Source organism: Cricetulus griseus, chromosome 6 (assembly GCF_003668045.3).
Source record: "Cricetulus griseus strain 17A/GY chromosome 6, alternate assembly CriGri-PICRH-1.0, whole genome shotgun sequence".
NCBI classification, from domain to species: domain Eukaryota; kingdom Metazoa; phylum Chordata; class Mammalia; order Rodentia; family Cricetidae; genus Cricetulus; species Cricetulus griseus.
Genome location: NC_048599.1, coordinates 87,878,176 through 87,950,264, shown reverse-complemented (window position 1 = coordinate 87,950,264; position 72,089 = coordinate 87,878,176). Strand labels below are relative to the sequence as shown.

Genomic DNA, 72,089 nt, shown 5'->3' with positions numbered 1-72,089 from the left:
TGAGCTTGAAATCAGGGATAGTGATGCCTTTGGAAGTTCCTTTATTGTACTGGGTTGTTTGGGCTATCCTGGGGTTTTTGTTTTTCCATATATAGTTGAGAATTGTTTTTTCAAGATCTGTGAAGAATTGTGCTAGGATTTTGATGGGGATTGCATTGAATCTGTAGATTGCTTTTGTCAAGATTGCCATTTTTACTATGTTGATACTACCTATACAAGAACATGGGAGATCTTTCCATTTTCTGGTATATTCTTTATTTCCTTTCTTTATAGAATCAAAATTCTTATGATATAGGTGTTGCATTTTTTTGGTTAGCATTACTCCAAGGTATTTTATGTTGTTTGTGGCAATTGTAAAGGGTTATGTTTCTCTGATTTCTTTCTCAGCACATTTGTCATAGATACATAATAGGGCTACTGATTTTTTGAAGCAATTTTGTTCCTGCCACTTTGCTGAAGGTGTTAATCAGCTGTAGGAGTTCCTTGATAGAGTTTTTCTGTTCACTTATGTAGACTGTCATATCATCTGCAAATAGTAAAAGCTTAACTTCTTGCTTTCCAATTTGTATCCCCTTGATCTCCTTTGTTGTCTTATTGCTCTAGACAGAACTTCAAGGAAAATATTGAAGAGATATGGAGAGAGTGGGAAGCATTTTGTTTTTCCTGATTTTAAAGGAATTGCTTTGAGTTTCTCTCCATTTTGTTTCATGTTGGCTGTTGGTTTGCTGAATATTGCTTCTATCAAGTTTGGGTATGTTCCTGTTATTCCTGATCTCTCCAGGACCTTTATCATGAAGGGGTGTTGGATATTGTCAAAGGCTTTTTCAGCATCTAGTGAGATGATCATGTGGTTTTTCTTCTTCAGTTGGTTTATACAGTGGATTACATTGACAGATTTTTGAACATTGAACCAACCCTGCATCATGGGGATGAAGCCTACTTGATCATGGTGGATGATTTTTCTGATATGTTCTTGGATTCTATTTGCCAGTATTTTATTGAGTATTTTTGCATCTATGTTTATGAGGGATATTGGTCTGTAGTTTTCTTTGTTAGTTGTGTCTTTCTGTGGCTTGGGTACTAAGGTAATTATACCATCATAAAAAGAGTTTGGCAACTTATACAGCCACTTTGGAAATCAGTATAGTGACTCCTCAGGAAAATGGGAATCAGTCTACCAAAAGATCCAGCAATCCCACTTTTAGGTATATACCCAAAAGAAACACATTCATACAACAAGGACATCTGTTCATAGCAGCACTATGTGTAATAGCCAGAATCTGGAAGCAACCTAGATGCCCCTCAGCTGAAGAATGGATAGAGAAGATGGGTTACATTTAAACAATGGAGTACTACTCAGCAGAAAAGACAATGGAATTTTGAAATTTGCAGGAAAATGGATGGAATTAGGAGAAATCATTCTGAGCCAGGTAGGGTATGTACTCATTCATGTGTGTATTTTAGACATATAGCAAAGGATTGCCAGCCTACAATTCACACCTCCAGAGAAGCTAGTATACAAGGAGAACCCTAAGAGAGACATACAGGTTTCCCTGGGTAAGGGGAAAGGGACAATATCTCCTGAGCAAATTGGGCACAAGGGAGGATGGGGAAGGGAGGTAGGAGAATGAGCAAGGGAGAAAAGGAGGGCTGAGGTAGACATGAGAGTGAAGAAAGGTTGAGTAGGTGGAAGAACAGAAGAGAGCAAGATAAGAGAGGGAGACATTCTAAGTTTAAAGAGAAATGTCTAGATTTTTTCAAAGATGGCACCAACTAACAATCTAAGCAATAGAGGAGAGGCTACCTTAAATGCCCTCCTCTGATAATGAGATTGATGACTGTCTTATATGCAATCCATTACCCTTAATCCAGCAGCTTGTGGAAGTAAAAGCAGACACCCACAGCTAATCACTGAAATGAACTTGAATCCAGTTGCAGAGACGAACAAATAATGAGAAAAGGGGTCCAGATCAGGCTGGTGAAAACTACAGAAACAGCTGATCTGGACAACAGAGAGCTCTTGGTCCCCAGACTGATTGCTATACCAGCATGGGACTGATCCAGACCCCAGGGATGTGGGTGTCAGTGGGACCTCAGAAATCCATGGGGCCTCGTGTAGTAGTTCAGTACTTATTCCTATCATAGGTGTGGCCTTTGAGAGCTCAATCACAAAGAGGGATACTCCCTGAGCCAAGATACATACGGGAGGGCCTAGGCCCAATCCCAAAGGATATGATAGACTCTGATGACCCCCTATGGAAGGCCTCACCCTCCCTGGGTAGCAGGTTGTAGGGGAGGAGGGGAGAGAGTTCAAACTGGGAATGACATGTAAAACAATCTTGTTTCTAATTCAAATTTAAAAGATTGAAAAAATATTTTGCCAATGCACCTTCTGCTTCTATTGTGTGGAACTATTTGAGGAGTATTGGTATTAGCTCTTTGATTTTCTGGTAGAATTCTGCACTGAAGAAGCCATCTGACCCTTGGCCTTTTTGTTGTTGTTGTTGTTAGGAGACTTTTGATGAATGCATCTATTTTCTTAGACATTATGGGTCTGTTTCAGTTATCCATTTCCTTTAATTTTTCCAAATTGGTGGAGTATAGGCTTTCAAAGTATGACCTGAACATTCTCTGAATTTCCTTAGTGTCTGTTGTTATGTCCCCCTTTTCATTTCTAGTTTTGTTAATTTGAATTTCCCTCTCTGCCTTTTGGTTAGTTTGGGTAAAGGTTTGTCTATCTTGTTGGTTTTCTCAAAGAACCAACTCTGTTACATTGATTCTTTGAATTACTTTTGTTGTTTTGACTTTAATTGATTTCTGCCTTCAGTTTGATTATTTCCTGGAGTCTACTCCTCTGGGATGATTTTGATTCCATTTGTTCTAGTGCTTTCAGCTATGATGTCAACTCTCTGGTGTGACTAGTCTCTAGTTTCTTCATGTGAGCACTTAGAGCTATGAACTTTCCTCTTAGTACTGCTTTCAAGTGTCCCATAAGTTTGGGTATGTTGTGTCTTCATTTTCATTGAATTCTAGGAAGTTCTTAATTTCTTTTTTTATTTCTTGCTTGACCCAGGAATGGTGCAATTGTGTGTTGTCCAATTTCCATGAGTTGGTAGGTTTTCTGCAATTTGTGTTGCTTTTGAATTCTATCTTTAAGGCATGGTGGTCTGATAAGACAAAGGATTTTATTCCATTTTTTTTGTACCTGTTGAGGATTGCTATGTTGCTGAGTATGTGGTCTATTTTTGATAAGGATCCATGTGATGCTGAAAATAAGGTATATTATTTGTGTTTGGATGGAAAGTTCTATATATGTCTGCTAATCCCAATTGGGTCATAAATTCTGTTAGTTCCTTTTCTCTTTGTTAAGTTTCTGTCTGGTCCTCCTGTCCAGTGGTGAGTGTGGGGTGTTGAAGTCTCCCACTATTATTGTGTGAGGTCTTATTTGTGATTTGAGTTTTAATGTTTCTTTTAAGAATGTTGGTGCCTTTGTATTTGGAACATAGATGCTTAGAATTGAGATTTCTTCCTGATGGATTTTTCCTGTGATGAATATGAAACGACCTTCTTCATGTCTTTTTATTGATTTTAGTTTGAAATCTAATTTGGTAGATACTAGGATAGATACCCCAGCTTGTGTCTTGAGTCCATTTGATTAGAAAATCTTATCCAAACCCTTCATTCTGAGGTAATGTCTGTCTTTGAATTTGAGGTGTGTTTCTTGTATGCAGCAGAAGGATGGATTCTGTTTTCATATCCACTCTGTTAGCTTGTGTCTTTTTTTTTCTTTTCAGATTTTTTTTTAAATTTGAATTAAAAACAAGATTGTTTTACCTGTCAATCCCAGTTCCCTCTCCCTCCCCTCCTCCCTAACCACCCCCTCCCCAACTAAAAGCCTATCACATATCCTTTCTGTTCCCTAGGGAAGGTGAGGCCTTCCATGGCAGGAGGGCACCAAAGTCTATCATATCCTTTGGAATTGGGCCTAGGCCCACCCTCGTGTCTTGGCTCAGTGAGTATTCCTCTATGTTGAATGGGTTCCCAAAGTCCATAGCCTGTGTCTTTTTATAGGCGAGTTAAGACCATTAGTGTTGAGGAAATTAAGAAACATTGAGTGCACATTCTTGTTTGCTTTTGATTTGTTGCAGGTAGTGGTAGTGTATGTGGATTTACCCTTCTTTTTCCTTTGGGTTTTGGTAAAGTGGATTTATCTATTGGCTATGTTTTTTTGAGTATAGTTAATTTCTTTAGGTTGGAGTTTTCCTTCCAATACTTTCTGTGGGGCTGGATTAGTGGATATGAATAGTTTAGATCTTGTTTTATCTTGGAATATCTTGTTTTCTCCATTTATGGTGATTGAACGTTTTGCTGGGTATAGTAGTTCTCTTAGAGTTGGTAGAATATCTATCCACGTCCTTCTGGCTTTCAGAGTTTCCATGGAGAAGTGTGGTATACTTCTAATAGATTTGCCTATATATGTTACTTGGCCTTTTTCCTTTGCTGCTCTTAATATTCTTTCTTTATTCTGTATGTTAGATATTTTAATCATTATGTGGTGAGGGGATTTTCTTTTGTGGCTCACTCTATTTGGTGTTCTGTAGGCTTCTTGTACTTTCATTGGCATGATTTTCTTCAGGTTGGGAAAATTTTCTTCTATGATTTTGTTGTATATGTTTTCTCAACCTTTGAGTTGGGTTTCTTCACCTTATATTCTTATTAGCCTTAGGTTTGGTCTTTTCATGGTGTCCCATATTTCCTGGATATTTTGTGTTAGAGGTTTGTTGGACTTGAGATTTTCTTTGCTTGATGAACTTATTTCCTCTATTTTATCTTTAGTGTCTGAGATTCTGTCTTCCATCTCTTGTATTCTGTTGGTTATGCTTGCATCTGTGGTTTCTGATTGTTTAATCAGCATTTCCATTTTCAGCATTCCTTCAGTTTGTGTTTTGTTTATTGTCTCTGTTTCATTGTTTCATTTTTCAGGTCCTGTCCTGTTTCCTTCAGCTGTTTAATTGTATTTCCTTGATTTCCTGGATCATTTACTTTGTCTTTTCTTCCATTTCTCTTAAGGATTTTGTGATTTTCTCTCTTAGGGTCTCTATCATCTGCAAGAAGTTGTTTTTAAGGCTGCTTTCTTCTGCTTCATCTGTGTTGAGATGTTCAGATCTTGTTGGTGTAGAGTCCCTAGACTCTGGTGATGTCATTTTGGTTTTCCTGTTGTTGGATATCTTCTTATATTGCCATCTTTCCTTCTCTTCTTCCAGTGGGTGCAGGTAGTGTCTCCTCCTTTCCTGGTATGTATGGGTCCAAGGTTCTTTTCTGGTGGGTGCGTTTGGCTCCGATACTCTGATGGGCCTCAAGGTAGGTGCGGGCAGGTCTTAGGCACTCGATCTCCAGGTGTGTGAGAGCAGGACAAGTGCAGAGATGTTAGCAGACTCTGGGTTACTTGGTTTTCAGGGCCGAGTCCACCTAAGTTCAGACACCATTATGGGAGTTCCCAGAGTGAGTAGGTGGAAGTTGGACCAAAGGCAGGAGCCAAAGCAGCTCACCTCTGCACCTCATTGGGGCAGGAGTAGCCCAGCGATCACAGCAAAGTCAGGTCACTTGGTCCTCGGAGGCTGAGTCAATCTGCCTGCAGATCCCAGGATGGGAGTTCCCAGAGAGGGCAGGCAGAAGTTGGGTCCAAGGCAATGGCCAAAAAGCAGCTCACATTTGCACTATGCACTGCATGAGAGCAGGAGTAGCACAGCGATCTCAGCAGAGTCAATGTCACTTGGTCCTCTGGGGCTGAGTCAATCTGCCTGCAGACCCTGGGCTGTAGTTCCCCTGGATGGTAGACATTTGATGACTGCTTCTTTTTCATTAGGGGTTATAGGTCTGTTCAAATTGCTTATCTGTTCTTTTTTTTATTTTATTTTTATTAGTTCTAGTTAGGGAACAAGCTTATTTCAAGTCCCTTCTCCCTCTCCCTCCCCTCACCCCCAGGCCTCCTCCCCCACCCCCAGTCTACCTCCCACCCCATCCACCCACCACTCCCCAGGCAGGGTAGGGCCCTCAACTGGGGCTCTGCAAAGTCCACCAAATCTTCCTATGCTGGTCCTGGGTCCTTCCCTATGTGTCCAGGGCCAGAGTGTAACCCTTCACATGGGATGGGTTCTCAAAGTCCCTTCTTGCACCAGGGAAAAATACTAATCCACCACCAGAGGCTCCCTGGAGTGCAGAGGCCTCCTTATTGACATCCATGTTCAGGGGTCTGGATCAGTCTTGTACTGGCCTCCCGGACAGCATCTGGGGTCGATGTGCGCTTATCTGTTCTTGATTTAATTTTGGTAAGTGATATCTATCCAGAAAATTGTCCATTTCCTTTAGATTTTCAAATTTTTGGAGTACATGTTTTCAAAGTATGACCTGAAGATTCTCTGGATTTTCTCAGTGACCATTGTTATGTCCTGGTTTTCATTTCTAATTTTGTTAATTAGCATGCTCTTTCTCTGCCTTTTGGTTAATTTGGAAAAAGGTTTGTCTATCTTGTTGACTTTCTCGAAGAACCAACTCTTTGTTTCATTGATTCTTTGAATTGTTTTCTTTGTTTCTATTTTATTGATTTCAGCCCTCAGTTTGATTATTTCCTAGAGTCTATTCCTCTGGGGAGTGTTTGCTTCCTTTTGTTCTAGACATTTCAGTTGTGCTGTTAATTCTCTAGTATGACTATTATCTGGTTTCTTCATGTGGCCACTTAGTGCTATGAATTTCCCTCTTAGCATTGTTTTCAAAATGTCACATAGGTTTTGGGATGTTGAGTCTTCAATCTCAAAAAATTCTATGAAGTCTTTAATTTTTTTTATTTCTTCCTTCACCCAGGAAAGGTGCAACTGGACATTATTCTATTTCCATGAGTTTGTAGGTTTTCTGAAATTTGTGTTGTTGCATTCTAACTTTAAAGCATGGTGGTCTGAAAAGATACAGATGGTTATTACAATTTTTTCATATCTGGGTAGGTTTGCTATGTTGCCAAGTATGGTCAATTATAGAGAAGGTTCCATGTGGCTTCCATAGAGAAGAAGGTATATTCTTTTGTGATGGGATGGAATGTTCTATAGATGTCTGTTAAACCCAATTGGGTTATACCTTCTGTTAGTTCCTTTGTTTCTTTGTTAAGTTTCTGTCTGGTGTTCCTATCTAGTGGTGAGAGTAGAGTGTTGAAATCTCCTACTGTTAGTGTGTGAGGTTTTATGTGTGATTTGAGCTTTAGCAATGTTTCTTTTAGGAATGTGGGTGCCTTTGTATTTGGGGCAGAGAGGTTCAGGATTGAGACTTAATCTTGATGGACTTTTCCTGTGATAAGTATGAAATGTCCTTTTTCATCTCTGTTGATTGATTTGTTTGAAGTCTAATTTGTTAGATATTAGGATAGCTACCCCAGCTTGTTTCTTGGGTCCATTTGATTGGAATAACTTATCCCAACCTTTTACTCTGAGGGAACATCTGTCTTTGAAATTGAGGTGTGTTTTTTGTATGCAGCAGAAGGTTAGATCCTGTCTTCTTATCCATTCTGTTAGCCTGTATATTTTATAGGCAAGTTAAGACCATTGACATTGAGGGATATTAATGAACATTGATTGTTGATTATTATTTGTTTTGGATTTGTTGTGGTGGTGTTATTTTGTGTAGATTTCCCCATATTTTTTGGTGTTTGGTAAAGTGGGATTAAATTTTGCCTATGGCTTTTGTGAGTATAGTTATCTCCATTGTGTTGGAGTTTTCTTTCCAGCAATTTCTGTAGGGCTGTATTTGTGGATATGTATTGCTTAAATCTGGTTTTGTCATGGAATATCTTGTTTTCTCCATCTATAGTGATTGAAAGCTTTGCTGGATACAGTAGTCTGGGATGACATCAATGTTCCCTTAGTGTTTGTAGAACATCTCTCCAGGATCTTCTGACTTTCAAAGTTTCCACTGAGAATTTGGGTGTAATTCAGATCGGTCTGCATTTATATTTTACTTGACATTTTCTTTTGCAGCTCTTAATATTTTTTCTTAATTCTGTAAGTTTTGTGTTTTGATTATTATGTGGTGGGGGGACATCTTCTTTTGGTCCAATCTGTTAAGTGTTCTGTAAGATTCTTTACTTTCATAGGCATATCCTTCTTTAGTTTGGGGACATTTTCTCCGTGATTTTGTTGAATATGTTTTCTGCACCTTTGAGTTGGGTTTCTTCACCTTCTATTCTTATTAGCCTTAGGTTTGGTCTTTTCATGGTGTCCCATATTTCCTGGATATTTTGTGTTAGAGGTTTGTTGGACTTGAGATTTTCTTTGGTCAATGACTGTATATCCTCTAGAGAGTTTTCAACAACTGGGATTCTCTCTTCCATCTCTTGAATTCTACTGGTTATACTCACGTCTTTCATTCCTGATCATTTATCCAGCCTTTCCATTTCCATCATCACCTCATTCTGTGTTTTCATTATTGTTTATATTTCACCATTCTTTTCTTGAACTGTTTTGAGTGCTTCTTTCTCTTGTTTGGTTGTTTTTTTCTTGGCTTTCTTCAGATTCTTTAAGAGAGTTGTTCATTTCTTGAATTTTATTGGTTTGTCTTTTCCTCCATTTCATGTAATTTTTGCTTGTTTTTTCTTCTATTTCCTTAAGGGATTTTGTTGTTTCCTCTTTAACGGTCTCTATCATCTTCATAAGATAATTTTTAAGGTCCATAATCTGAGGTGAATCTGAGTGCTGCTCTGCCCCCACCTTCCCTGATCACCCCTGCTCCCTCTTCCTGAGCCTCCCCCTGGACAAGAGTTGACCTGCCCAGATCGGAAGGCCCACCCTGAGTCTGGACACACTGCACTCTTGGTCTCCTCTCTGCCATCTACCCTTTGCTTTAGGAGACTAGAAGAGAGGGAGAGACCCTAGTAGCACCCACTGGAAGAAGGGATGCTCAGACTTCAGAATAAGAACACACTCAACAACAGAAAGTCCAATATGACACCACCAGAATCTAAGGACTCCACACCAGCAAGAACTGAAAAGTCTTAGTACAACTTGATATGCCTTGTTTATTTTATATCCATAGGCAGCCTGCCACTTTTCTGAAAATTGAAAGATGAGGAATGGTTTCAGGAGTGGGACCAGAGGGGGTGGAGTGAGCAACTGGGAGAAGATGAAGGAGGGCAAACTGCAGCAGGATGCACAGTTAACTAATTAATATAATTTTTAGCTAGTATATAAAATAGTGGTCTTGAGGGCTAATATTATGGCTCCTGATCTCAAGCATGAAGAACTATGATTCCTGGTACCCAAGTGGTCAGAGAGTCTGCTCCTACAAGTTTGATACTGACCTTTAATCTCCTGCTATGCCCTGCTTATTCTACACCCCCATATATATATTAAATAATTAAATAGTGGTCTTCATTGTGACATTCGTATGTGCACATATGTGTGTATGCAATTAATTATATATCATTGTACCTTGATCATGTTAATTCCTGCCAATCTTTTCTCTGCCATACCTACCTTTTATGTCTATTTCATACATACACAGATATACAAACACATGTTTCTGTTTATGCATAGACAGATATATCATCAGTATCTGATGACAGTGTGTGACAATTTGTTCTTCTTCATAAGACCCTTTAGAGTCTTATCTCCTACTCTGATTCATGTAATTAATTGATTGGCATTGCAATTCATATATATATATATATATATATATATATATATATATATGATAGATAGACAGATAGACAGACAGACAGACAGACAGACAGACAGACAGACAGATAGATATGCTCCATTAGAGAAAAATATGAAAATGTGACCTTTTTCATTCTGTGTTTGGCTTATTTTTTTTGTTACAATGATAACCAGTTTCTATCATGTTATTACAAATGACATAATTCTATTTTTATTTAGGTTACAGTTCTAGGTTCCTATGCAAGAGAATTGAAGATTTATGGATACATGAACTGCACAAAAGTGTTCACAGAAGTATTGGTTATAATAACCATAAGCTGGCAATACAAATATACAAATAACCTAAAGGGGATGACTACAGAGTAGAATACCTCTTCACACTAAATAAGAATATGTTCCCAATAATGTAATTGCATGGTAAATTCCCAAAACATTATGCTCCATGAATGCAATGGACACATAAAATCATATCTTTTTTTATTCCAGAAAATAACTCTCTTTTCTAGTCACCCATGTGGAATGGATATTTTGCATAAGAACCAAAGAGAAAAATTGAGATGTCAGGGAGGGGCCTGAAATCTCAGACAAAACCTGGGGTACTTTATTTTTATTTACTTTTTATTCTCTTTTTATTTTCAGTCACTCACTTTTTAAAGGAGGTTGAATGCTCAGCTGTCTGCAGGGACATTTACCCATAAGTTTTCCAGTGAATTTGTTTGCTGAAGTTCAGCTCAGCTCCAAATCTATCTCCTATCTCGAATCTTCCTTGTTTTGTTTGTTTTTTAAATCAGATTCAGGGTCTCATCATCTGTAGCTGGCCTGGAACTGTTTATGTAGACCAGGCTGGACTTGAACTCATAGAGAACCCTGTGCCTCTGCCTCTGCCTCCAGAGTGTTAGGATTAAAGGTGTATAATACTATGTTTGATCAAGTACTATAAGAGTGACTATATCTCTATTTTTCTTTATATATAACTTTTTTTAGTTTGTTAGAAATAGAGAAATTCAAACCTAAACAATGAGATAAATTGGGTAATAAAATAAGCATATTATTTAGCATATGTATAAATGCATATTAATTAAAATAAAGTTATAATCAAAATATTATTTCTGTTTGCTAATTTTTTTCTGGCTTATGCCTATCACGGGGGAATTGAGGAATGTTTACATTTAAAATAGTTATTTAGTTTTAAATTCGGCAGACACTAGAGTTTAAAGATTATTTTAGATCTCTAATGTTTTTTGACCATGGAAGAAGACTCTGGGAATACATTCTCCCTAAGGTCATTACTGGTTTTCTTCTTCTCCTTAACCAGACTACATAAGAAGTGGAAAAGGATAATTTATTAGCAAAGGCACAATGACCAGGCTGATTTCAGTAAATGAGAAGACCTGGAACAAGGAAGATTGAGTTCTGCCCCCCTGTGTGGAAGAGACCAAGGATTCTCTGGTATTAATTATTGTAATTACTTAGATTACTACACGATCTAAGGAGAAGAATTTAAAAAATTGTGAGTTTAAGTCCATTTGGAAAACATCAGCAAGATTTGTCCCTTCTTCTCAAACCAAGAAAACAGTATTTGTGGAAGGGGTGGGTTGTCAAGTTTTTGAATTTATAAGAAAATTGAAATGCCCTGTTTTTCATATTTTTTTTTTAAGAAAAGGGAGTGTATGAGTGTATGTTTATAAAGGCAATGGTAAGAGAATGTCATATCTGTATGTATGCTGACTTAGAGACAGTGAGTCATAAAGTGGAATAAGAAAATACTAGTCATTGGAGAGAACACCAAGTCTGAAGTGCTGAAAAAAGTAGGAGGAAGCTTTCAGTTACATATTGTCCTAGAGAAAGAGTGTTTCCACTAGTCCTCTGTGCTTTAGACAGTATAGGGACATTACCAAGTTTATGTGTGTGTATCTGTTCTAGATAAACAAATCAGGAAACACTGTAACAATTGCTCTAAACTTCTCTGGTAGGAGCTCATTTGTGTTGAAAAATTTGTATTTTTAAAGTCAGTAGGATGCCAAAAGAAGAGCAGTTGACAAAATCTTAGGAATTAAGCTTGATTCCAAATTTGATTAGACTTCTGCTGTTCTCTTGTCCATTTCCCCTATTTATCTGTAATACACAACAGAAGACAGATACATAGTGACTTTTGTTCAACTCTAGAACAAAAACCTGAAGATACTCAGCACTCATGGCTTTTCAAAAGCTCACGATTGGCCTGTAGTTTCTGCAAAAGACAACTGAAATTGCAGAATTCTGTGCCTGAAAGAATTAAGCACAGTGGACCTTGAAAGATGCATTCCCCAAAGGACAGCTCACCACCACAGAGATCACTTATGCCCATGAATTGATTTGAGAAAACATCTTGAAATACCTATTAATCCAAATTTATCCACATGTGTTTTTCCATATCAATGATACCGATTAGGATGCTTGTAATTCCCCTGCTAAAGGTACTTCTACTGAAATAAACTTCTTTCCTATCCTTAGAATAATCCCAACCCAATTGAATGATAACTTCTTCCACAAATATTGAATTCAAAGTCATCCACATGAAGTGATATGGTGTAGCTAACATGAAGCAGGAAATATGAGAATGCTTGAAGAAAAGCTGACGTTAAAGTGCCAAGCACTTCCTCTCTTGTTTTTGATGTTGTTTTTCTATATGTTTCATGTAGGAGTTTAAATCTCACATCCAGGAAACTGAGGAGAAATTCTGGGGTGCACCCATTTGCAGCTGAAGAAATTACCTGGGGCTTTGCTTCTATCTTGATCCAACAGGCAGAACTCGATTCATTTGCAAAAGATTCTTCTATTATCAATAATTATTACCATATTGATGAATATTCCCTTATCTTAACCTCTTCTTGGGATTCTGTGATGATTCTATGCTTATGGAGTGATTTAATTTCATTGTAGAAGTAACATTTTATGACAAATAATAATGACTCAATACTTTATTATATCACAAATGAAGTAAGGGAGGTCTCATAAAGTTAAATGATTCATCTGACTTACTATGGATTCATATCACAATCAAAAATATCTAAATTAAGTTTCTTTTTTTACAGCCACATATTGATGTTGAACCCATGAAGCCAGATGACAGGCCATAATTTCATTTCAAGATGATCCAGTTTTCAGGGGAAGGGAGGATTACAGAAGTCATTGCAGCTATGCTACTTGTGATTTCTGAGCAGATGGGACAGTCAGGCAGGGCAGTATGAAGCAGGGCAAATCTGAGCAAACATTATCATTTCTGTATAAAGAAATGAAGCAAACATTTACTGGTACTTCAGAAAGTAGTCTGTTTGAAATTCAATAGAAATCATATACAAAATAAGATCCAAGTATATTTCAGAATCTATGTACAAACTTTACAATACAGAGGAGTGAGTTTTCAGGTGTCATGTAATGCTGCAAGAAGCAGCCTTGTTTCTTTGGACTTCGCATGTCATCTGAATGGAAAGGAGCACAGGGATATAACACTGCGGCAAACTGATCAGAGCAGATACATTCAAACTGAAGCCTGAGTATGGAAGATGTCAGTTCTCACCTTCCACCTCCAGCCACCATTATTTTTCATTTGCTACAAAATAGAAATGAATGTGTGTCTTTTTCACTTCTCCTTCAGGTAATTTAATGTCCTCTTGGGAGTATGGCCTCAAGAACATATTCCATAGAAGGAGTAAACAATGTCACTGAGTTCATTTTCTTGGGACTTTCTCAGAACCCAGAAGTTGAAGAAGTATGCTTTGTGTTGTTTTCCTTTTTTTATATGGTCATTGTGTTGGGCAACCTGCTCATCATGCTCACAGTTTGTGTTGGCAATCTTTTCAAGTCCCCCATGTATTTCTTCCTCAACTTTCTATCATTTGTGGACATTTGCTACTCCTCAGCCATAGCACCCAAGATGATTGTTGACATGTTAGTGAAGAAAAAAACCATCTCTTATGGGGGGTGCATGTTGCAAATCTTTGCGGTTCATTTCTTTGGTTGCACTGAGATTTTCACCCTTACTGTCATGGCCTATGATCGATATGTGGCCATCTGTAAGCCCCTCCACTACATGACTATCATGGACCGAGAGAGATGCAACAAGATATTACTGGGAACATGGGTGGGTGGGTTTCTACACTCTCTTATCCAAGTGGCTCTGATGGTACAGCTCCCATTTTGTGGACCCAATGAGATTGATCACTACTTCTGTGATGTACACCCTGTGCTGAAACTTGCCTGCACAGACACCTACATTGTTGGTGTTGTTGTGACAGCCAACAGTGGTACTATTACACTGGGCAGTTTTGTTATCTTACTAATCTCATATGCAGTTATTCTGGTGTCTCTGAGAAAACAGTCAGCAGAAGGGAGGCGCAAAGCTCTCTCCACCTGCGGTTCCCACATTGCTGTGGTCATCATCTTTTTCGTTCCCTGTACTTTCATGTATATGCGGCCTGACACTACCTTCTCAGGGGATAAGATGGTGGCTATATTTTACACCATTATCACTCCCGTGCTGAACCCTCTGATTTACACTCTGAGAAATGCAGAAGTGAAGAATGCAATGAGGAAGCTGTGGACTAGAAAGGTTTCCTGGGAGACTACTAGAAAGTAACAGAATTATTTTTTAAGTTGGCAAACATCAATTTCTTCAGCCTTAACTAATGCCATTCGTTAGTGAAACAATAACCTCATCTTCATAGGATTCAGGAGAGAAATGATGGGACACTGTGTTACAAGGAAGAGAGGTGTGATAATCATGATCATACTGTAATATTTTATGACCAAATTATTTGGGGAATGTGAATTAAAAAGAAATTCTGTTATTCAGTTATAGCAATGCTCATATAAAAAACATTGCTCACTCTTCTTGCTACTTCACTATTTTTTTTTAAATGTGAGAGCATGCCAATAAGATACATAAGGCTGTTTCTAAGGCTTAGAACTGTGGTATATATGCTGGGTGGGAGTGGTACATGCCTTGAATCCCAGCAGGGGGATCTCTGTGTTTTCCCGAATACCTTATTCTACAGAAAATGTTTCAGGACAGCCAGGGCTACGAAGAGAAACCCTGTCTCAGAAAATGGAAAAGAAACTGGTATTTACCTACTGAGCTCTCAGTATGTATATATTACATGAATAAATAGTGTCATGGCCCGGCATGTCTCAGCTCCAAGCCAAAGTAGCCATGAGGTTGGGGCTGAGTGGGGGAGCATGGACTTGGAGACTGCTAGTAACCCAACTGTTATAAAGACCAAACACAGGCATCTGTCATCTTCAGAGAGCTCTCAATTCCATGCTGCAAAATTAGAGTCTCTTCTTTTTTTGGCATCTTCCTGGCTCTTTTCTAACCCTGCTTCCAAGGCCATTAGGCCATTTCTGGCTCCTGCAGTAACTCCTCCTCTGCCAGCTAGATCCTAACTCTCAGTGTCCTCTCTTGTTACTTACACATCTCGCCATCTGCCCAGGTGCAGGCCTACTCAAATTCTTAGTTTTGTAGAGATATAAACTAGGGGACATTCTCCACTGAGGCTATGTTATTCAATAGCCTATTAGCTCAAAACTGCAATACAAATGTAGGGCGGAACTAAACTGGAGGTTTGTACCTAGGGATATTTCTTAATGATATTTTCTGGCCCCGGACAAAATGGTCATACACATGGGAAGGATTTCATCCCTGCTAATGTCTTCTTAACAGAGTTTAGAAAATAAGGAGACTATTAAGCTTCAAACATTGAAACTGTGGTACAACTGGCAAAGAATGTAAGAAAAAATATTTAGAAGACAAAAATTAGTTTTAATCATTTGGTTTTGATAAATAGTATTTTCATTCCTTATTAGTCATTTTCTTTTATTCCAACAATTACAATCTTGGATTGAGTGCTCTGGAAGAGCTCTCATTTCATTTATACCATTCCACTCATCCCATTCTCATTCTGGACATAGATTTCTGGTATAATCTGTCCATTCACTGGGATCCACACATTGTGATTTATTTCATTTATTAATTGATTTATTTTGGTTTTTCTACACAGAGTTTCTCTGTGTAGCTTTGGAGCCTATCCTGGCACTTGCTCTGGACACAAGGCTGGCCTCCAACTCACAGAGATCCGTCTGCCTCTGCCTCCTGAATGCTAGGATTAAAGGCGTGCACCACCGACACCTGGTGAGATTTAATTTATTAGAGTAAATATTGGGTATACATATGTCTTTAGCATAGTTTCATTGTATTTTACTAAAGTCTAATTATCCAACTTCTATTTCTACCTATACATATCTTTCAATTGTGGTGAAAATGGAGTGTACATGTTGCTCCTGGGAAAGCCTGTATTGCCTAAGAATAACATTGTTGCACACTTATGATTATATGTTTAAAAATAAACAATATATTTACTAGATAAGCCTGAAAAATTAGCACTGAAGAGGTGGCTGCATGTGGGCCCAGATGGTGGGGATGAGGATTGGGATTTCAGAGTCAATATTGGCTACATAACAAATTCATGGGCAGCCTAGCAGAGTGAGTCCATTAGACATTGAAGGGACTGGCTCCTCATTTCGGCAGCCATAACAGCTTGTCTGACCTTGTCTTAGTCACTAAGGTCAGATGCCTGCCCCTGTTGGCAGCCATAACAGCTGAACACAAGCTTGTTTGACCTTGTGCTAGTCACAAGAAATCAGATCCCTGCCTCATGGCACGAACCAATCAGAAGTTAGCGGGTGGCGCTATGCTTTATGGCACTGGGTGTGCTTTATGGACAAGTGCACAGCAATGAAGCTGGGAGCAGAGCAACCACCCTGGGAGGGCATATGGGCCATAACAACCAGTTGGTCAATCAACACAGGGCAAACCCTCCAAGCCTGGAGGCACACCAATCCTGAGCCTGTGTGTCATCCTAGACACTCCCCTTACACTGCCCTACAAGATCTCTAGGCAGCCCCTAGGAGCTGTCTTTGCTAGCCATCCGCCATGGTGGGTGGGTGAAAGACCCGAGATAACATGGGGTTAGCTCATTAAATAAAGCCTCATGCAGTTTGCATCAAGCTCTCAAATTTGTCTGGTGATTGGGGTGACCTCGGTCATGGCCTGGGACCCTGGATACCTGAGTTTTTCCAGGGGTCTAACAACATCTGTTCACCTTCACTTTTCTGAATTAGATAATCCTTGCAGAAGTTTCTTTCTTTCAATGTAAATAAAATCTGTAACTTGACTACATATTCTTCCCTCCTTTGCATTATATTTTATCCTTCTTGTTATGTTTCTAAATTCCCAACACTTTTTAAAACATGGCATACTTCCCTATTTTAGAAATAAAAAATCAATCTCGCTAAAATCTGTGTCACGTTGAGGATCCTTTTGTCAAATGGGTTCCTTACCTTTAAACATGGTGTCTTTTGAAAAGACTATAGAAATACGTGAATAACTTTCAAGCCATTTTTTTTTCTTTTAGAGTAGACTGGGGTACAAATGATGGGCACAGAAATATGTTTGTATATCTGAGGAGCTCCTACTCACTTCCTAGGCCCTAGCTATGAGGCAAAATGAACCCATAGATCCTGCCTAGTTCACTGAAGGTCTAAGGGGATATAAAAGAAATGCCTATTAGTATCCTCAAGGTGATATTATCCTATACTCCATATTAGGTTAGTTCCACCTCATTAGTTTTTCTTGTCCAGTTTATTGTAATATTGATAAAATGATTTTTATTTCATATTTATATATGGTTCAACATGCATACAGTATGAAAAGTGAATATTGATAGTAAATATATTAGGATATCCATCACCATAATCATTGTGTGTGTACATATGTATATGTATGTGGTTATTTTGCAAGAGTGTCTTATTTACTATATATGGATAGGCAGTTTGTGTCCAGAAGATATTGACACAGCTTAAAATATCAAGAAAAAAAATCTTATTCTTTTGTGCTCCATGTTCAGTGAAAATTAACAACTGTATATAAGGAACTGTCATTTTTTTCTTTTTTCTTTTTCTTTTTTTTTTTTTTTTGAGAGAGTGTTTCTCTGTGTAGCTTTCTAGTCCAGGATGACCTGAAACTCACAGAGATCTGCCATCCTTTGCTTCTCAAGTGCTGGGATTCAAGGCGTGTGCAGCCACCACCTGGCAGGAGTTGTCATTTCTTTATCTCTGAGTCTCACACCACTTTGGAGACTTTCTATGCTGCACATTTGTAAAAGAAAAGAAAACAAAGCAGTAACACCAGTACACACTTGTGCACTAATGTAAACTTTTTAAATGGGATTGTAAGGCTTCATTTATGAACTTGATTTCAAATACAAAATGAATTCAATATAGCATAATTAGGGAACTGATAATTGTTGGATTTTTCCTGTGAATAATTTGAAATGTCCTCATCATCTCCCTTGATTACTTGTCACATAAAGTCTATTTTGTTAGTATTAGGTTAGCTGCACAATCTTGCCTCTTAATTCCATTTGCTTGGAAAGTCTTTCCCCAATACTTTCCTTTGAGGAAATGTCTATCTTTGAATTTGAAGTGTATTTTTGTATGCAGCAGTAGGATGGATTCTGTTTTCCTGTATATTTTGTTAGCCTGTGTCCTTTTTTAGGTGAGTTGAGTCCTGCTATTTTTTGTTGGTGGTGGTGGTGTGCGTTTCTTTTCTTTAGGATTTGCTGGTGTAGTATTATTTATTGGTGATGTCAAGCACAGACATGTCTCATTGCCATAAAAAACTATGTTATTAAAACATTTTAATGCCAAATTCTATAAATCTCTTAAGTGTTTGAAGATGACCCATCTACCTAAATTACATCTCTGCTTGACCTTGAAGACATTAGCTAATATGACTAAAAGTTTGGTTTTAGTTGTTGACTATTTACTAACCTCCATTTTGTTTTTATCTTATAGAGTTGGAAATAACTTTCAAGGACTAGAAATTTGCATTATAGTGATAAATGAGGTGTATAGGTACAAATCTTGAACAAGATTAGAAATACATGTATAGTATGTTTTAAAATATAAAACTCAAATTTGTATCAATATACAATATTTGCATTCAATATACCATAGTCCAATCCAATGTAAACTATTTAAAACTGGCAGTTGCCTTTAAAATTTAGCTTCAATAATAAACTTATCATCTTATCATATCTATATTCTTCCTTGTTTCTTTTTAGAGTAGATTCAATAATCTACCCTTTTTATCCTATCATATCTGTATTCCTTTTTCTTTCAAAACAAAAATTTTGAATCTAATCTAAAAAGAAACAAGGAAGAATATATGTATAGTATGTTAAAACATACTATACATGTATTTCTAATCCCACCTCTTGGGAATGTGGGTGTCATGATCTTAAATTTACTTCCTGCTGTCTGGGTGTGATGGCATCTTTACGGGATCCTGAAAAGAAAAATTTGGGTTAACTGTCAAGCTGTATTATTTTTTTATGTGGGAAAATTATTCATTTCTTAATCTATTGGAAGCATTTCGAGTTTATTCTTACCATGGAAGAGATGCTGCATGTTATTTTTTCTTTTATTTTAATAAGTTTTGTTAAGTTAGAAACAAACTTATTTTATATATCAATCCCATTTCCCTCTCCCTCCCACCCTCCCATACCCTCCACCAACCCTCCTATCCCACCCCCATCCATTCCCCAGGGAGGGTAAGACCTTCCTTGGGGATTCGTCATAATCTGACAAGTAATTTGGAGCAGGGCCTAAGCCCTCTCCTGTGTAATTTGTCCAGTCTAAGAATAATGGAAAGGTATAGGGCTTGTCTGAAGTCCTGGTTACAGTAGTCTGAGAGGCTTGATCATTAAACTAGCCAATATTATTTTAGAAGTATAATGTTAGTAAAGCCTCAGTCTGGAATCTTCCACTCTTCCAATAGGTGGGTTCTCTCTACTTGTTATAATTCCAGGCTATGTTTAAAGACACACACACCTTTAATCCCAATACTCGGGAGGCAGAGGAAGGCAAAACTGTGAGTTCGAGGCCAGCCTGGTCTCCAGAGCAAGTGCCAGAATAAGCTCCAAAGCTACACAGAGAAACCCTGTCTCAAAACAATAAAAAAAAACAAAAAAGACACACACATACATACACCAAAATCCTATAGAGCAATTCATACAAAATTGAATTGTAAATTACCTAGCATATATATATATATATTATACATTATATATATATATACATATATTATATATGTGTATCTCTCTAAATTATTGATACAGATTTATAAATACATATATTTATCATTACAGATAGATAGATGATAGGCAGATAGATAGAATAATAGGTACATTTACACATATATTCTACCCATAGCATCAATCATAACAACAATTAGGTTAAAGATGTTCCCTAGTTAGCTGTTAAGAATAAGGAATATGTGAAGAGGAGGAATATGATCACACACGTGCATACAAACACACTTTTACACACACACAACTTCACACATAACACACTCACACTATACCTTAAATAAAACTTCTATAAATTTGTGAATACAATACATTCTTTTAATTGAAGAAGACATGATTGAAAGCATCATGAGGAAACAAGATCACAATCAGAAAGAAAAAATCAATAAGAAAATTATTTGAGAGAAGGTAAACATTACAGTGCTCTAAATATAAGATGTTTGATTTGAACATGGCAATAATAGTGTTCAATATCTATAACAACATGACTGAGATAAATGTTCATATTTCCCTGTTCCATATGCTTTTCCAAAAAAATAACTTGGTATTAAGTTTAGGATACATCCATTTTGCCCATTCTCTAGAAGAAACCAAAGATCCATTCCCAGGACAGTCATCTTCTAAACATATACCTAACAGTTCAGATTTTTTTATTAAAATAAATATAATTTTTGTTTTCCTACATATCACCTGAGACTTTTTTGCTCCACAGCTTCTTCATGGCATTTTTCACTTCTGCATTCCTCAGTGTGTAAATCAGAGGGTTGAGAAAGGGTGTACAGATTGTATAAAACACCGATATCATCTTGTCCATAGGGAAGGTGGTTGCAGGTCGTGTATATATAAATATGCAAGGTACAAAAAACAAGACTACTACAATGATGTGTGAGACACAAGTGAACAGGGCTTTTTTCCTCCCTTCAGCACTGTGGTTTCTCAAGGAATACAGGATGATGACATAGGAGATCATTAGCATGAGGAAACTCACTGTGCAAAGGGTCCCACTATTGGCCACCAGGAGAAGGTTGATCACATATGTGTCTGCACAGGCAAGTTTCAACAGTGGCTGCAAGTCACAGAAATAGTGATCAATCTCATTGGGACCACAGAAGGGTAAACTCAATGCCAGAAATATCTGAACTAAAGAATGCATAAAGGATCCTACACAGACTGTAGCCACCAGCATCCCACAGACCCGACGATTCATGATAGTCATGTAGTGAAGAGGCTTACAAATTGCCACATAGCGATCAACAGCCATGAGGATGAGGATGAAGATCTCCAGGGAGCCAAATAAATGAAATGTAAAGACTTGGATTATGCACTCACTGAATGAGATAGCAGCCTCCTTCATCAGGGAATCCACAATTGTTCTAGGAGCTACAGTTGTAGAAAAGCAGGTGTCAGACAAGGACAAGTAGAACAGGAAGAAATACATGGGACTCCCAAGAGCCTGGCTTGTCTTGATGGTAGCAATGATCAGCAAGTTACCCACTAATGTCCCTGTATAAAAGAACAGGAAAATAGCAATGACTATGTTCTTCCTCTTGGGATCCTGTGTCAAGCCAAGGAGAAGGAAACTGGTCACATTGATATTCAGCTGCATGATTCATGAATGAGAAGGAAAGAGTATGAAAAGTGTCATCTGCAAAAGAAAATGAACTAGTTTTAATACATGATGTGATAGATAATTTTAAACAAAATGCATTTCTCATAAATAAATTCTACGTCTGAATTATTAAAATATTATTCCAACTCTGTCTTCAATTTCAATATTTATTAGTGTCATAAAAGATGATGAGAGTGACAGTTTCTCCACAGTGCTCTTCTCACACAAATTACTGACTTTAACATGGTTCTGATTAGGCTGGGCATTTGTGGCACACACCTTTAATCCCAGCACTTGGGAGATAGAGGCAGGTGAGTCTCTGTAAGTTCAAAGCCAGCATGGTCTCCAGAGTGAGTGCCAGGATAGGCTCCAAAGCTACACAGAGAAAGCCTGTCTTGAAACAACAACAACAACAAAAAACAACAACAAAAACAACAAAAACATGGTTCTGATTAATTTTGCAGTTCAATATATATTTTCCTTCATTACTTACCTTATTGTTTCATGGGCAAATAGTCTGCGGGCCATAACTTACATAAATTTTAAACATTTCATTGAATGTATAGCTTTTTGTTTCATTGCCAATTGCTACAGTTTTTTTTCTATCGCACTTAGGAAAATATTTTAAAAAATTAAAATCATAGATTCACATTTCATTAATGTGCAATTAATTGTGTGTCTTCTTCAAACATTTAATGACTAATATAATCAATGTTTTCTTCCTTCCTTGTTCATTTTCCCATCCATGCTACTTTTATCTTAATGTTTCAATCAAGAAACTTCCTGTACAAAGAAAGGAATTATTACCTTTTGACCAGTAAAAGATACTTTGCTGCTCTCTAAACAGCATAGCTATATGAGTCTGTGGATGAGAAGGTGAGAATGTAAAACGATTCATTTGTAACAAACAAATTAATTTTTATGTTGTGGCAGAAATATTTAAAGCAAAATGTAATTCTACCAAGAAACATTATACTTATATTTTATTTTAAAGTACTTGTGAGCAGTTTTATACTTTTTTTTACAATTTTATGCATTATTGGTAAAATAATTTGTGCTTTTCATGTAGCTTACTTTGTGCAATTAGAGACTTGGAAATCTTTTTATCTTCAGTATTCATTGCTCCCAGATCTAAATTCAGTGTCTTTTGCTATGTAGAATGTTCTTGATGTTTCAATTGAAATATTCTCTATTATATTTTGAATGCACTGATATTCATCTAACAGTATGAATGTCATTCAGATTATACAGACATTCAGAAAATTAATGTATTGTCAAATTTTATCTGTCATGTACAGTAGATAACAACTATATTCATAATTCATAATGCCAAGAAAAATGCCCAAACTGAAGCAGAAACTAAGGTGAGATTCATTAAAATTCTTAGTGAGTTCCCTAATTGACTCATAATGGAAGATCTCATACTCTGTACAGCTTAACATAGCATTAGATAATGACTTCTATAAAAATGGCTATCTTTACATTACCAACTGAAATATGAATCCTTTATCTTTGAAGCATTCAAAGAGATTCTAAGAAAGCCATATTCTCCTTTGACTGTTCTACAAGTATTTTTGTTTTGGTTTTGGAGTTGTTCTTGTTGTTTTAATCTAGTTTTTGTTAATGATTTTTAGTTTTATTTATACTTTTGTTTATATGTCTATAATCCGTATCTGTCCCCATCCCTCTCCAAAAGTAGTAATAAATTCAATTTTCAGGTTCTCATTGGGCATTGAAATGTACCTCAATGTCCTCAAGACAAATAGCACCAGAACACAGCATAACTTCCAGAAACAACTGCACTTACCTCAACGTTTCAAACAAGATGAAGGAAATTTAAATTGGCACATATGTTAAAAATAATAGCAAACACACAGCATATAGATGTTAGAGGTGATGTAGAAGGTCTGAAATAACAGGAAACCAGAAAAGGCAGGGAATACTGGAGGGTGGAAATCAGTATCTGGTGACTCCTTAAATGGGTCTACATTGCATCCAAGAGCTTACAATGGGAAGAATCTGCTTCTCCAGATTCTTAAAGAATCATCTGATGTGAATTCAGTGACACTGGCTTTGTGTCTTTCAGAGGTTCTCAGACTTAATTTTACTTCTATGCATAGGTTATTATATTTTGGGAAGATAGACTGTCTGCCCCCAATTTCTTTAGTCTGTAAGAGCTTAAATTAAACAGTTACACGAATACCCTCCTCAAGTCTCTCAAACTATGTTACTTAATCCCATGATTCACGTTATATCATCACTGGGAGCACTGCATCGGCAGAGGAATAGAAACTCATACAATCCAATACATTTAAGGTATACTTTCTGTATCTGGTTCACTCAGTTGTCAGTGAATTGCTAGCTAATTCTTTATGAGACTTACTGAGAGAAAGCAGGCACACTCTGATGGGGTTAGGATTGATAATCCTGGCATTAATGAAGAAGTAGTTACTTTAGTGAGATTTCAGGAACACCCCTCTGCATGATTATTCTTTCTTCTTCATTACATATATATTAACTTTCTACACTGTTTTGGTTTGTCTGAATTTTATCTGAGAAGTAATAAGTCAACTTCTGAAAGTATTTCTTGAGTGTATGCACATTTTAAGTAAAAAATATGTAATACTTTAGAAACATGTAAAAATACTCATATTATACTGTATTGCACAGTAGTCTACCTAAGTATTGCACTTGCTATGACAAAAGCTGGCACTTGCTAAAATTTATTTAAGGTCAATATTCTGTTTCTAATTTTTCTACAAATTTTACTGAAGAATAATATATTCTATGTTTTTAGTGCACATAAATAGTTCTTGTTCAGTCTACTCTTATCTAGTGACTTTTCATGAAAACATTTGGGAATGTTTCTATAATTTAACTTCTCAACAAACAAACATAAACTTGAAGATATCAAATGCACCCTTTTCTTCCCACACGATAATGATGATCTTTCACATACCTGTTTCTTATGAGGAAATCATTGATGTTAGAGAATTGCTTTATTCCAAATAGAATATTTCTTATTTATCTTAACACTAAACCTTAAAAGTACACCTGGCTATTAAATTCAATTATTCCTTTCCAAAGGCTAGTAGAATACTCTAAACATACACTCACACAGGGTCTTGAAACATCAAAATATACAAATTTTTAATACTGTGTCTCTGAAATCACAATGTGAAAATATCTTTCTCACCTGTTAGAGGACTGACTACATGAGTCTCACTTGCCCAACAGCTTTAATAGCATCCTTCCCATAGGATGCTGGAAAAAAATGTTATTTCTACCCTCCAGAGGGAATATATTAACACATAATGGTACAAGACATTGATGTTGTTGGTAGCATTACTACCTAAAATTTCCCTTCTTCAGCCAGGTAAAAGCATTGCAGAGGCTATAATGCATCTAATTTGGACAGCGAGTTTAGACTATAGCAATAGTAAGAGAGTCATCCTTGAATTTACTAGCAAAACAGGAGCTAGGGTATGGAGGTATTTTCACTTGCATTAAAACTACAAAAGGAGAAAAAAGGAAATTTATCAATGGGGAATGAAGTTGATGAATTCAGGACCAAAACCAAAAAAATATTATTGGTACAGGAGAATTTGGATTATGAATTTCTTCTTCTATGTACTGCCCAAAATTAGCCTTACATCATTGGAGGTTTGGGGTGGAAAGATTGTACGTCACATAGAAAACTTTCAAGAATTTTCAAAATAATATCAGGGATTGAATTGTTGAATGGTGAAACCTGATGTCTATTTTGGCCTGCAAAAGATACCTTTCAAGATGCCTAAATTCTTAACAATTTCTCTGATAAATAGTATGAATACAGAGAAACTGAAACTCACTTTAAGCAAGAAGCTTTTCCATTTGTTTTATAATCCACTGTCTCTAGAAACAGATAGCTCCATTTTCAAGGTCTTAGTTTTATAGATAAAATAATTTAAATATTACTCAGAAACTTGTGGTAGATTGTATCAGAATATGGGAGAGAAAAATCAATCAAACAATAGAATAGGCAAGCTTAAGATATCCCCAGCTTATGAAGGAGGAATAAGTAGACAAAATTAGGTTTTCTGAGTCATAATTCAAGAAAGTAGTCAGACTCAGTAAAGGAATCTGTAACAGTCTCATGGGAAATGGGGTGTCTAAAGAGAGAAGGCCTAGTCAGGCGTGATCTTAGATTTTGGGCCATTGTGCAGAAATAGGAACAAAAAAGTGAGAAAAAATGTTTCTGGTTTGGTAGTCATAAAGCAGACAGACTTAGCAGTGAGAGTCTACAAGCAGCTTCCTTAGTCAGAGAAACCTCTGGGGCATATAAGTGTCTGTCTCATCCAAGAAATAGTCCTCCCTCCTTTCTATGTTTCACATGCATCCTGTTTACTTTTTCCTGGAGTCATGTATTTCTGATCTGGATGTAAAACAGCATTTTCTCCTACTCACAGGCTTCTTCAAACTCAACTGGTCCACTGAAGCTTCCTGTAGTATTGTCAAAATTATCATCATCTGAAATATCCATTTTCATAGGATATTACTCTTGATTGACTGTGATATTTTTAATCAATGGAATGACATTTTGATGTTTTTTCTTTCATTAAAATGAAGGTGTTAACAAGTACATATGTAATTATCTCAAAATCCATTGGTAAGGATTCAGTCTCCTATAACTTTGAAAGCTGGTAATTTTTAACTAGCTACCTAGCAATATCACTAGAAAGACATAATATAGAACATACTTTTCTTAAAGTAACAGCCAATTTGCTTAAAACCTTAATGCCAAAACTTCCCATTCATCGCATCTTTTCATCCCTATTGCTAGTCCATGATTTAAAACAAACAAACAAACAAACAAACTGCATTGTGTATATGAGAGGCCAAGCCTATAGAAGCTACTTAGCTTTCTGTGTGAGATGACCACCAGGTCACCAGCCATTAAGACAAAAGTTGCTGTAATAATTTTCAGTATGCTTGGCCTGTAGCAGTGACAAAGGAATAAACATGACAATATAGTGATATTCAGACTTTGGTGATGATTGTTTAACATTCTCTACTGGATTGGAGGTAGAAGCTACAAATGCTGTTGAATTCTGATAGACTACTTTCTGAAGACAATTATGTAGAAATTATGAAAAAAAGAGATGGAGTTTTGTGCTTATAATTTACTGTGAGAGATATAACTGTGGTTACTATAGAGTCAAGAATACTAAAGATGCAAGAAAAAAGAAAAACTGCCCAAGTATCATGGCCAGATTAATGAAAGCAAACAATTAATTAAAGCCAGCTTTTTATTTCTATCCAATGAATATCAGGGTGATGAGGATTTTATAGCTTAGGGGTAGTGGGTTTCCAAATGGGTTTTTGGTAGGCAAATAGGTTGGGTGACAGAAGCAGGAACCTAACAAGTTGGTCATAACAGCTTCTATGAAAGAGGAACATGCTTGCAAGGTATTGCTAACAAGGTAGTCATAACAACAGGGGTTAATAACAATGGGTATTCATAACAATGGGAGGTCATAACAACAGGTGCTCATAATAACCTTTTGAAACAAAGATATATTTGCTCTTTCCTGAAACAGGCAGGACAGAAGCATTTTTTAGTTCAGGTTACAGGTGGTACTATGCCCAATCATTGAGAAACAAATTTAATCACAGACAGGAATGAATGCATTTTGTCTTTCCTATGAGATGGCTTGCAAGCATAAGATGGAGCAGGCGGGTTGTTAGACTATGCTTAGCATGATGGGCTCACATCTATATGTTTACTGACCTGTAAGTACAGGTCTCCTGGATAAAACTCCCTGCTTCCTATTCTTAGGAACAACATTGTGTTTGGCATATGGGGTTGGGGGAGAAGAGGATCCTTATGCTTATGCATTAATAAGGCATTATCTTTAAAAGGAAGAATGTGATGGATCTGAAGGACTTAGAATGACATGTAATTCAAGACTGTCATGTGCTAAAGAATCCACAGAAGAGATAACATGGGTGAAAGCATCAAATAGTTTTATCAGGGTCACTATATTACTGTGGCAGAATTTATGGGTATGGGGGTTAGTGATAGAAGGTCAGATGCTATATTTAGAAAATGATAGAAGAATCAAAGCATTAAAAAGAGGTGAATGACAAGTAGATGTTTGCAATTTCAGAAACATAATAAAAACTGGAGAAAATTGAGGGAACATGGACCAGAAAGGAGCTTTCCACCCTGGTATCTATTTGAGGTGTCTTACATCTAACAAATGAAGATGTTGACAGAGCTTATAAAGTTCATGTTGAAGTTTCCTATATGTGGACAGTATTCTACGTATAAAGCTTCCTCTAGTAAGAATGGTAAAAAACCTTGCTTAAGGAGAGTGTATATATTGTCCTTGAGTCAGACCTACTCCTCTGCTGGCTATCAGCCTGTACTTTCTGAACACCTCAGAGCCATAGTCATGAGCTTAAGTTAGTCTAAGTATATACCCAGGCATTCCTTTATCTTGTTTATAGTAAATATTCATGACTACACAAATCAGGCATCTTCAAGGGCACACTTTTCTGTCAATAATCTCCCTTGAAAGAATGTTTTCCTTTGTTTCAAGCTAAAACTAGGTGGTGTAATCTGAGCATGCTCAAGGGCATTTCTGTAAATCAAGGAAGTATTTTACAGATGTGCAACATGACTTCAGTTAAGAAAGGCTCCCTATCCCATAAATCTCATACTATGTTTTTTTCTTTACAGTATGACCTTAAACTGTGCCTGCTCAGTAGTACACCCCTTAAATGAGCATGCTTAGAAGTGGTTTCATCCTGTTGCTCTAGGAGGACAAAAATTGCACAGTAGAGAGTATTGGTTGTGTGCTTGATATTTAGGACTGAGGAGTGAATGGGTTTTTATGCACCACCACCACATGAAATGCAATGTGGGAACCTAAGCTTGGTACTGTGAACCAGGACAAAATACATAAATAATAAATGTTGGAGCTGACATAGAGAAGGGCAAGGAGTTAACTTCTATTGTTTTGTTAAATTGTTGTGATATGTATGTCTAATGCCTTCAGAGCACCTGTGTTAATGTCAATATACTACTGTTGTCATCAACCCTGTTCATGGAGGAAAAGATCTTTATGTGACAGCTGTTAGTTACAACAGAGAATCCAAAGTGAACAAAATACTGATAATTTGTGAATCTTGCTATGGCATAGAAGCCCAGTGTTTATAAAAGGATCATACTCATATCAGCCATTCCAGGGAACATCTTGGAAGAGGTAAAGTAATTGTATGATCTAAAGGAAAGCTGCAGAGGGTTGGTGTACAGCACTTAGTTCAGGATACAAGCACTGGATATCATAAATAGATGTTGGTGTGGTAACACAGAGAACAATTGGCCCATATTCATGACAAGAAAAGAGACTAAACTTTACTATCATAGATTGTTGGTACCATCATTATCATAAAGAAATACATAACCATTGAAAGTTGAATTTATCACAAAGGAAATTTTAAAAGAACACAGAAAAGTAGTAAATGAATCCCAGTGAATGTAATTTTCAAATAGTATTAACATGTTTACCAACAAATTGTAGATGTAATAAAGAAAATAAATAATAGCATGTTGTTTCTTTTTTGTGTTATGTGTTGCAGAATAGTCTTTCAATGGTGCAGACACTACTAATAGTCTTTTCTGGTGCAGAAAGCATGCAAAAAAATAGACTCATCATGCTAACACATATGTATACAACACACATCTACACTCATCTTTATCACTGAAAATTCCAGTGTTGCTAGGATAGATGTCAAATCATTTCAAGTAAGTAAAAAAAGCATATGAGTAAATAATGATACAGCTACTTTTCTTTTGTAAGGGGCAAACTATTTCATTTATATTCTAGAATTTTGAGCAGTTGCATGGGTGAAGCAATGATTCAGATGCATGAACATTTATAGATAAAACATGAAGAGAGTTCTAGCACCACAGACTAATTGTGGAGATTCTCCCCTTCTTAGTTCCCACATGATTCTAAGACAGGACATCTCAGACAAGGGATCATGTACAGAATGTAGTGCAGCCTGGGAGACCAGCTCCCAGAACAATGCCTTCAGAGTTTCAAAACTTAGAAAAGTTTCCTATCTATCTGAGGTATAAAGACTCACACAATCTGAGAGGGTCAAGGACTTTATTATTTCCAGCTCTAATTCTCCCTCTCTTCATTGTTCACACAACTTATATAAATATTCAACAACAAATGTTAGGCAATGAAAAAGGTTGCAATGGCTATTGCTCACGGTCACAATAGGTAAACAATAAAGGACATGTGTGAAAAAAATGTCATCTTTCTCATGTGTGGGCATCTGTAAAGGAGATAGCTTACAAGGTTTACAGAGGAGAAAGGCTAAACTATTGAGAGACCTAAGGAAGAAATAAAGAAGTTGTGCATTGTTTTCTTAAGTATATTAAGACTTAGAGATTGACATTGTGTGATTACCAAGATGTAGTACTGTCAAACCCATACCTCTCCCCACACCATGCCCACCCAAGCTCCAAAAGAAGAATGCAACTTCTCAGCTCGGGCCCTTTTGTGAGCGGTTTGAATAAACATGGCAACACTCAGGAGACTGGTAGTAAAGCAATGGCAATTCACCACTTTTGGCATGAGCTGTCATTGAAAAGCACCCCAAGTCTAAAGATACATTTTCTTATCCTGCATGTAGCCCCAGAGCACAAGGAGGGAATTACAGGAGGGAAGCTTGTGTCTTTTTATTCAAGGCTGCGAGGACCCATCATCCTCTATTGTCTGGCAATTTGTGCAGCCTTTTATCTGGGCATGAAGCTGTTTCTCTCTGAATTCAATTAACTGGTTAATTACTTTTTCCTGTTACCCACATAAATTTCAGGATTTAAACATAAATAGTTAGTTATATGAGCCTTGTGTCTTGTAGCATAAACTGAGGTCAGAGTTTGTACAAAGTGTTAATTGCTTAAGGAAATTGAGTAGGGTGTGTCATAGTTCTGTGTTATCCGATAGACCTGGCACGAAAAGTTGGCATATCAATTTAGGTGGCCTTTGTGTCTAAAAAAACTTTATTTCAACAAACCAGACATTTGCAATTCTGCTCTTCTGCATTATCTGTGAAAGTTTAACTTATGATTTGTTCACAGAGACACCCAGTCTAGTTGATTGTACTTTTGTTGCTTCATCAGCTAGCTAATGATGGAAAACAGTCTTCGAAGTTTCTTACCTTTTGTGGAACAAAGGCTTAAGTGTAAAGGCATGTTTTATTCACCAAAATTACACAGTATGGAAGGAAGTCATCCTCCTCTCAATTCACAGGAACAATAGCGTCCAATTGATGAGGAACACATTGCCAACAGTGGTGGGAGGAATCCCATGGCTATTTTAGAGGAGATGTCATGGTGGTAGACAGAAGCAGTATGTTATTTATAGGAAATGGTTGCATAAACCTTTCTTAAGAGTTTATTCTCCATCAAACAATTATTCGTCTTGTGGGTCAACCTTATGAATATCAGCTATCATCTACTGCATATTCTTCTCAACCCCCAACAAGAATGAATTTGGGAATCTAATCCAAGCAAAATCAATACCTGAGTAGAAGAAAATAGAAAATAGCTAAACAAAGGGAATTAAAATACTGAGCCGAGAGAGAGAATTCATAATGGTAATATTATATAACACATCGGACAAACTATAAGTAAAGCAGCAATATCTCCCTAATGCAGAAAATAAATAAATGTTGTTTCATAAGGAACTCTAAGAAAGCTGAATTCCATTCTCTCCTTGATAGGTAAATGGAGTCATTTTCTGATTAGTTTCAATTTTCTAAAAATTATTTCTTATAATACAAGACTTTATGTGATATCAGCGAATAACAGAATTAGAAGCACAGTAAATATAATGTCATGAAAGACAAATAAAAATTGAAGTTATAACACAGTGTTATAGTTTGATGAACATAAACACATAAAATCCAGTGTATTTGAGTGTCATTTGGTGTCTTTATTTATTCTTTTATTTTGAGAGTCATTTCTAGGGTAAAAAAGGTAAAAAAAAAAGTCATACATTTGTTTTAATTGAATATATGTATATTATATTCATAACCTGGCTGAATTAAATTGTGAAGGTCTGGTTTCTAAGAACAATTGCTCTCAAATATAGGATTATTTAAAAAATAGTTCTGAGACCTAAATCAGCTTTGGAAGTGGTACCAAGAGATGGAAATATGTGATGTTAAGGTGCTCAAAGTACATATATATGAAATTACCTTTATGTAACTCTGTATCATGTACAATCAATATATGGTAGCAGGAAAAAATTAAAAAGAATAAAAACAAGCAAGAAAGTTGGGTTACAATTCTAACAAAAACAATGTTTCATATGATTATTTGCGGTTTAAAGTAGTTAAAGATGTGGTGTGTGTGTGTGTGTGTGTGTGTGTGTGTGTGTGTGTGTGTGTGTGTGTGTGTATTGGTTTGTGTGGTTACTGTGCTGGTGGCAGGGCAAAAAAAATCCTAGGGCTTTTGCACCCTTAGCATGAACTATACCAAATCCAGGCCATTCTTGCCGTCTTCACATCGACATGATCACCTCTGGACTAGCTTGTGCTATGTGGCGTGCACACAGCCATAACCTGCTTCCTTGACTCATAACTCCAACCCCCACAAACCTTGTGCTTTCTGTGATCCTTTAAACGGTCGCTGACCTGGGATCATAAGCGCAGAATCACAGCAATGCTCCGTTTATTTCAACTCTGAATGAGACATTTGAGACCATACCTTGCGCATAGCACTTTTCATCTCAGTGTTCCTCAGAGTATAGATGAGGGGATTGAGCATGGGGGCAATGACAGTGTAAAACACAGAAATTTCCTTATCCTTATTCTCACTTCCTGCAGGCAGAACATAGGTGTAAATACAGGGTACAAAAAATAAAACTACCACCATCACGTGAGAACTGCAGGTTGAGAGAGCTTTGCGTCGCCCTGCAGATGATCTTGTCCTCAGATTATACAGAATGAGTATGTAAGAAGCAACTAGTACAAGAAAAATCGCAACAACCACCATCCCAGAGTTGGCAATTACTAAGATACTAACAACATGAATATCTTTGCAGACCAGTTTCAAAAGAGGTTTGACATCACACAGGTAATGATTTATGTGGTTGGGGCCACAGAAAGGCAGACTGAGCACCATGAGCAGTAAAGCAATGGAGTGCCAGAACCCCACCACCCAGGCCATGACAATCAGCATATTGCATTTCTTCCTGTTCATGATAGCCATGTAGTGCAGGGGCTTGACAATGGCAACATAGCGGTCCAAGGCCATAGACACCAGGATGAAGATTTCCACACCCGCCAGCAAGTGGGCAGTGAAGAGCTGGGTCATGCATTCATTATAGGAAATGTTTTTTGTTGCTGCAGCCAAATCCTTGATGAGTCTGGGAACCACAGTGGAGGTGTAGCAGAGGTCCATGAGAGAAAGGTGACATAGGAAGTAATACATCGGTTGCTCGATTAAGTGGCTGTAATTGACAGTGAGTAGAATGACGGTGTTCCCCATTAAGACAGCCAGGTAGCAAAGCAGGAACAAGAGAAAGAACAGCAGCTCTACTTGTCTGTTTTCCCAAAGGCCCATAAAAACAAACTCTGTGACATTTTTATGATTTTCCATGAACTCTAGGTGAGTAAACAATGCACAGCTGAAACCTAGTTCATCTGAAATTAAACAAAATGAATGGTACAATTTTGATAGATCTTTTAGTTTTATAGAGATTTGTAAATTGAATAACAATCATCATATTGGATTTTTAATGACTATTAATTTAAAATGTATATTTATACTCCCAATGCTTAACTAAACAATTTTAATAACTACTCTATGCCTAGAAATTTTATAAATATTTTACATGTATTTAAACTCATACAGAACCACTTGTGTTCTTCTGTTCTGATATACATTTTACATGTGGAGAAATGGCAGGTGTTGGCAAATTACAGACATCCTTAAATATGAAACTGATCTAAATGCCACATGTATTTCCTGCTGCCATTCTATTCATTCCACCATAATATAGTCCAATGGCATGGAGAATTCCACTCATTTTTCTTCCTTGTGACTGTAAAAGACATGTTACATTTTGTCTAGCATCCAGGAAATATAAAATATTTGAGAAGTGGACATGTCTCTGGAGTGACTCTAACAAGTCAGCAATTAGTTCTAAAACATGCCTTTATATTTTTAGAGAAATACAAAAAATGTCCTTTCTATTTAAATGCCTGATGTAAAGTTATCTCAAATTCTTTATTCCTAGGTCTTCTGTGTCTTAAATGGAATATTGGCATTATGGTAGCCTTGTTATGTTGACATGCTAGAATGCAAAGGGAATATGTGATTGCATAATGTTCTAACAGCATTTTAATATTCTCCCTAGCAACTTTATTTCTTATAGAATACATATTTAAAATAATCTGGGTTTTCAATAGAAGCAGTAGATAAGAAGAAGCTTGCCCTAAGAGCATCAATGTCTGATTCTTTGAATTTATTCTTCCCCAGTTGAGCAAATCTATTAGTTCCATGTTCCCTAATTCAATTGGTGAGAAGATGTAATGCTCTGGCCTTCGTGTTTTCCTACAAGGAGATTGGTTAACCTCCCATTAAACAACTATCAAGTACACACAAAAAAAATGTGTCTTTATATAAGTTGTTTCCAGGTTCATGTTATATGCAATAATCTATAGATTGGATAGCCAAAGAAATGTGCACAAACTAGAGAATCAAAACTATGGAAAGCATAAATCTTAACAGTAAAAAATGTTTCCTAGATGTTGTAATTATGAAACTCTTTTAACATGAAAATCCAGGACTTTCTTACTTCCTGTGATCAAATTGTCTAACCAACTGAAGATCTGTATAGACAAAAATGCTCCAAGGTTATTTCATAGAATATTAGAAGTTCAGTGAAAACATGCCATTATGTAGAAACATTCACAGGTCCTATTCTATCCCAAACCCCATTTGTTCTCTTTTTAATTTGACTTTTAAGAAAGTAAATAAGGAAGGATGAGAAATAGGCAGGGAAGACATGCTATGATAAAGAACAGAGAAATGAACCAAAGAAGGATGGGAGGGAGGGAAGGAAATTGGGAGGGAAAGAGGTAGGAAGGGGTATGCTTATTGGGTTGGGGTCCAGCTTTAAGGATATATATGTATGTATGTATGCATGTATGTATGTATGTATGTATGTATGTATATTCAGAAATGTTATAGCATCAAGACAGGCTCTAACTATCAAGTCAGAAACATGAAGTGGATGGACATGTTGCATCTAAATCCAGGAAATGGGGGTAATTCTGGTGTTCAATTAACAGCCTTTTTATATGTAGGCTTTTGCCATCATCCTCTTCTGTACTTTAATCCATCCTGCTACCATCCCATTGCATCTAGCTGGTCTTCTTCCTCTACTAACAACAGTCTCTTGATGAGTGTCATGTGACATACATGCTTTTCTCTTATCTTTCTATTCCTATAATACTGAAATCAATATATTCCTCCTCTCTCTCACCTCCCTCATTTTTCTGTCTCTCTTGCCTGTTCTACTTTCTCTGTCGCACTCTACATCTCCCCCATTTCTCCTCTCTTCTGCCATTCTGCTGTTCTCTCCTCTCCCCGTCTATACAGTTCCCCTTCTCTGCCTCACCTCTTTTCTGTCTTCCCACTCTTTCTTTTTCTTTCCCTCTCTTTCTCACATGCACACAAACTTATATAATCAAGTTTAGAGTAATCTAATTTCACGTTATTTAGTAATAAACCGTTTATTTAAACCATATTTCCTAGAAGTCTACAATTTAATATTTTAAATTGGAAAGGCCTCTGAAAGATACTGTTTACAAAGCTGTTCACTACATCATGACTAGAAAAAAACTAGGAAGAAAGGACAGCATTGAAATGTAACTCTTGAGACTTCAATAAAAGGCTAAGGCCATGAGAATATGTTACTAGTGTTAACTGTCAGGAATATTGTTCTATGATTTTTCTGATACTTTGAAAGCTTACCTTATTAGAGAAAATGTAAAACCATATGTAATCCCAATGGTTTGTGCAATAAAAAGAAAGGGGTTTACTTGTTTTAGAGCTAGCATTAATAGTACTTTGAATATCACTTTTCTTATTGTTTTCTTCATCATACCTGGTGAGCCCTATGCCATTGTATTTCTTCCTGTATTCTAAATATACATACAATAGGACAGGCTGCAAATGGACAAACAGGAGATTGGTACCTCAACTGTGTTTGCATTTTTCTGAAGACTGTACTTCAAAAAAAGTAGTTAAAACCTTGGCTGTAAAATAACTGTGAGCAAATTTGTCATGAATTGAATTTATAAGTGATTTATAAACTGAATTGATTTATTAACATCAAATTTTATACAGAGTAAAATCAAAACCCAAAGATTTTTATTATAATCATATATATCATATATATTTGCAAATATATATTATTTGCAAAACTTACTTCTGCCAGGATCCAAATTTTTCTGGGCTATCACATGTTTACATGTTTTAAAGTGGTTCCTCTTTCTCTTCTTTGACTTTTAGATGAAACAAAAAAATAATGTGAGAAGCACCTATCTCTCTGATGAATCTTTAATTAAAGGGAGCTTTTCAAGATTCATTGCCTGAAATAGTTTAAGCCAAAAGACAGGTAAACCCAAGGGGGACAGCCTCAGGGGTCCTTTTGCAACATCTGGGCTGTAGTTACAACTGTGAAGGTAAAGCCAATATTATTGAGTGGTTACATATTAAGATTTCTTTATTCATTTATTAGATCTATGCCATAAATACTCTATTGTTTCTGTTGGTGTTGATAAAGTCCTGTGACTTTTTTTCCCAGAAATTTTCTTTAAAGTCTGAAGCTGCTGATATGTTATGTACATGTGACATGTCCATTAAGCACTAGATTGCTTCTAATCAACTGTTTCACCATGCTGAGAGTAACTTAAGACTATTAATGTTAGCTTTATCAATATTACCATAAATTCATTATTTATCATGAAGGTTTGAGAATATTTCCTCTGTGCTTAATTATGCCCACTGAAAATTTGGAAGACACACATAATACTTTGTGTTTATAGGAATTCACTAGCATCAGTGTAAGGCTTAAAGTGAAAAACTCTACAGCATCTGAACTGTTTTCTTGTCTACAATATGTGGAATTACTTTTTGCCTTGTCAGAGGCAGCTTGTATGTTCTATGTAAATAAATCTCCACATTTTTATGAATAATTCCTCCCTAATATTCAGTTTCTTTAATAAATATTTTTCAACTTTTAAAGTCTGGATATAAAACTAGAAAAAAAAAGTCTATTATACTGACACATGTTTGTAATTATCCATAATTCATTAGGCTCAAAGAAGGAGACAGCTGTGAATTTTAAGCCAATTTGGTCAACCACCTGAGTTCTACTCCAGCCTGACTACATAATAAGACCCTGTCTTAAAATAGAAAAGAATACACACACACACACACACACACACACACACACACACACACACACACACACACACACACACTATAACTATGGTACTGGTACACTTGATACTATTTTCTAGTAATCTGTGAAATATTTTGCACTAATATGCCATCCTCACATATTTGCATACATTACCCACACGTTTATGGATATTTACTCTTACTGGTTTTGAAATTAATTGCTTTTCATTTTCCTTCTTTTTACTCGCCTTGATTAGTGCAGTGTACATTCTTTTGTCTGACATATCTATATGTAGATATTATTCCTCATATCTTCAGTTTTTAAATCTTAAGTGCACTCTTTAATTTCCACTTAGAAGATGGTAAAAACCTTCTATTTCATAAATAAGAAACTGTTACTAAGAAGGATTGATATGCATATCCTCATAATTTGATTACTACATAGCTATATAGCCACATTTCCTGCCAGACTTGTATACTAATTTTTCCACTTAGTAAAGGCTATTAAAATCTCTAACATTATTTAAACATATTGTACTTTAATGTGTTTTAGAATTTTTTGATGTTTTACATTGTCATTAAATGCAAAGAGATAAACAACTTTTTCATATTGCATACTTCAAACTGGAGTTAAAAATATAAGCGAGTAATATGAGCATCTACAAGAGAACAAAAGTGAAACTTAGTACCCATTATGGAGATGGCTAAAGTTAGCCCATAACTGAAGAATGCAAGTGTGAAGCCTATTTCTGGTTGCCAAGTGACCACATTTAGATTTAAATGACATATACACCTAGGAGGGACGGTTGTCTTAGTTACATCATTTGAAGTGGGAGAGCCACATCTAAGTCACATCTTTGAGGTGGGGAAATCTGCCTTTAATCTTGGCTACACCTTCTGTGGCAGACTATATGAAGGACAGAGAAGAAGGAAGTTTGTTCTCTCTGCCTTTCTCTCTCTCTCTCTCTCTCTCTCTCTCTCTCTCTCTCTCTCTCTCTCTCTCTGTGTGTGTCTCTCTGTCTCTCTGCCTCTTTTCTCTCACTCTCACTAGCAAGTGCATTCTTCCACTGAAATTAAAGCCTACTCCTTTGGAACTCTGGAATATACTGATATCCTTTACCCCTCTTTAATGAGTATCATTTCTGAGTCTAGTAAACCAGGAAAAATGTAACTATAACTAACTAGTCTTCCACTCTCTCAGAGACCTGAGACCAAAATAATATTAACTGAGTAAGCAGGAAGTGCAAGCAGGCGGCTTCCAAGAAATGTGAGAAATGACAGAACAGTTTGCTGCCTAGATATTGGGGAATCCATCTTCGACCCACAGGCCTAGAATATTCCACAGAGTTTTCTATGAAACAGAATTTTTGAAGGACCTTGTCCTGGAAAGGTTTGGCAGTCCTTTCTTTTGTCTCTTGATTTTCGAATGGACAGCACAGTGTTAGCAATGGATGCAAGAACCCTCTCTTGCCTGTGCCACTCCTTTGCCACTCCACAAACTCCATGTGGAGTTTCTTCAAAGCCCACAATCTTCTCCAAAGTTGACTGGTGCTGCCAGAAGTAGACATGTCTTACTGTCATAAAAACAGAACCTATGCTAATAAAACATTTTAATGCCATATGTTGTAGATCTCTGTACTTTAATGTGTTTTAGAATTTTTTGATGTTTGAAGATGACCTGTCTATATAAAATATATCTTTTTGACATTGAAAACACCTAATATGGCTACATGTTCTATTCTGAATTTCCTTATTATCCTAAACAGTTGGTAATAATAATTTTCAAAGGCTACAATTTGCATTACATTGTAAAATGAGTTGAATAGGTTTGATACTTTGAACCATCATTTTCTTCTTTTTATTTGAATTAGAAATAAGATTGTTTTACATGACAATCCCAGTCCCCTCTTCATCCAGTCCTCCCCAACCACCTCCCCCAAATAAAACTCTACCTATCACATATCCATTCTGCTTCTCAGGGAGGGTGAGGACTTCCATAGGGTGTCATCAGAGTCTATTTTATCCTTTAGGTTAGGGCCTAGGCCCACCCCTGTGTGGCTTGGCCCAGGGAGTATTCCTCTATGTGGAATGGGCTCCCAAAGTCTACACTTATGCTAGGGATAAGTACTGAAGGAGGTCCCATAGATTTCTAAGGTATACTCACTGAAACCCATGTTCCTGGGGTCTGGATCGTCCCATGCTTATATCCTAGCTATCAGTCTGGGGAGCAAGATTTCCCCGATGTTCAGGTCAGCTGTTTCTGTGGGTTTCATCAGCCTGGTCTAGACACCTTTGCTCTTTGCCATCCTTCTCTGCAACTGGATTCCAGTTCAGTTCAGTGATTAGTTGTAGCTATCTGCTTCTACTTCCACCAGCTGCTGGATGAGGGCTATCGGGGGGCATATATATCAGTCATCAATCTCTGTATCAGGGGAGGACATTTAAGGTAGCCTCTCCTCTGCTGCTTAGATTGTTAGATCTCCAGACCTTCCCCTAGTGCCTGATTTCTCTGTAAAGTTAAAATGTTTCCCTCTATTATGGTATCTTCATTCTTGTTATCTTCTATTCTTCCCCTGACTCAACCTTTCTGCTCCCTTTTATCCTCAGCATCCCTCCTCTTCTCCTCTTCTCATTTTCCTAGCTCCCGTTCCCCCTCTTCTCGTGCTCCCAATTTGCTCAGGAGATCTTGACCCTTTCCCCTTCTCCGGGGGACGATGCATGTCTCTCTTAGGGTCCTCTTTGTTTACTAGCTTCTCTGGCAGTGTGGATTGTAGGCTGCTAATCCTTTATGTCTAAAATCCACATAGGAGTGAGTACATACCATGTTTGTCTTTTTGTGATTGGGTTACCTCACTCAGAATGGTTTCTTCTAGTTCCATCCATTTTACTGCAAATTTCAAGATTCCTATGTTTATTTCTGCTGAGTAGTACGCCATTGTGTAAATGTACCACATTTCCTCTATCCATTCTTCAGTTGAGGGGCATCTAGGCTGCTTCCAGTTTCTGGTTATTACGCATAGTGCTGCTATGAATATCGTTGAACAGATGTCCTTGTTGTACAGCCACTTTGGAAATCAGTATGGTGACTCCTCAAGAAAATGGGAGTCAGTCTTTCTTGAACCATCTTAGAAATGTATATACACTATGTTTTAACAAAATTAATCTAAAATTTGTATAATATACAAAATTTGTATACAATATGCAAAAGTCCAATCCATTGTAAAATATTTAAAACTAGTAGTTGCTTATTTAAAGTAGATTTGATAATCTAACCTTTTGTCCTATCATACCACTATCCCCTTTTTTTCTTTATAAAATAAGAACCCTGAATCTAATTTCCTTTGTTTGGTTTTTTTTTTTTTTGCTATTACCAATAACAACTTATAATGACACTAAACAATGACAAATATCAGTAACTCCTTGAATGACCAAAACCACCCACACCATCTCTTGTGAATGTGGGCATCATATTCTTAAATTTATTCCCTGATTTCCGGGGCAACAGCATCTTTAGAGGATCATGAAAAGAAAAAAATGGGTTCATTGTCAAGTTGTGGCTGAGTTAGCTCTATCATTTTTTGTCCAGTCTCTGCATGATGGGAAAATGTGTGCTTGTCTCATGTCTTGGCTAGCGTAGTATGTGAGGCTGGATCATTTCAGATCTCCACCTTGAAATTGTCATGAGCAGTTTATAGTCCAAAGTCAATATTTAAGTGGTGTTTGTCAGTTTAGTGGTGTTATCACAGTCCTGGTGAAATTGTACTTGTGGGGCGGGATCCTCCTTTTGGAGACTTCAAAGGTCACTGTTAATCATGGTCATGGTTCACTGCAGAAAACTGATAGAGATTGACACCCACAATCATATAAAGATGACAGTTGAAGGCTTTTTCTTGAATTAGGTAGTATTCTATATGACCATTAATATCATGACAAATGTTTTAAAAATGTAAATATATTAGTCTTATAAATTTTGAGATAATGTTTATACCTGAAAGAAAAACTATAAATGGGCAAAATAAAAACAAAGAATTATGAGATTAATGCCAATATATTAGTCCCTTAATTTTTGTTTTTCTTCTGTGCCATATCAGGTGGATTTTCTGACATGAGACAGATATTTTAGTTATTATTTTAACAAGCATGCTTGGACTTAGAGAAGGAGAGAAACACATTCCAACTCCAAAGCTAGCTTTAAATTTTAATTTGACTGGGACTACAAAAAGACCATTTTCATTATATGTCCATAGAGAAGAGCAGAAACAAATATCTGGGAGGATTTATGAAATTTCATCCTGTTGGATATGTGATATATTAGTAGACCAATATACTCTTTTTCTTGGGATATTTTATCTGGTTGATTTGTTCTTTTTTTCAGATGTCTCATTCTTTGAATGGTCATCAGATTCCTTAGCTGGATGTCTTCGTTCTTCTGAAAAGACAAAAACAAAACTCTTTCCCTTTTGGGGAAGGTTCCCTTATGGCAAGTTGTATCTGAATAATTAAAATTTTGTTAATTTTGTAGGTTAGTTTAGATTGAATGGCCATGATGTTATATGAACTATCATCTCTTCAAATTAAGATGTCTCCCTTGTTCAAATCCAATCTTTATCAGTTTTGATGGTATCAATAGTTTTTCTTCTTCTGTGGAACCAAAAGCAAAACCCCTTTGCCAATGTACATAGTCTTGGATTCAATTCTGAATTTAGCACATCTTTAAACTATACAAGCTGATTTGTTTCTGTAGTTTTTTTCTTTTATCCAGTATCTCTCCACACTGGTCATTCCTTTCTCCTTAGCTTCCAAAGAATTCAAAGTTAATAAAATATAGGCAATCTATTTGGGGGGGTTATTATTACCCCTTTCTGTTTACTTATGATTTGATCTTTCTAGGCCTGCTTGCCCTGAAGAATTGCGTCGTATACCTTCATTGTACTTTATAGTATAATAAGCAAAACCAGTTTCAATTTCTTAGAGTCATATGCTTGTGCATTGTCTGTCTTAATTTGTACAGGTGTATCCATAATAGCCATAACTTCTAGCAAATGTGTAATTACAGAATCAGCCTTTTTCAAACTCAAAGCAGTTGCTCATTGAAAACCTGAATAGGTACCAATAATGTGCTATACAGATTTTAATTTTCCAAATTCTATAAAATCTGTCAGATTTTATTCCTTTGAGTACCCTTTGGCTTACTTCCTACAAGTAGTAGAGTTTGGTTGTATAAAGAACAAGTAAGACCTTTTCATATAATTTCCTTGGCTTGCTGCCAAGTGATGGAAAAAAATTTTTCAACCATTGCTATTGACATGATGTTTTTATGAAATCTGGAGGCCTCAAATCAATGATTGATCATTTTCTTCATTGCCTTTTGCTAGAGGGCCTGTCAGACCTATATGGGATCAGATGTAATATATAATGATTCCTATGCCTGATTGCAAAGAGGGGCACTAGCCAGGGTGCCCTGTAGGATTAGGGGGACTTTTTAGGGACAGGATGTTGCTTTGGTTGAGAACACAAGGCAGGGCGGTGTGGCCATGGCCCTGTGGACCATCACCACCTGTTTATACATATATATGACACCTATTCCTGATTATTTTTTGTAACTGGATAAATAATAAACTCAATTCTGTATAATTATGTATGAATTCAGTAGTTTCAATAGGAAAGTCAAGTTTCTGCATATTGCAAATCAGTAATTATATTAATTATTTCTTTAAAATTCATTACTACCATAGGAATAGCATATAATTCTGACTTTTGGACATAACACAAAGGACTTTGAACCACATTACTTAAATTTTTTGATTCATAACCTGTCTTTCCTAATCAATTTGCATTGGTATAGAATGTAGGGGCTCCAGTTATTTGTCAAGGATGCAGTTCATTCTCTTTAGAAATTGAGTTCTCTTGCTCTGGGGATAATTTTTGTTACAATTTCCAAGAAACATTGCTGCAAGATCCTCCCCAAGTCTCACCTCCTACTCATAATTTGTCAATTTCATCATTAGTAAATATACTAGAATTTCTGCAGGGTCTATTATTTCTAATCAATGAAGTCTCATTTTTCCTTTTAGAATCAACTCTAAGCCCTTTTCTACATAAGTTTTTTTTTTAACTTTTTACTCTCTTTGATGTAGAAAATTCATTCTAAGATAGTGTCTTCCCTCTGTATTAATATTTCCCTGGAAGAATGGATACAGGGCTAAATAACTAGAATGCAATCAATCGCTGGATTCAAATGATATACATGTGCATCCTGTAGTTTCTTTTCCACAAAAACCATTCCTTCTCAGCTTCAGCTGATAATTCTCTTGGTCTAGTTAAGACCTTGTCACAGTCTAAGGTTCTGAAAAAATTACTCAGTTTATCAGGATTATGTCTCCTAACAATCTTTGAAAGTCATTAAAAGTCTGCAATTGATGTCTCCTAATTTCACCTTTTGGGGTCTAAATTTTTATAGACCTAATTTATATCTTAAATAATTATAGAATATCATATTTGCATTTTAAAGGAACAATTTGTAGTCCCCAACAAGGCAATATTTTTTTTTTTTACTTCTTCAATCCTTCTGTCTAAATTATCAACATTTGAATCAGCTAGTAAAATGTCAGACATGTAATGGTAAACTATAAATTGAGGAAATTGCTTACTTATTATTTCAAACTGCTGTCATAAATACAATTGGCACAGGGTGGGGCTATTTGACATTCCATATGGGAGAACCTTCCATTGTTATATGTTAAGAAGATGAGAATTATTATAAGTAGGAACCATGAATTCTAAATTTTCTGTCTTTATAGTGTAAAGTTATAGGAAAAAACAATCTTTTAAATTAATTTTTATTAATTTTTTTTTACATTGTAATCACAGTTCCCCCTTACTCCTCTTTCTGCCTCCACCCCACTTCCCTCCCTACCCCACCTCCCATCTGCTCCTTGGACAGTCTACTAAGTCTGTCCTATCATCTCCTTGAGTCAGGACTAAGGCATATCTCTACCCCTCACATCCCCGTGCCTAGGCTGAGCAAGGTGTCGCTTCATATAGTAAGTCAGTTTGTGCATTAAAGTTATAACTTGGACCCACTGTCAGTGGCCTCATATATTGTCTCAGCCACACCATTGCCACCTATATTAAGAGAGTCTTATGCGGGTTTCCCTTTTGTCAGACCACAGTCAGTTATCTCTCAATAGCTTGAGTCAGTTGGTTCTGTGGGTTTCCCCTTTATGGTCTTGACTCCTTTGTTTATATTAACATTCCTCCCTAGCTTCAATTGTACTCCAGGATCTTGGACAAATGATTAGTTGTGTATTTGTGCATCTGCTTACATCTATTTCTGGAAGAGGGTTCTAGCTTCTCTGGGGTTGTGGATTGTAGGCTATGTATCTTTTGCTTTATGTCTGGTATCAATTATGAGTACATACTATATTTATCTTTCTGGTTATGGGTTACCTCACTCAGGATGGATTTTTCTAGTTCTGTCCATTTGCCTGCCAATTTTAGGATGTCATTGTTTCGTACGGCTGAGTAGTACTCCATTGTGTAAATATACCACATTTTCTTTATCCATTCTTCAGCTGAGGGCCATCTAGATTGTTTCCAGTATCTGGCTATTACAAATAATGTTGCTATGAAAATAGTTGAGCAAATGTCCTTGTGGTGTGAATGTGCCTCCTTTGGATTTATACCCAGCAGTTGTATTGCAGGGTCTTGAGGTAGGTTTATCCCTATTTTTTGAGAAATCACCATACTGATTTTCACCACAGCTGTACAAGTTTGCACTGTTACAAGCAATGGAGTAGTGTTCCCCTTTCTCCACATCTTCTCTGTCATAAGCTGTCATTTGTATTTTTGATCTTAGCCATTCTGTTAAATATAAGATGAACTCTCATAATGGTTTTAATTTACATTTACCTGATGACTAAGGATGTTGAACATTTTCTTAAGTGTCTTTCTATCACTTGAGATTGTTCTGTTGAGAATTCTCTATTTAAATCTGTGATGGGGGTTGTTTTTCTGGATATATTTTTCTCCTATTGGTTAATGAATAAAAAACTGTTTGGCCAATGAGACAGAAAGATAGGTGAGTCTAGGAAACAAGGAGAATTTTGGGAAAGATAGTCAGAGTGAGTCTGCCACACAGAGTCACCATGCTGCTGAGGGATTAACAACATGCTGGGACATTACCAGGTAAGCCACAGCCTCATGGCAATACATAGATTGATACAAATGGGTTAATAATTAAGAAAGAGCTAGCCAATAAGAAGCCCTAGCCATTGGCCAACAGATTTATAATTAAAATAGCATCTATATGTTTATTTGGGGCCAAAGGTCATTAGGACCAAGCTGGACAAAGAAAATCCAACAACAGATGTGTACCCCATTTTTCAATTGGGTTACTTTATATTTTGATGTCAAATTTTTGAGTGCTTTGTAAATTTTGGAGATCAGCCTTCTATCGGATGTGGGGTTTGTGAAAATCCTTTTCCATTCTGTAGGAAGCTGTTTTGTCATGTTTTATTTAGAAAGTGGTCTCCTGTTCCTATGCCTTCAAATGTATTTCCCATTTTCTCTTCTAAGAAGTTCAGTTTGGAGGGATTTATGTTGAGGTCTTTGATCCATTTTGACTTGAGTTTTGTGCATGGTAATAGATATGGATCTATTTGTATTCTTCTACATATTGACAGCCACTTATACCAGTACCAATTGTTGAATATGTTTTCTTTTTTCCATTTTATATTTTTAGCTTCTTTGTTAAAACTTAGGTGTTTATAGGTGTGTGGGTTTAGATTATGTCTTGAATTCAGTTCCATTGGTTTGCCTGTTAGTTTTTATGCCAATACTAAGTTGTTCTTATTACTATAGTTCTATAATAGAGCTTGAAATCAGGGATGGTGATGCTGCCAGATGATCCTTCATTTTACAGGATTCTTTTTTAGCTATCCTGGGCTTTGTTTGTTAGTTTGTTTTTGTTTTTCATGCTTTGGTTATTTTGGTTGTGCTGGGAATCAAACCTAGGGTCTTAAGCACTCTAAGCAAACCCCACTATTAAGTCACATTCCCATCCTAGATTATATGTATATATATTTGCTGTTTGGCTTTTAAGTGAGCAATGACATTAAATTAAAGAGTTCCATTTGCTCATTTGAAAACATAGCTGGAGATATGATGGGCATAGTCACAGGTGGGTTTTCAGAATGTGAGTCTTGCTCTATTCATATTCCTCCAGCCCCAGTACATAGTTCTTTTTTAATTTTTTATAATTGTAATTAGAACAATTTTAAATTAGAAACAGTATTCTTTTACATGTCAATCCCAGTTCTCTCATCCTCCCCTCCTCCCCTGAACCCCACTGACACCCTATCCCAAACCCTTTCTGCTCCAGAGGGAGGGTGAGGACTTCCTGGGGGAGCTACAAAGTGTGTCATATCATTTGGAGCAGGGCATAGACCTTCCTTCATGTGTCTAGGCTGAGAGAGTATCCCTTTGTGTGGAATGTGCTCCCAATGTCAATTCTTTGCCTTCATTGGATTTGGTGTTAAGCAGCTTTCAGGAATAATGTTACATTGATAAGATTACCAATATTCCCCATAATCTATTTATCATAATAGAAGTTGCATACCTATTGTTCATTCTAGAATGAACAGACTGTTGCTTAAATGTCATTCAGTATTCTTAACCAGATACTGTTAGATAGAGAAAGTGTCTACTACATGCTGTCTTTCTAAGCTTGGGGAATTCTATTCTCTGTTGAAGAGTGGGTAAGTCATGCATTAATTTCCAAACACCAGATTCTAAGACAGATTCTTTCCATGAAAAGGGATAATTAATTCCTGGGAGAGAGAGCACAATAACAAGATCATTGAAATTCATGGGAACTTCTTTAAATTCCCTTGCAATGTGAAATACAAATGTTGTATTATTTCACATCACACATCCATTGCAAGATTCACCATGAGTAGACTGGGTCTTTGGAGGCTTTTCTGAGACCTTACCAGCCCCTGAATTTAAGAATGAAGGACCAGAATCAGAAATCAAAGATCGATTATTTCTACATATTGTACTGAAAGAATCCAATCTAGATCAAAGCCCCATATTGTCAGTGAAACATATTTATCTTTTAGGAAATGGGGGTGGATTTTTCTATGGAGACACTGTTTGATACATGTTGTTTGGATATCTGCAAATGTGTGGAGATTTCATCCTGAATGTTTATTCTGCTAGGTATCTTTTGAACACTCAGGAGCTAACACTGAGAGCTACATCTGCTAATGTGTTTTTGTTGCTTTTTCTTGTCTATGTAATTACATATAACATGGAATTTGTACTTAGATCAAAAGATCTTTAGGCTTAGATCAAAATACTTTCAACACTGCTGATGATTAATTGATATTGTGAAGTTTTTTACACGGGAGTTTGATTTTTCCAAGGTTTAGCAAATAAAGACAGAGTATTCATCCACACCTAACTTTTCATGGTATTTGGTAAGTATTCTGCATTTACTTAATGTCAGACAATGAGAGACTCATGTATAAATTGGTGGATCAGATGCACCTGTCATTGTTTTACCCTGAGATACCTCTTTTAGCAACTAAGGCTATTCATGATATTGAGCTCAGTTTAGCTTGACCACACAATGAAAATCTTAAATATAAATTTTAGTTAGTATTATAAGTACAAAACACAGATAATTAATATTGGAGTTGTGTGTAATGGGTTATACAAGTCTCTTTAGTTTCATTAAAAGTATTAAAAAGGATTTCTCATCAGTTATTGGAAAGTTAAATGATTTTCCATATTACTACCCAAGTTATCAATTATATTTTTTTGGTAACTGTATTCATACTTTAAAAAATATATTGTATTCTTGTATATATGCTTCCCATTTTAGCCAATTCTCATAGTAAATTTTGTATTACCATTCTTATTCTCATTGTATAGGCAGATGATAAAGCAGGTGTTTGATGTGACAGGAAATGAACCCAAGGTGGAAGAGAAAGAACCAGAACTCAAATTTGCTTCCTGCAATTCATGAATTGATGTACTTGGTTACTGTTGTAGCACATTCGCACAGTTTTCCCTAGAGGTTTCTAACCTCTACTATGTATGGATATATGGGAAGGGTGATCTAAAGTTGGGCTAAGATGTAAGAGTCCTTCCAAGACTAGAGCAACATCATTGTCTTAATGGCAAAATTATCAAATATATCATTGTGTATCAGCCTATGACCTGGCTATCTATAAATGTGCAACAAATGAAATTATTTCTGAAATGCTATACTAGTAAGTACAAAATTAAGTCATATGTAAGATAATTTTGAACCAATGCCTGTTTAACACAATAATATGATTATACGGTTCAATGATTTGAAGTGTATAATACTGTAAAGTTTTGAGATAAAAATAAGTAGAAGAAGCAAAGTCATGTAATTAACATTGCCAGTTTTTCTGCTTTTCTGAGAAATATAATTTCTCTGTTATTTACATAGAAGGAAAGGTGAAACTCTTATAAAAATGATGACAGCCATCTCTCTGGTTTGTATGAAGAACTGAACCAGCAAGAGTTTTAAAGAACACTTAGTTGACAGCCTGTATTTAGTGATCTCACTTATGTTCTTGTTCTTGTATTTGGATAGTAGAAATTTTCTCTAACATGATAAAGAAAAACAACATTGCAGACCATTTAAAGTACTAAAAGCTGTCCTGTGTGCAAAAGACTTGGTGATCATTGCATAAACACAGTCTTGTTGTAGACTATTTTAGAATTATCACTTAGAAGTAAGTATTATGGATTTTTTTTACAATAACTGTTGAAAACATTAAAAGTGCAGCTTCTAAAATTTCTGCTCAGGTTTCAAAAAAAGGAAGTACAAATAAGTGAGTCAACTGAAATCTGAGGGAAAAAGGAATCAACTCCCAGACAGTAGCTCCTCTGCATGTTCTTTATTCTTCTTCTGTTTCTTTCTCTCTCGTTGTTCTTCTGTTGTGCTTTTTCTCTGTTTCTGTCTCTCTGTTTCTTTGTCTCTCTAATTCTTTTCTTTTTCCAGTTCTTGGATATATATATATATATATATATATATATATATATATATATATATTTGTAGCAGTAATTCTTTTTATAATAAAATGTGAGGCTTGAGTTTCTCAGGGTAAGCAAGGTATATGACATTACACACAGAGCAATAAAACTGCTAGGAGAAACTTTTAGCTTCATTTTCTTAGGGATGTAGGTCAAAAAGAGTGCCTAAGTTTAATTTGCACAATAATCAAACCTGGCGCCTTCCAGTGCTCTAGACTCCATGGTAGCACAGGCCTTCAGGAAAGTTTAGTTTTCCCTGAGGATAAGCAAATGGGCTGATTACCTTTGTCTTTATCTTCTCAAGATAAAGGAGGGAGCAATAAATCTTTGAGCTAAAATCTTGAGTTAATACAACAAGAAGTTTGAGAATCATTTAGTGCAGGGTTAGTTTAGGTTGTTGGTTTCTCTATCTGCCAGTGAGATAAAGCCAAGGGCCTGCTTATTTTTTCTATCCATCTAGGCAGGTATGAATTAACCAATTTGGATGTGTAGTAACTCTATGTCCTTGGATATCTGGGAATATCTTAGATGGCATGCATTTGCCTGGGCCCTAAACATTGACCAAATGCCCATCAATAAAGGTAATTGCAGGAAGGCAGATCTCTGCAATTGCAATGAAGAGAGGGAACAGGGACCTGATAGTGGGAAACAGGCCTCAGGCATAGCTAAGGAAGATAATCAGTAAACTAGGACCTGTATAATGGAGAACAGGTATTTACGCATCATAGCTAGGGAGTATAATCAGTAAAACTCCAATTGCATGGGAGTAATTTGTTCCCAGTAAATGATCTTATGGTGCTATACTGTGGGAAGTAAGTGACAAGTTTTCTGTTTTTCTTTTGTTCCCTCCACCCCCCTGCCGAGACAGGGTTTCTCTGTGTAGCTTTGGAGCCTATCCTGGCACTCACTCTGGAGACCAGGCTGACCTCGAACTCACAGAGATCTGTCTGCCTCTGCCTCCCAAATACTGGGATTAAAGGCGTGCACCACCAACGACCAGCAAGTCACAAGTTTTTTACAGAAAGGAATAAGCTATAGAAAGAATCTACAGCAAGTCACAGCTTATTCATCCATGACATTATAATGCCAGGTAAATCTTTGTAGTGGTTTCATCTATCAGAAGAATCCTTAATTCTTCTAAGTTATTCATCATGGAAAAACTATATAATTACTGTGATCTTGTGGCTTGTAACAAGTAACATATGCATACTTTCACTATATCTTCAGTACCATCTCCACTAAACTTTTTGTACAAATTTCTGTTCTGATTTGTTGCATTTTATTGTCTATGTGATTACATATAACACATGGAATTTGGATTTAGATCAAAGCATTTTCACAAGGAGATTTTAAAATGCTACTATTAATATTCTATTAATGTGACTCCTCTTACTATTAGCTTCCCTAGGTACTACTAACTGATGAATAACAGTGTGTTTCAGGCATGGTCAAGGCTCAGTTTATGATGTGACTGTGCAAGGGACTTTCTTACTCAAATTCACTAATAACTGATTTAAGTTTTATGGCTGTACATTTCCTATAAGTAAACTGCAAAAAAATTACCATTACTTTAATGGGTACTGCATTCAAGTACTACATGTCCCACTATCCTTGGTGGGTTTAACTGCTTCTCGGAATTTAATCTGAACTATGGCTACGGAATGAGTCATTCCAAACATTCAATACACTTAAGATTGTCTAGTATATTTATATACATTTTTCTTATCCATAAATTTTCCAGCTAACTTCATTTGGGAAGCAACTCTATAGTCATAAGTAGTGATAAGTATCTAGACCTCCTTCTGAAATATTAAAAGAAAATCTGATTACATTTCACTAATTAGCAGAATATAATCACTAATTTTTAGAATACCAGAAAATAAATAAACATGAGATGTATCTATTTTCCTTCAGGAAATATGAATAACTGTCTCATGCACTAGATGGAATACAGGAATAATGTGACTGAATTTGTTCTCCTGGGACTCACACAGAACCCAGACATGAAGAAAACTGTATTTGCTGTGTTTATGGTCATCTACATTGTCTCTGTGTTTGGAAATTTACTCATTCTGATCACCATTACTAACAGCCAACTCTTGGGTTCCCCTATGTATTATTTTCTGGCCTATCTCTCCTTCATTGATACCTGCTACTCCTCTGTCAGTACTCCTAAGCTGATTTTTGATTCACTCCATGAAAGGAAGTGCATTCAATTCAATGGATGCATGATCCAAGTCTTTGGTGAACATTTCTTTGGAGGTGCTGAGGTCATCTTGCTTACTGTCATGGCTTATGACCGCTATGTTGCCATCTGCAAACCCCTGCACTATGCAGCCATCATGAACAGACGACTCTGTAACCTACTTGTGGGAGTGTCATGGACTGGAGGCTTTCTTCATGGAGGTATACAGATTCTTTTCATTATTGGTCTACCGTTTTGTGGCCCTAATGTCATAGATCATTTTATGTGTGATCTGAATCCTTTGCTTGATCTAGCCTGTGTTGATACCCACATTCTAGGGCTCTTTGTTGCTGCCAACAGTGGCTTCATCTGTCTATTAATCTTTCTCCTTTTGCTCATCTCCTACATGGTCATCCTTTACTCACTAAGAACCCACAGTGCAGAAGGAAGGCGCAAAGCCCTTTCTACCTGTGTTTCTCACATTATAGTGGTGGTCTTACTTTTTGTACCCTGCATATTTGTGTACATGAGACCTGCAGGTACATTACCCATTGACAAATCAGTTGCTATTTTTTATGCTGTGATAACACCCATGCTAAACCCACTAATCTATACCTTGAGAAATAATCAGATGAAAAATGCCATTAAGAGACTGTTTAGTAGAAAAATTCAGTCACTGGACAAATAAACCAACAATCATGCAACTTCAGATGAACTGGAGAAAGAATGCAATGCATAGATTGGATTATCTAAATATGGAAAACTTACATATTGAAGAAACAAATAACTGCTAAATGTATTTATACTGAGATAAGCAGAAAAGGGTGCCCCTAGTGGGAATAGCTTAACTTAGATTGCTTCATTACCAAAATAGACACATTACACAAAACCACATAAATATGCACACACACATACCCTGGATCTGATTTAATAAAGTACCAATAGACTATAATTTCTTTATTCTAGAAAATATCTGATCTAATAAATTAACTTAATAGATTGTTTCAAATCAAAATATTTTACTTCTAATTTCAGTGTTATTTGTTTTGTAGCTACATTATGCCTTTGGCATTTAGTTCTTGACCAGTGATTCTTTGTCATCCCATAATTTTATTAGTAATTTAGCATAGATATTTTCCCATTCAGTGACTTTCTTTTTCCATGTTGGAGTCTGACTGAAGAGAATAATGATTAGAGAACTCTTCAGGGCATCAGTCTTCTCATTCATAATTTGTTTACAATTTTTATCAAAATTATTTTCTAGTCTCTTCCATGTGTAGGTGTAGGATTTAAATGACAAATTATGCCAACATTCCAATTTCCTTGACAATATAAACCTTTTTCATTTATTCTATTTTTAAATTTTAAGTTTCATTCATTGTTATTATTGTGTTTGTAAATGTAAACACATCATTGGACACACATTTAGTGCTACTTTAGTAGAAACCAGGGCACAGTTCTGTGATGTCAGTTCTGTCCTTCCACCTTTGTGTGGGTTCCAAAGATCAAACACCAAATACCAGGTTTGCCAAGCAAGCTCCTTTATACACAAAGCTATCTTGTCCATCCATAAACTTTTTAATTTTTCAAAAATAAAATATAATTACATCATTTTCCCTTCATTCCTATCCTTTCTCATACATTTCTCACCCAGGCCTCTCATTTGCTTCCCTGTTCTTTAAATGGTTTTTATATTCATGTGTATAGAATTATCTATATGTTTTAATTCACTGTGGACACATTTTTGGTCATGTTGCTAACACATACTTTGACCGAGCTGTGCACCAATGCCTGAGGTGCTACACTTAAGGATATATTTTAACCTACTGTGTATGTATCAATAAAGTTAACATGATAAAACTTGCTGTTGTTTCTCCATCATCACGCATGTTTCTGGACTTTAGTCTAATCATATAAGCCTTTGTTGTGTACTATACAAACTCATGATCACATTTTGAAGTAGACTTAAATCTAGATTGATCTAGAAGCTAAACTGGGTGGTGGGAGAGATCCCTAAGGAGAATATGCAATGTCTTGAAGCAGCATGCTCTCTCAGAAGGACATAATAGTTTCTCCAGACAAGGTAGAATAAATCCTTCTGACCATAGACTTCCAGTTTCAATGGAAAAATAGTTCTGTTGTATATGAAGATACATTCATTGACTCTTACAAATATTCACCACTTCTATTGTATTATCTTAAACCCATTGAAAAATATAAACCAGAACTTACTGTTTGATTCTTTCTAATCATCCCTGCATAGCAAGTTCCCTATTTCTACTTGAGAATTCATTAAACTGAACTGTTTATTTCAAGAAAGTAATGAGAAAGAATCAATTTAGCAAATTGGGAAGAAAAGATATGATCCCACCTGATGTGTGGCCTCAGCCTAGAACCTTTTGGAGCACCAACAGTGTTCTTAGAGATCAAATAAGAGGGCTTTCAGCAGCATTGAGGTATTTTGATATTTTATGGATGACCATTGTTCACTATCAATCTCTTTAGTGGTTTTGTTTATTTGTCTTTGTCTTTTAAAGATAAGGCTCCCAGTACACAGACATAGATAGAGCTGGTGAGACCAAGCCTTGACTGATATAATTTCAAAATTAAAGAGACCTGTACTATTTTGTCTCCACATAACATATGCTAAACTTTTTAAAATGTTAGAAGAAAAAATTTGGAATATCACCAACTTAAAGAAAGACAAGTGTTTGAGAAGATGAACATTTTAATTCTGAATTACAGATTTGGCAATGTATGCATGTAAAGAATATAAATGGTATATGATATATACTGAAATTTCTTACTTAGATATCAATTAATAAAAACAAAACAAAATATACTAAAAAGTTGAATGTCTGTTGTTCAAAAGAAGCTATCACTGTGCAAGCTTAAATAATAACACATTCATTGGCAACCACAGTCATGAAAACCACAGCTCAATATTGAGATGCTTAATGTCAGCTGAAAGGAATTCATTTCTATTATAAATAACAAATACTGGCAAGAACTTTTAGAAAGTAAAGCTTTTCACTGCTGTTTGTGAATGTATATTGGTGAAGAATACAAAACATCATATGGGTGTCACAAAGACTTCTACTTGATTCACTGAGTATATCTTCAAATTTTTATGAAAAAGTCCTGGGAATCAGAATAAAAAATTCATTAGTGTTCTTAATGCCATAAAATATTATCCACACTAAACTATGTATGGGAGAAAATATTATGCCCACAGACAGATGTCTAGATGAAGAATATGTCATGTATTTGTATAATGAAATATTATTAAACCTTGAAAAATACATCAATTTTTACAATACACAACACACACACATCCTGATATCCTGTTAGTATTATCTTAAGAAATGTAAGATATGAAAAACATATCATTGTCAAACTCAGGGTTTTATTAACTTTCTAACTTATGAGACCTGTTTTGCTAGAAATTTTTCTACTATTTTAGATGTTGAGTGTATAAAATAAAATACCCAATAGTAAGATAAATTTATTCTTTTTTCATTTTTTTTATTTGAATTAGAAACAAGATTTTTTTACATGTCACTCCCAGTTCCCTCTCCCTCTCCTCTTCCCCTACCACCCCCCCCCAACTAAAACCCTATCATATATACTTTCTGCTCCCCAGGGAGGATGAGGCCTTCCATAGGGTGTCATCAGAGTCTATCGTATCATTTGGGATAGGGCCTAGGCCCACCCCTGTGTGTCTTGTCTCAGGGAGTATCCCTGAATATGTGTTGGGCTCCCAAAGTCCACACCTATGCTAGGGATAAGTACTGAACTACTACAGGAGGTCATGTAGATTTCCGAGGTTTCCTCACTGAAACCCACGCTCATGGTGTCTGGATCAGTCCCATGCTGGAATCCTAGGTATCATTCTGGGGACCAAGAGCTCCCCATTTGTTCAGGTCAGCTGTTTCTGTGGGTTTCACCAGCCTGGTCTGGACCCCTTTGCTCATCACTCATCCTTCCCCACAACTGAATTCCAGTTCAGTTCAGGCATTAGTTGTGGGTGTCCGCTAATACTTCCACCAGCTGCTGCATGAAGGCTATAGGATGGCATATGAATTAGGCATCAATTTCATTATCAGGTGAGGTGATTTAAGGTAGCCTCTCCTCTGTTGCTTAGATTGTTAGCTGGTGTCATCTTTGTAGATCTCCAGACCTTCCCCTAGTGCCTGATTTCTCTGTAAACCTAAAATGTCTCCCTCTATTATGATATCTCCTTTCTGGTTTCCTTCTATTCTTCCCCCTACTCTAACTTTCTGCTCCCTCATGTCCTTCTCACCCCTCCTCTTCTCCCCTTCTCATTCTCCTAGCTCCCTGCCCCCTCCTCCCTTGCTCCCAATTTGCTCAGGAGACTTGTCCCTTTCCCATTCTCCAGGGAATCATGTACGTCTCTGTTAGGGTCTTGCTTGTATATTAGCTTCTCTGGCAGTGTGTATTGTAGGCTGGTAATCCTTTACTCTATGTTTAAAATCCACATATGAGTGAGTACATACCATGTTTGTCTTTTTGTGATTGGGTTGCCTCACTCAGAATGGTTTCTTCTAGTTCCATCCATTTTATTGCAATTTTCAAGATTCCTATGTTTATTTCTCCTGAGTAGTAATCCATTGTGTAAATGTACTGCATTTTGTCTATCTATTCTTCAGTTGAGGGGCATCTAGGCTGCTTCCAGTTTCTGGCTATTACAAATAGTGCTACTATGAACATCGTTGAACAGATGCCCTTGTTTTATGAATGTGCTTCTTTTGGGTATATGCCTAAGAGTGGAATTGCTGGATCTTGTGGTAGACTGATTCCCATTTACCTGAGGTGTCACCATACTGATTTCCAAGTGGCTGTACAAGTTGGCACTCCCACCAGTAGTGGAGAAGTGTTCCCCTTTCTCCACATCCTCTGCATCATAAACTATCATTGGTTTTTTTGATTTTAGCCATTTTAACAGGAGTAAGATGGTATCTCAGAGTTGTTTTGATTTGCATTTCACTGATGGATAAAGGATGTTGAACAATTTCTTGTCTGCCATTCAGCCATTTTAGATTCCTCTATTGATAATTATCTATTTAGTTCTGTACCCAACTTTTTAATTGGATTGTTTGGTGTTTTGGAGACTTGCTTCTTGAGTTCTTTGTATATTTTGGATATCAGCCCTCTGTCAGATGTGGGGTTGGTGAATATCTTTCCCAGTCTGTGGGCTGCTGTTTTGTCTTATTGACTGTGTCCTTAGCCTTACAGAAGCTTCTCAGTTACATTTATCAATTGTTGATCTCAGTGTCTGTGCTACTGGTGTAATATTCAGGAAGTGGTCTCCTGTTCAAATTAATTCAAGGGTATTTCCCACTTTGTCTTCTAATCATTTCAGTGTGGCTGGATTGATGTGGAGGTCTTTGATCCATTTGAACTTATGTTTTGTGCATGGTGATAGACATGGATTTATCTGTATCCTTCTACATTCCAGCATCCAATTATGCCACCACCATTTGTTGAAGATGCTTTCTGTATTCCATCATATAAATTTAGCTTCTTTGTCAAAAATCAAGTGTTCATAAGTGTGTGGGTTAATATCAGTGTTTTCAACTCTATTCCATTGGTCTACCTGTCTATTTTTTGCCAATAACAAGCTGTTTTCAGGACTATAGCTCTGTAATAGAGCTTGAAGTCAGAGATGGTGATACTTCCAGGGCATTGTACAGGGTTGTTTTGGCTGTCCTGGGTCTTTTGTTTTTTCATAAAAATTTGAGAATTGTTCTTTCAATTTCTGTGAAGAATTGTGTTGGGATTTTGATGGGGATTGAATTGAATCTATATATTGCTTTTGGCAGACTTGCCATTTTTACTATGTTGATCCTACCTATCCAAGAACATGAGATATCCTTCCATTTTCTTCTTTAATTTCCTTCCTTAGAGACTAAAAATTTTTATGATACAGGTCTTTCATTTTTTCAGTTAGTATTGCCCCAAGGTATTTTATGTTGTTTGTGGCAATTGTAAAGGGTGATATTTCTCTGATTTCTTTCTCTACCAATTTGTCATTGGTATATAGTAGGACTACTATAGAATTTTTTTGAGTTAATCTTGTATCCTGCCACTTTGCTAAAGGTGTTTATCAGCTGTGGGACTTCCCTGGTAGAGTTTTTCAGGTCACTGATGTAGACATCCTCTTCAAATAGTGAGAGTTTGACTTATTCCTTTTCAATTTGTATCCCCTTGATCTCCTTTTGTTTTCTTATTGCTCTAGCTAGAACTTCAAGGACAATATAGAAAAGGTATGGAGAGAGTGGGCAGCCTTGTCTTGTCCCTGATTTTAGAGGAATTGCATTGAGTTTCTCTCCATTTAATTTGATGTTGGTAGTAGGCTTGCTTTATATTGCTTAGATTATGTTAAGGTATATTCCTGTTATCCCTGATGTCTCCAAGACCTTTATCATAAAGAGATGTTGGATTTTGTCAAAGGCTTTTTCAGCATCTAGTGAGATGATCATGTGTTCTTTTTTTCCTCAGACAGTTTACATGGTGGATTACATTGATGGATTTTCATATGTTAAACCATCCTTGCATCCCTGGGATGAAGCCTACTTGATCATGGTGGATGATTTCTCTGATATGTTCTTGGATTTGATTTGCCAGTATTTTATTGAAAATTTTTGCCTCAATATTCCTGAAGGATATTGGTCTGTAATTCTCTTTCTTAGCTGTGTCTTGTGTATCAAGGTTATTGAAGCCTGGTAAAAAGAGTTTGGCAATGACTCTCTGCTTATATTGTGTGGAATACTTTGATGAGTATTGGTGTTATCTGTTCCTTTAATTTCTGGTAGAAATCTGCACTGAAGATATCTGGTCCTGGGCTTTTTTTGGTTGGGAGACTTTTGATGATTGCTTCTCTTTCATTAGGGGTATAGGTCTATTTAAGTTGCTTATCTGTTCTTGACTTAATTTTGGTAAGTGAAATCTGTCCAGAATGTTGTCCATTTCTTTTACATTTTCGAACTTTGAGGAGTACAGGTCTTCAATGTATGACCTGCTGATTCTCTGGATTTCTTCTGTGTCTGTTGTTATGTCCCCCTTTTCATTCCTGATTTTATTAATTTGCATGTTCACTCTCTGCTGTTTGGTAAGTTTAGATAAAGGTTTGTCTATCTTGTTGGTCTTCTCAAAGAACCAACTCTTTGTTTCACTGATTCTTTGTATTGTTCTCCTAGTTTCCACTTTATTGCTTTCAGCCCACTATTTGATTATTTCCTGGCATCTACTCCTCTGGGCTGTATTGGTTTCTTTGTGTTCTACAGCTTTCAGTTGTGCTGTTAATTCTCTAGCACTGCTTTCAAAGTGTCCCATAAGGTTGGATATGCTGTGTCTGCATTCTCATTGAACTCTAGGAAATCATTAATTTCTTTTTTATTTCTTCATCGACCCAGGAATTGTGCAATTCTGCGTTACTTAATTTCCATTATTATGTATGTATGTTTTCTGCAATTCATTTTTGTTGTTGAACTCTAACTTTAAAGCATGGTGGTCTGATAAGATACAGGGGGTTATTTTAATTTTTTGTACCTGTTGATGTTTTCTATGTTGCCAAGTATGTGGTCAATTTTAGAGAATGTTCCATGTAGCGCTGAGAAGAAGCCATATTGTTTTGTGTTTGGGTGGAATGTCTATAGATTTCTGTTAAGCCCAGTTGGGACATAACTTCTATTAGTTCCTTTGTTTCTTTGGAAAGTTTCTGTCTGGAGTTCCTGTCCAGTGGTGAGATTGGAGTACTGAAATCTCCCACTATAAGTGTGTGCCGTTTTATATGTGATTTGAATTTTAGTAATGTTTCTTTACAAACATTGATGCCTTTGTATTTGGGGCTCAAATGTTCAGAATTGAGATTTCATCCTGATGTATTTTTCCAGTGATGAATAGGAAGTGACCTCCTTCATCTCTTTTGATTGACTTAATTTAAAGTCCAATTTGTTGGATATTAGGATTGCTACCCCCTCTTGTTTCTTGCATACATTTGCTTAGAAAATCTTTCCCCAACATTTAATTCTTAGGTAACATCTGTCTTTGAAGTTGAGGTGTGTTTCTTGTATGTTGCAGATGGATTCTGTCTTCTTATCTATTCTGCTAACCTGTGTCATTTCATGGGGGAGTTAAGACCATTAATATTGAGGGATATTAATTGTTCATTCTTGTTTGTTTTGGATTTGATAGTGGTGGTGAAATTATGTCTGGGCTTCCATCCCTTTTTTTTTTGTTTTGGCTGTTGGTAAAGTGGGATTATCAATTGCCTATATTTTTCTGGTTATAGCTACCTTCCTTGGGTTGCAGTTTTCCATCCAGAAATTTCTGTAGGGCTGGTTTGGTGGATATGTATTGTTTGAATCTGGTTTTGTCATGGAATATCTTGTTTTCTCCATCTACATTGAGTGAAAGCTTTGCTGCATATGGTAGTCTGGGCTGGCATCCATGGTCTCTTAGTGTAGGTAGAATATTTATAAGGACTTTCTGGCTTTCAGAGTTTCCATGGAGAATTCAAGTGTAATTCTGGTAGGTTTGCCTTTATATGTTACTTGACCTTTTTCCTTTGCTGCTCTTAATATTTCTGTTTATTTTGTATGTTTGGGGTTTTGATTATTATGTGTTGATGAGACCCTTTTTTATTTTGATCCAGTGGTATTTGGGTGTTCTGTAGGCTTCTTGTGCTTTCCTTGGCATGTCTTTCTTTAGGTTGGGAAAGTTTTCTTCTATGATTTTGTTGAATATGTTTTCTGCTCCTTTGAGTTGGATTTCTTCACCTCCTTCTATACATATTATTCTTAGGCTTAGTCTTTTCACAGTATCCCATATTTCCTGGATAGTTTGTGTTAAGGACTGGTTTGACTTAAGATTTTCTTTGGTTGATGACTCTATATCTTCAACTCCTGAGATTCTCTCTTCCATCTCTTGTATTCTGTTGGTTATGCTTGCATCTGTAGTTCCTGATCGTTTATCCAGCTTTTCTATTTCCAACATTCCCTCAGATTGTGCTTTCTTTATTGTCTCTATTTCAGTTTTTCGGTCTTGAAGTGTTTCCTTGAAAGATTTGCTGATATCTTGTAATTTTTGGTTTGTTTTTCCTCCCATTTCTTTAAGGGATTTTCTCATATCCTCTTTGAGACCCTCTATGATTTTTGTGAAGATGTTTTTAAGGTCATTCTCACCTGCTTCATCTGCATTGTGATGTTCTGCTCTTCTTAGTGTATGGTCCCTAGTCCATGGTGGCATCCTATTGGTTTTTCTGTTGTTAAATGTGCTTTTATATTGTTTTGTTCCCATCCTTTCTTCTGGTGGGTGTAGCAGGAGTCTCTCTCCTAGAGAGTAAGGGACCAAGGTTCCCTTCTGGTTGATGCAAACAGTTCCAATACTGTGATATCTGTCCTCTTCTCCTGGATGGAGGCAGGACTGTTACTATGGCCGTGGCAGTCTCTGGGTGTCCTGGAGCCCTCAGGCCAAGTTCAGTTCCAGTGAGCAGACTTCTGGTGTCAGTTGCCCCTGACTAGGGCACAGGATCCAGACCAGAATTGATAAATTTATTCTTAAAAGGTCTTAGTGCTTAAAATAATTCTTTGGTATATTTATGATTTCACCATTTATAAAGAAGAAAAATAATTAAATGGGTAAAATGTACTTGCCTATTTTAACATAAATATTAAAGTTTCATTAAAAATTTGTACAAGAAATAAACTCTCCATGTATTTTCATAGCTGACAAAAACTGTAAATTTATACCCATCAATTCTGAAAAGAGTACTTCTGAGAAAATGAAAGAAACTTGTGTAGGACCATCTCAGATTGTGGGAAATTCTTTCATAAACCAAGCCAATATCCATTTACATTTTTAATTTTGTAATTTATCTCTATGTGCAGGAAACATAGCATTGTACACTTAATCAAGGTTAGTGGTGGGTTCTTTGACTTATGTCTATGCCAGCTTGGCAGTTAGAATCACTGATTAGGACCCAGGATGTTGCATTCCCAGTGGCAGGTTATCTCATTGTATCTGTCATAGTAATTGGTCCTAATAGCTTCAACCAGCTTTGTCTTCTAAGTTAAACTGTGTGTAGGCAATAGTAATGAATGTCTTCTTGTGATTGTGCATGATGTAGACATTATTGGAATGGTGATATTCCTGCCTGCCCAGTGTTAAAAGGTGGTGGTGCATCATTTAATAGCCTTTTATGTAACTCAATTTGGTACCTCAAAGAAAAAAATTTAAATTAAATATTAATGACCTATTATATAAAACTATGTTAATTGGCTTCTTTCATGATGAGAAATGATAAAAATAAGTCAGTTTTCTTTAAGCAAACCATTTTATTTCTATTCAAATAATATACAATGGCCTCAAATCTAAGGTAAAGTGATTCAAGTAATGTTTAGTGGCTTTAACCAAGACAACAATGAAGTGTCACAGTATAACTTAGACAAGCACTGTCAGCAATATCTCAAATTTATCACTCATGATTTTAATTAAATTTTGGTATGTTCAGAAATGTTGGATGGTTCTAAGATTTCAGAAAATATCACAATTAGTTTCAACTTCATATGAGTTCCTATGCCACAGTTTAAGCAGCTGGCATCTAAATTTTGTAGTTAGAAAGAGAAGCATTGGTGGTAAAACTGGAGGAAAAAAATAAGGGAAAATGTTTGCCAGAGGTTACAAATCTTTATTTGAATCACATGAACACATTTTAGGGACAGTGGGTTTCTCCAATCTGGTACAGACCCGTTTGCTCTTCATTCCTCCCTCTCTTCAACTAAATTCCAGATTTCAGCTCAGTGTATATCTGTGGATGTCTGTCTCTGCTTCCATCAGCCACTGGATGAGGGCTCTAGGATGGCATAAAGAATAGTTATCAATCTCATTTTAGGGAAGGGGCTTTTATGTTATCCTCTCCACCATTGCCTGAATTGTCAGATCGTGTCATCCTTGTAGGTCTCTGGAGATCTCCCTAGTTCCAGATCTTTTCTCTGACCTATATTGGCCCCTCTATTATGGTATCTCTCATCCTGCTCTCTCTCCTCTATTCTTCCCCCAACTGAATATTTCTGCTCCTCCATTTCCTCTCCTCTATTCCTTTTCTCCTGCTCTTATCGTGGCAGCTCCCTCTCTCCTACCCTCATGCCACTTGCCATTTCTGGGGTCCACTTATCCCTTAGAGTACTTCATGTTCCTAGTTTCTTTGGTGAAACTCCTGAACAAAAAAGAACATTAAAATTCATGTTGTTAGTCATCTCAAAATTTCAAATAAAATCACAAGAAATTACCACAACAATTTATCTCCACAAATCTAAATTGGAAATAAGGAAAAGGATGTGTAGTCAAAATATGAAGTAACTAGAATTCTCTCTTTTTTTGAAAAAAAAATAAATTATTTTGTTGTGTTCTATTCTATTTTGTTTGAAATCGTGAAGCACAGGGTGACCTCAAACTCACAGGTAATTGCTAGGTTTACATCTGTATAGGACAATTGAAATTGTTGCCTTAAATTATAATCTGTGTTTCAAATCCCAATCCAAATGTGTAATGGTTCCTCTTACTCTGTTTTTACCAAACTATCAGGCATAGAGAAAATGGTGGAATGAAACCTGTGGGAATTTTATTTATATCTATCAGAAATGTGAAAAATTTTAAAGCATTGAACACATGAATATGGACTATTACATTTAATAAACGTATTCTGATTCTAATTGATGTTCTTATGCTACCTGTATATCACAGCATCAAAATATATGATGGATCTAAAAATAATGAGACAGTGAACTACTTATGACAAGTCACAAGGACTAAAGCATTTTTAAATTTCTTGTAGACTTTATAGGTCTTTTGTATTGCTCATATTATCTGTGTTGAAAACCCATCATGAAAATTAGTGACTTAAATTGATGCACACTTGAGTGTAAGACAGGGACCATTACATTTTATGATCACTTTGGTCAGATGTCAGAATGCTCATGAGGTTAAGGTTGCAGCGTTAAAACAAAAACAAGAACAAAACAAAAAAACAACAAAAAAAAACCCTACATTTATTAAAGTATCTAATGGACCACAACCAAGGTTTTCTAAGGTGTTAAAGGGATGAATAAAACTAAATTCGAATTAATAAAATAAGCGAGATGTGTAGTAGAATTATTAGCATGGTATATGGAAATTGATTCTACCCTTAAATGATTCAAACTGTAAGAAGCATCCTAACTTAAGCTCTAGGGGGAAAGCATGTGTGGTGTTCACTCTCACTTTTAGTGAGGAATGATAGATAAAGCATTTACAAGTGAGTTTATAATTAAAAGAAGAAATAATTGATTTGACACTGCCTCATCAAGATTCCATTGCTACACACACACACACACACACACACACACACACACACACACTCTCTCTCTCTCTATATATATATATATATATATATATAGATAGAGAGAGAGAGAGAGAGAGAGAGAGAGACAGAGAGAGACAGAGAGAGACAGAGAGAGACAGAGACAGAGAGAGAGAGGAGAGTTTATATATTACTTTTCTATTATGAAGTCACAAATTATTGTTAAAATATAGACTCATTTTAACATACAAAACACTTTGGAAATTAAATAATCTCTCTTTCAGTTATTTGCTCACTCATTATCATAAACACGAATGTGAGCCCATAAAACATTCGTCATCTTCAAAGCTTTTAAGCTGAATAAGAAAAAAACAGAGTATTCCTTCATAGATCTTTGGGTCCATTTAAGGAGAAAACACAAAATTTCTGTGATATATATATATCAAGATAGTTAGGAGGCAGGCCTGTTGAACAGATTCAACAGGTAGTCACTTGCTCCCAGAACCTGAAGTCTGTCTGAGTTCAAGCCCTCATGGTAGATTTTACTTCTGTGAAGATTGCAAATGTATCTTGAACCTTTGCACCAAATTTTCTTATAAGTGACCAGAAGACAAAGCAATATAGTGGGATGCATTAGGCAGACTGTCTTCCAAGGTGATGTGTGATACTAGGGATATGAACTCTAAGATGCACTGGTGATCATAGGATTTTTGCAATTCTCATAATAGTGTACTTCATACAAGGAAACTGTAGGAAAAGAGTTATTGGCACAAGAGACAGAAAGTATGTGGAACAAAAGACAAGGACTTAGGAATGGAGCTATTCAAAGCTATTGGCACACACATCATCACAGCGCATTTGCTACATTCTGGAAGAAAGCTATAGGATTTTGTGGTTGTTCAGCTTCATTTTCATTTTTTGACTCAATTATTCATTCCGACCATTCTGTTCCTTCCTTTTGTAATAGAAAAGTTTATTCTGTGTATTATAGACCAGACTAAGGCAAAGATTTTGGAGATGGAACCAGAAAAGGATGTAAACTCAAAGTCCATAATCTAATGAGTACTGACAACCATAGGTTCCACAAAACACAATTCCTAAGTCTTCAGTGCAGCAATGCAGCCTGATCCAGAACATTCAAAACATGATCCCATAAGATACATTTCAAATACAAATGGTGGCTGGACTAGAGAGATGGCTCAGCATGAATGAAAATTCATTGATCTTATAAAGAACCAAGGTTTGATTCCCAACAGTCACATGGTGGTTCCCAGGCAACCTTAACTCAAGTTAACACCATAATATCTTATAAGCATATTAATGTTCCATTAGGAAAAACTGGTCATAATGAGTATAATTGAAGATAAAATGATTGCCGAAGTTTAAACTATCACGTTATTGAATTTAAAAAATATAATTTTAGAAAATCCACAAGAGGGAATCACCCTAATGTCAGAGGGCTTTTGCTGATAGGTGAGTTCTCCCTAATTGTCCTCACTTTATTACAGGCTCTAAGTAATGACATACAAACAAAATTTAAAAATGCTATAGAACCTAATCTCAAAACTGAATGTTAAATTACCTAGCATACATACATACATGCACATATATGTGTATGTATATGTACACACATACATACTTATATGTATACAAACATATGTATGTATTTATATGTATATATGTATCTATATGTATATACATATATATATAGAGAGAGACAGACATGAAGACAGATAGACAAAACATTCACATATATAGTGTAGCCATAGCAACACCCATAATAGTAATTAGGTTTAAAGATGTTCCCTGGTTAGTTGTTAAGAATAAGGAGTAAGGGTAGGTAGAATTTCATCCAAGAGTTAAATGGCATTTCCATAGCGGGCTCTGTAGGACAAGCGCAGCTTTGCTCCAGATCTCTAGACTTGGGGTGGGGAAGAATTTCATCTGAGGGACCACTCAGGATTTATCACAATGAGCAGTCAGGTACCTTTATGGTGAGTGAGTACAGGGAGGAGAAATGGGATTGAGAGAGAGAGACAGAATGAAACATGTGCTGAGGAAAGAGGCAGATCTGGACAGGTAAGGGTGGTGAAGGACAGGCTTAGGTAAATGCCTTAGGTAAATGTCTGGATCTGGGCTGCTGCCAGCAGCCATTACTTGGTCTGTGACCCTGATGCAGTTGTGGGGGTCTGTACTGATGTTTGTCTCCCCTTTATACATCAAGGGTAACATCATCTGGCAACAACAGAGTCTGGACCTCTATCTAGAACCAAGTTGATGTCCAACTTTGTGCCTCCACAGGGAGCATTCCAATCCAGGGTTTCTGAGCTGCCACCCATGTAGGATCGGGGCCAGACTGCTGCCAGGGGCCATGTGTGTGACTCTGCTGTGGTTGGCCTTTGACTTGATGTCCATGGCTTCTGTTGCCACTTAGCTCCATGCAGAGGCCTGCAGTCCATGCTGACCATGTTGGTCATGCAAAGTCAAGCAGCCCCAGGGACCATATAGACCTGGGTGAGTGTAATGGTAACCACAGCCAAGATGTTCTCCAGTCCCTAACTGTGGAAGTAAGCCATGTCTGAGTCTGTGGCCCTATCACAGCCAGGGTCTGTGTTGAAGGTGGTGGCTCCTATTGCCATCAAAGGCTTAGTGGACTTGCAGATATGCTAGTGTTTGGGGGACATTCTGCTATTTTGGCCATGCTGATCTGGACATTCCACAAGTCCAAGTAAGCCTGATACATCCAGCCTGGGTTATTGCCAAGGACCAAGTCTGGGTCCCTGGTCCTTCCTACAGCTGCTTGAGTCTCTGCTGACCCATTTTGTCTGTGGCCCATTTTGCCACGAAGTGGCACACTGTTTCCCAGGATCTGGCCTTCTGCCTGTGGTATTCTTGGAGCCTGAGCTCTGTGCTGCTGCTGGACTTGTACACACACACGAGTAACATGCACTGCCACCCAGGACCAGGGCATCAGACCGGCATGAACTGCCGCTGGGGTTATGTCTGTGTCCCTGCTCCTGCCATAGTCTGGACCTGCATGGATGTCAGTGGCTACTTTTACCACTTATATCAGAGAGGATAGGACTGTATAGAGTGGATCCTGCCCATCAACAACTACACCACTCTAGAGAGCAAACCATGCACACACCCCCTCCCCAGTGCAACACAGAAGAGCTGTCCCTTTTGGTGGGGATTCAGATAATCTGCCCCTGAATTTATGAGATAACAGAGAGATAGCCAGCTGATCTTTTGTGCTTTGGGGAGGGAGAGATAACCCTATTGTTCCTCACCCGGCACATCTACTGCATGCTGGAAAAGCTAGTCCCAGGATCATGAGATTGGGAGAGCTGATCCTAACCCACACTGTAGCTGTAGCACTCAGGTGAGTGGGCACGTAGCCTGGGCAGTGTAATAGAGCTGACCCCATTAACGGAGACACAGGTGGTCCAGAACCATGTATGCACATGGGAGACCTGGCCTCATCTTTTATCTGCCATTTGGTGGAGGGGTCAGTGGATAGATGACCTCCCCATCTCCTACCCATTCATCGTCTGTGATGTGGGGGTCAAAACAGCTGACCCTGAGATTATGAGACAAGGAGAATTGTCACTGTCCCCCACCACCAGCAGCAGAAAAGGCTCTGTATCTTACCTGGGCAACATGGAGCACAGAGACAGTAGAGTGGCCCTGGGGTGTAAGAGCAGGAGGATGAAACATGACCCCTGCCACCTCTCATCTGGCATGTGGAGGCATGTGTGAGGAAAAAGTGTTCTCCCTCCCACTTAATACCCTTTATGGCAGATGTGATAGCTGTACCCTGAGCAAAGGAAATGGGAGAGTAGCCCTGCCACTCACATAATGAAACACATGAGAGAATGCGCACAGCACCTCACCTGGGCAGAAAACTGGAACTGACCTTGTTGGCAGGAGGTCAGGTGAGTAGGGCATATAGGTATAAGAGCAGGAGTGCTATCCCCACCATCTCCCTGGTATGTCATGGGGTTGGGGAAGGTTAAAGGAAGAAGGCCCTTCCCCTTTCTAGTAGGCCTTTTTGGATCTCCAGGCCCCAAATCATGACACAGAAGCTTATTGTTAATTATGGAAGGTTAGCTTTAGCTTAGGCATATTTCTAAGTATCTCTTATAACTTAAATTAGCCCATTTCTATTAATCTATATTGAGACATATGGCTCATAGCTTTTGTCTCTCTCCTTCTCCATGTTGTGTTTCCTCTGTGTCCAGCTGATCACTCTACCTTTCTTATTCCCCAGAGACCTCTCTGTCCCCTGAACTCAGACCTAACCTCTTCCTGACTATCTGTTGATCATTCATATCTTCATTAAATCATTCACAGTGACACATCTTCACACAATATAAATGAAAATTCCATAATACACCTCATCCCTTGCCAGCTATGATAGAGAGGAGAGACAATCTGAGGGACATGAGAACAGAACTGCCCCTGGTCCTCACCAGCATATTTATATATATATATATGTTAAGCAGCAATAGCAGCAATAGCTTTTCCAGGTTCTCCAGTCATTTGAACAAAATTATAGAGACATCCAGCACAATCCATTTAAAAAAAAAACAAAACAAACAAACAATGACAAAAAAGTAAAAAACAAAATCACAGAAAACATCACAGTTCTGTTACTCTTGTAGTACTTGGCACCAATTTTTTTTTAAATTAGCTTCTCAGTCATCATCTGGGAGGAAACCATTCTAAGCAACATCATTAAAAACAGCTCTGATAAAGCATGGTCACTACTGTGTATCATAAAGCAGGTCCACATATGAGTGAGTACATATGCTTGTCTTTTTGTAATTGGGTTACCTCACTGAGAATGGTTTCTTCCAGTTCCATCCATTTTCCTGCAAATTTCAAGATTCCATTGTTTTTTTTTTTTTTCTGCTGAGTAGTACACCATTGTGTAAATGTACAACAATTTCTCTATCCACTCTTCGGTTGAGGGGCATCTAGGCTGCTTCCCGTGTCTGGCTATTACAAATAATGTTGCTATGAACATGGTTGAACATATGTCCTTGTTATATGAATGTGCTTCTTTGGGTATATACATTGGAGTGGAATTGCTGGATCTTGTGGTAGACTCATTCCCATTTTCTTGAGGAGTCTCCACACTGATTTCCACAGTGGCTGTACAAGTTGGCACTCTCACCAGCAGTGGAGGAGTGTTCCTCTTTCTCTGAATCCTCTCCAGCATAAACTGTCATTGGTATTTTTGATTTTAGACATTCTGACAGGAGTAAGATGGTATCTCAGAGTTGTTTTGATTTGCATTTCCCTGATGACTAATGATGTTGAACACTTTCTCATGTGTCTTTCAGCCATTTTAGATTCCTCTATTGAGAATTGTCTATTTAGTTCTGTACCCCACTTTTTAATTGGATTGTTTGGTGTTTGGGGGACTAGCTTCTTGAGTTCTCTGTATATTTTGGAGATCAGCCCTCTGTCAGATGTGGGGTTAGTGAAGATCTTTTCCCATTTTGTGGGCTACCATTTTGTCTTCTTGACTGTGTCCTTTGCCTTACAGAAGCTTCTCAGTTTCAGGAGGTCCCATTTATCAATTGTTGACCTCAGTGTCTGTGCTAATGGTGTAATGGTCAGGAAGAGGTCTCCTGTAAAGATTAATTCAAGGGTATTTCCCACTTTGTCTTCTAATAGGTTCATTTAGCTGGATTTATATTGAGATCTTTGATCCATTTTGACTCAAGTTTTGTGCAAGGCGATAGGCTTGGGTCTAACTGCAGTCTTTTACATGTCTGAAACTAGTTATGCCAACACCATTTGTTGAAGATATTCTCTTTGTTCCATCGTATGAATTTGGATTGTTTGTCAAAAATCAGGTGTTCATAGGTGTGTGGGGTAATATCAGGGTTTTCAATTCTATTCCATTGGTCTACCAGTCTATTTTTGTGCCAATACCAAGCTGTTTTCAGGACTATAGCTCTGTAATAGAGCTTGAAGTCAGGGATGGTGATGCCTCCAGAAGTTCCTTTATTGTATAGGGATGTTTTGGCTATCCTGGGTCTTTTGTTTCTCCATATAAGTTGAGAATTGTTCTTTCAAGGTCTGTGAAGAATTGTGTTGGGATTTTGATGGGGATTGCATTGAATCTGTAGATTGCTTTTGGTGAGATTGCCATTTTTACTATGTTGATCCTACCTATCCAAGAGCATGGGAGATCTTTCCATTTTCTGGTATCTTCTTTAATTCCTTTCTTTAGAGACTCAAAATTCTTATGATACAGGTCTTTCACATTTTTGGTTAGTGTTACCCCAAGATATTTTATGTTGTTTGTGGCAATTGTAAAGGGTGATGTTTCTCTGATTTCTTTCTCCACCAATGTGTCATCAGTGTATAGTAGGGCTATGGATTTTTTTGAGTTAATCTTGTATCCTGCCACTTTGCTGAAGGTGTTTATCAGCTATAGGAGTTCCCTGGTAGAGTTTTTTGGGTCACTAATGTAGACTATCATATCGTCTGCAAATAGTGAGAGTTTGACTTCTCCCTTTCAGATTTGTATGCCCTTGATTTCCTTTTGTTTTCTTATTGCTCTAGCTAGGACTTCAAAGACAATATTGAAGAGGTATGGAGAGAGTGGACAGCCTTGTGTTGTCCCCGATTTTAGAGGAATTGGATCAAGTTTCTCTCCATTTAATTTGATGTTGGCTGTTGGCTTGTTGTATATTGCTTTTATTATGTTGAGGTATGTTCCTGTTATCTCTGATTTCTCCAAGACTTTATCATGAAGGGGTGTTGGATTTTGTGAAAGGCTTTTCTGGCATCTAGTGAGATGATCATGTTTGTTTGTTTGTTTGTTTTTTGTTTTTTTTTTTTTTTCTCAGTCTGTTTATATGGTGGATTACATTGATGGATTTTCGTATATTGAACCATCCTTGCATCCCTGGGATGAACCCTACTTGATCATGGTGGATGATTTCTCTGATCTGATCTTTTATTCAATTTGCTAGGATTTTATTGAGAATTTTTGCATCAATGTTCATGAGGGATATTGGTCTGTATTTCTCTTTCTTAGTTGTGTCTTTGTGTGGCTTGGGTATCAAGGATATTTTAGCCTTGTAAAAAGAGTTTGGCAATGTCCCTTCTGCTTCTATTTTGTGGAACAATTTGAGGAGTATTGGTATTAGCACTTCCTTGAATTTCTGGTAGAATTCTGCAGTGAAGCCATCTAGCCCCGGGCTTTTTTTGGTTGGGAGACTTTTGATGACTGCTTCTATTTCCTTAGAGGTTATAGGTCTGTTTAAGTTGCTTATCTGTTCTTGATTCAATTTTGGTAAGTGATAACTGTCCAGAAAATTGTCCATTTCCTTTAAATTTTCAAATTTTGTGGAGTACTGGTTTTCAAAGTATGACCTGAAGATTCTCTGGATTTCTTCAGTGTCCATTGTTTTGTCCCACTTTTCATTTCTGATTTTGTTAATATGCGTGTTAATTTTCTATTTTGTTGATTTTCTTGAAAAACCAACTCTTTGTTATATTGATTCTTTGAATTGTTTTCTTTGTTTCGACTTTATTGATTTCTGCCCTCAGTTTGATTATTTCCTGGCGTCTGCTCCTCCAGGGTAAATTTGCTTCCATTTTTTCTAGAGCTTTCAGCTGTGATGTCAGATCTCTGGTGTGGCTATTCTCTAGTTTCTTCATGTGAGCACTTAGAACTATGAACTTTCCTCTTAGTACTGCTTTCAAAGTGTCCCATAAGTTTGGATATGTTGTGTCAACATTTTCATTGAATTCTAGGAAGTCTTTAATTTCTTTCTTTATTTCTTCTTTGACCCAGGAATGTTGCAAATACATGTTGTCCAATTTCCATGAGTTGGTAGGTTTTTTGCACTTTGATTTGTTTTGATTTCTATCTTTAAAGCATGGTGGTCTGATAAGACACAGGAGATTATTCCAATTTTTTTTGTACCTGTTGAGGTTTGCTATGTTGCCGAGAATGTGGTTGATTTTTGAGAAGGTTCCATGTGATGCTTAAAAGAAGGTGTATTCTTTTGTGTTTGGACAGAAAGTTCTATAAATGTCTATTAATCCCAATTGGGTCATAACTTCTGTTCGTTCCTTTGTCTCTTTGTTAAGTTTCTGTCTGGTGGTCCTGTCCAGTGGTGAGAGTGGGGTGTTGAAGTCTCCCACTACAACTGTGTGAGGGATTATTTGCGATTTGAGTTTTAATAATGTTTCTTTTACGAATATTGGTGCCTTTGTATTTGGCGCATAGATGTTTAGAATTGAGAGTTCTTCCTGATGTATTTTTCCTGTGATGAATATGAAATGACATCTTCATCTCTTTTGATTGATTTTAGTTTGAAGTTTATCTATAAGGATAGCTACCCCAGCTCGTTTCTTGTGTCCATTTGATTGTAGTATCTTATCCCAACCCTTTACTCTGAGGTAATGTCTATCTTTGAATTCGAGGTGTGTTTCTTGTATGCAGCAGAAGGATGGATT

General features: G+C 36.8%; 4 protein-coding genes across 4 annotated transcripts; 2 read left to right on the top strand and 2 right to left on the bottom strand.

Annotated features, from left to right (window-relative positions):
- Positions 1-13,359: 13,359 nt before the first annotated feature.
- Positions 13,360-14,316, top strand: LOC100769869 (olfactory receptor 4S2). The gene has a single exon (XM_027421111.1). It carries the CDS (start codon positions 13,360-13,362, stop codon positions 14,314-14,316), a length of 957 nt encoding a protein of 318 aa, XP_027276912.1.
- Positions 14,317-20,564: 6,248 nt separating this feature from the next.
- LOC100758191 (olfactory receptor 4C16-like) lies at positions 20,565-21,491 on the bottom strand. Its single transcript, XM_027421110.1, has one exon. The coding sequence runs from the start codon at positions 21,489-21,491 to the stop codon at positions 20,565-20,567; it is 927 nt and encodes a 308-aa protein (XP_027276911.1).
- Positions 21,492-32,232: 10,741 nt separating this feature from the next.
- LOC100757900 (olfactory receptor 4P4-like) lies at positions 32,233-33,162 on the bottom strand. The gene has a single exon (XM_027421109.1). It carries the CDS (start codon positions 33,160-33,162, stop codon positions 32,233-32,235), a length of 930 nt encoding a protein of 309 aa, XP_027276910.1.
- A 17,834-nt stretch (positions 33,163-50,996) lies between these two features.
- On the top strand, positions 50,997-51,926 carry LOC100772401 (olfactory receptor 4C46). Its single transcript, XM_027421108.1, has one exon. It carries the CDS (start codon positions 50,997-50,999, stop codon positions 51,924-51,926), a length of 930 nt encoding a protein of 309 aa, XP_027276909.1.
- The last annotated feature ends 20,163 nt before the right edge of the window (positions 51,927-72,089 follow it).

Bases quoted from the DNA above. Each gene is read 5' to 3' on its own strand.
- LOC100769869 (XM_027421111.1), top strand. From the start codon at position 13,360: ATGGCCTCAAGAACATATTCCATAGAAGGAGTAAACAATGTCACTGAG.
- LOC100758191 (XM_027421110.1), bottom strand. From the start codon at position 21,491: ATGCAGCTGAATATCAATGTGACCAGTTTCCTTCTCCTTGGCTTGACA.
- LOC100757900 (XM_027421109.1), bottom strand. From the start codon at position 33,162: ATGGAAAATCATAAAAATGTCACAGAGTTTGTTTTTATGGGCCTTTGG.
- LOC100772401 (XM_027421108.1), top strand. From the start codon at position 50,997: ATGGAATACAGGAATAATGTGACTGAATTTGTTCTCCTGGGACTCACA.